The sequence below is a fragment of the Mustela erminea genome, chromosome 20 (assembly GCF_009829155.1).
Source record: "Mustela erminea isolate mMusErm1 chromosome 20, mMusErm1.Pri, whole genome shotgun sequence".
Taxonomy (NCBI): Eukaryota; Metazoa; Chordata; class Mammalia; order Carnivora; family Mustelidae; genus Mustela; species Mustela erminea.
Window position 1 is genome coordinate 20013796 of NC_045633.1, and position 56383 is coordinate 20070178.

The window sequence follows — 56383 nt, forward strand, 5'->3', positions numbered from 1 at the left end:
TCATGACCTGAGCCAAAGGCAGAGGTTTAACCCACTGAGCCACCCAGGTGCCCCATCGGTGATTTATTATACCTAAAATAACTATGCTCAATTAGAACAGAGTACATAGGACACCCTTTTCACTCTAAGCCACTGTCCATGATCTTCTTGTGAACTTTGGGGAAGCAGGCCATTTTGTAGGAATCTAATTAAATGAATGTCAATTCACCAAATTATTTAGGATTTTTTCTTTTAAGTTTTAGAGTGTTGCTAGAACTATTTGGCCCCTACCGCTGTCTCATAGCCCACTGGGAGCCTGCGGTAAGGTCTTTGGCTATTGTCAGTTATTGATAAGCAAAATGTCCCACCAACTGATGATTCTCAGCAAATTGGCTTTTAGCAAATTGGTCACTTGGCAAAGTGGTCATTAGGAAAATGGGTCATTTGGTGAATAGGTCGTTTAGTAAATCGGCTTTCAACGACTTGCCCTACAAGGTTTCTTTACAGTGAGCACTTTCTTGGGTTAAATGTACATTTCATTTCCATAGTTAATATTCACCAGAGCCTGGATGGAAAACTTCCCACGGATCCAGGAGCAGCCAGAAAAGCCTCTTAATAATCAGACAATTAAAAACCATCTGATATTTTATCAGGAGCGGAGACACAGAAGACATTGGCTCTTCAAAAGGCAGTGCTTGGTCTTGCGATTGTCACAGGAGTTCTTGCAGTTCTATTTGTTGCTAGCGTGACATACACAGCTATTCATCGGAAAAAGAAGTGAGTGTTCTTTGGGTTTCCTGTGGTTAATCAGGGCACATTGTAATAATCCACTTCAATCACTTCCTGCAAGCCAAAGGGGATCCAGCACTTTGAGAATCCAGCAACAAGGCCAGGTTTATGATTTGCGACCTAAGCAATCACTCAAAGCCCAAGGCTCGGAAGAGCCCCCGATCTGGTTTAATAATCTACTGTCACCATTTCAGAATTCTTGATTTTTTTAACAAGGACCCTGCATTTTCATTTTGTACTGGGCCTCCCAAATTACATACCAGTTGTATTAGTTTTCCGCGACTGCCATAACAAATTACCCCAAACTAGCTGGCTTAAAACAACAGATACTATCTCATAGACCTGGAGGGTAAAAGGCCAAAATCAAGGTGTCAGCAGGGCCAGGCTTCCTCTAAAACATATAGGGGAGAATCCTTCCTTGCCTCTTCTAGCTTTTGGTGGTTGCTGGCAATCCTTGGTATTCCTCGGTTTAGAGATGCATCATTCCTGTCTCTGCCTCCATCACCACATGGCCATCTTCTCCCTGTGTCTGTCTTTACATGGTGTTCTCTTCTCTTATATGGACACCAGTCATGATATTTAGGGCCCTCTATAGCCAGGATGACCTCATTTTAATTATATCTGCAGACTCTATTTCCAAATAAGGTCACCAGTACCATAAGGTCCTAAGTACCAAGGATTAAGGCTTCCAACATACTTTCTGGGGGTGTGAGGGAACACAATCCAACTTGTAACACTGGTTCTGCCACCAACCAAAGCATTATAGAGTCCTGATGCACCTCTTTCTATATCTCAATAATTACAACATTAGACTGAGCCACCTACATCCTTATTATACCCAACCCTGACCATTCTTCTGCTTTAACAAAGCTCTTATGCCAATAGAGCGGGAGCCTCCTGAACACTATAAACAACCTAAGGAAAGTCAGAACTTTACTTAACCTTAACTCCATTACAAAGCCTACATTTAACGTAATTTATATTTGAACTATAAAAATTTCCTATAAGTTGAAACATGACCTATAAAGGTCTCTACACCCTGAAGCAACATTTTAAAAAGAAATCAATTGGTTCTTTTCTACAGAAACCATTAGCTATAGGAGAGATAAAGGAAAAACTTCAAGGTACTGATTAAACTGCCATGCCCACAGCATAATTTCTAAAAAGCAACCATTCCATACAGCTAAAATGTATTAGAGGGTTGTGGTTGTTGGTGTTGTTGTTATTGTTATTGTTGTTGTTGTTATTAAAAGCCTCAAATCCTTATTATTAAAAACCTCAAATCCAGAAGCCAAATCTGCAATATAGCGTGTGCACCTACATATCCCCTCGATGCTGGCAGAACTGTGGGATGTATCCTAAAGCCTCTCTTCATATAAACACTCCCTAGAATTTTTAGTTTTTGTGTTAAATGGCAATCCTAATCTTCACTTATACCTGAACACACATCTATGAGGTCCCTGGATGTTGAAAACGACTTCAGTGCCTTGATTCTTCTAGATTCAGATCTAAAATTTGTAACTTTATGAACTTTGTCCCTCCCAAGAGCCCACACACCAAAATAAAGGCTTCTTCTGTGTGCAAGTCACTGCTATGGCTCACTTGGGATCCTTTCCCAATCTACCTCCCATCTATGGCATCAGGAAAGGCTGAACCAGCCTAGATTTATTAGTATCTTAGAATAACATCATACAGTATTACTTATTATGGCATTGACTGTACATGCCCTTTTGCTCCTCAGAAGAAAGGCAATTAATAGCGATTGTATGTGTTAACAGAACAAGCCTAGTATTTATGAGTTTGACCCTTTCCATTGGTTTTCATTGTCTACTGCAGGCAGAGAGCTGATCAAAACAGCAGAAGCGGACCAGTCCACATGGCCCAGTTCTGAAGCTTCATTCCCTTAGGACCAAGACTCAGCCCTAGTTGAGACATTGTCATATTTCAGGTGATTCCACCTCAGGATATTGTGACTGAGAGGATTTCTGCAACATCAGTCCCAGAAACCATTAATTCTGGGTAAAGACAGCAATAATCACAGTCCACCCTCTTTATTTAAATCAACAGTGTTGGGCACCTGGGTGGCTCAGTGGGTTAAAACCTCTGCCTTCAGCTCGGGTCATGATCTCAGGGTCCTAGGATCGAGCCCCGCATCAGGGCTCTCTGCTCAGCAGGAAACCTGCTTCCCCTCCCTCTCTCTCTGCCTACTTGTGATCTCTGTCTGTCAAATAAATAAAGTCTCTAAAAAAAAAAAAAAATCAACAGTATCAAGGGAATAAAAGACATCATTCTTATGTCAGATCCTGTGCTCACTGGGTGCTAGTATTAGAACAACAGATAGGAGGGGTCGCCTGGGTGGCTCAGTGGGTTAAAGCCTCTGCCTTCGGCTCAGGTCATGGGCCCAGGGTCCTGGGATCGAGTCCCGCATTGGGCTCTCTGCTCAGTGGGGAGCCTGCTTCCTCTTCTCTCTCTCTCTCTCTCTGCCTGCCTCTCTGCAAACTTGTGATCTCTGTCTGTCAAATAAATAAATAAAATCTTAAAAAAAAAAAAAAGAACAACAGGAGAATAAATGCATTCAATTAGAATTAATTCTCCTCTCTTGTTCTCATAGCTGAGCAGGGCTCAGTGTTTTTCATCTGAAATGGGTAATAAGATTTAATCTGCACCCTCATCTACCTTCTGCAAGTATATTTAGCAAATTAGCTCTGGACTCTTCCAAATGGAGTTTTATGAGAGATGCGCTGAAGTGAACGTGCTAGGCTTTGAACACAGCTCAGACTCCGCAGGCAGCGCCCGCGGGTTGCTGTCTACCCTGCCTTTCACTCCAGGCACAGTGCCTAATGGAAATATTTTTTTTTCTTTTCTTCCCCATCCCCACCATCCCCAGCAGCCCCCTTACTCTCCTTTCATACCCCCTTCCCTACAAAGTCAAACTTCTACTCTAAGTCCTCCCTCTTCCGGGAGCTCCACCTGCACGACAGGTATTGCCAAGCCCGTCCACACGCATCTGTGTGGTAGTTAGTGCGGTGCCTACTTCTGCGCGAGCTCCTGAGCCCCCGAAGGGCAGGGACCACTCCTGGTTTTCCTCACGGTTGCATCCCCTGACAGCACTGGGTACGCAGCAGGTGCTTAATAAGTGTCTGGTGAAGACAAGACTGGATGGGTTAGGGGCAGATCCAAAGGCCGGAGGAGTTGGGGGGGTGGGGGGCAGTCCTGCCTGGTGTTGAGGGGGTCATGGAGAGGACATGACCTCAGGCTGACCTTGCCAAGCTCCTCGCGCCCTCCCTCCCGACTCTGGAGAGCACCTCAGCGCATGGCTCCCACCACGGGGGCCGTTCGAGGTCGCCGTGGCCGGAACAGGGCACCGTGCTGTGGAGAGCACCCGGACTGCGGAGAGGATTAAACCCCGCACGGCTTCCAGGGGTAGGTTTAAGAATCTGGCAGAGGGGCGCACCTCACAGCCCTCCAGTCATCTTGCGGCGCCCTGGTGGGTCAGGTCTGAGAACCTAAGTTCCCTCGCCCATTAACCGCGCCACCTACCCACCCGGAGCGGCAAACCCGCACCTTGTCTTGAAGGGGCGGCGACGGCATGAGGCCGCCAAACACCCGCCTGAGGACGCAGCCTTGGAAAGTTTGGGCCGTCAGCCTCCTTCGCTCCCAGGTGCAACTGGGAGAGGGCTACGCATCCGTCCACTCGGCCAAAAAGACCCTCGTGAAGGCGACGGAACAACGAGAATGTTACCTTGCCCTTCGCCTGACTGGAAGCTACCAGAGAGCCGTAGCCTCCCGCCTGCCCTCTCTTGGCGCCAAAACCCTGACTCCTACCTTCAAGCCCCAGGCCCCGCCCCGAGCCAACCGTGGCCCCGCCTCCCCACCTCCCACACTCCCGGCGGCTCCTGGCCCCGCCCCCGGCCCCTGCGCAGCGCCTCGGTCCCGCCCCTCTGCCGCCCCGTCTCCCGGGCAACGCCGCGGACCCGCCCCGCCCCGCCATGGCGCCGGAGGAGAGCGCGGAGGCCGCGCGCCTGCTGCCGAGTTTCGAGCGCCGCTTCCTGGCAGCGCGCACACTGCGCTCTTTCCCCTGGAAGGTGGGCGGTGGGGCGCGCGGAGGGAGGGCGAGGGGCGGCAGTGGAGGGGTGAGGGCTGGGCGGGCTCCGGCGCCGGACCCGTTCCCCCCCGCCACGTGATGTTCTCGGCTCCCTCTCTGGACCCGGCCGCGCGTCGGGTTCTTGTCCCCCGGGCTCCGCCGGGGGCGCGGGCTGGCGGTGGGCAGCAGGAGGCACACCTGCGCGAGTCTGGGGGGCCCAGCCTGCACTCAGGCTTCTGCTCCCTCTTCCCCTGGCCCTTCCCGCCCTTGGCTGCCTTTGCACAGAGTCCCCGAATTCAAGAAATGCGGGGTTTCCTCCCACTTCCCTTTGTCACTCTGGGGTTAGGTCGGACAATTCACGATAAATTTCATTACTTTTTTTGTTTAGCCAGTTGTTATTCTAGCCATTGCTGCTGCCCATTTTTTAAAGACTATCTTTTTTTTTTTTTTTAAGATTTTATTTATTTGACAGAGATCACAAGTAGGCAGAGAGGCAGGCAGAGAGAGAGAGAGGAGAAAACAGGCTCCCTGCTAAGCAGAGAGCCCGATGCGGGGCTCGATCCGGGATCATGATCAGAGCCGAAGGCAGAGGCTTTAACCCGCTGAGCCACCCAGGCGCCCCGCTGCTGCCCATTTAAACAGTCAACGTCCTCAGGACACCGGGAGACCAGTTGTAATGAGCGCAATGACCAAGTTCCAGACGCCACACCTCCCGCCCTTGCCAGGCCTCGGTGTTCTCATCTGTACCATCAGCATTGGACAGAACCCTCGCAGAGGCAGTTTGAGGCTCTTATGCTTGTGATGGAAGAGACAGGGCGGTGGGGAGGGGGGTATTGTTTCAAAACAGGCCAGAAGAGAGACGAAAGAAGTCTCACCTTCCCTGCTCTGGAGACCTGCCCTTCTTGCACATGGAAATGACCATGGCAGCAGCTTCCTTCTGCCAATGCAGGGGCTCTAATGATGCTGCCTCCTTCATAATTCATGTGCGATGAGCTCACTGGGATGACTCAGATTGGGTACATATTCCTCCCCCAAGTCTGCCCCGTCTTAAGGGATGATGGTTAGTCATTTGTGCCTCATTGACCTAACCCATTTAGCATTCTGAGAGATCTTGCAGATCAGAAAGGAATATTTTTATATTTAAAAAATTATTATATTATATATATATAATTATATTTTAAAAATAGTTCATTTCTTTAACCCAAAATGTAAACCTTCATTACAGCATGTATGTGTCGAATTCAATATCAACTACAATTATTCACAGGAAATGAGTGCTTACTCTGAATCAGGCCCATGATAAATGCTTACTTAGACTGGCCCACAACAGTCGTGTGGTGGGTACTATTACTACCATTCACATTTGACCAGAAAGATTGCTTGATTAGTAAAGAAGTAGAGTGCGGTAGTGGGGGAGCTCAGGCCTGGGATCCAGCCTGCCTGTTTTGAATCCTGGCCAAACCCCGTACAAGTTGTGTGACCTTGGGCAAGTGACTGCATTTCTCCTATACCTTAGTTTTCTTATTAAGTGGGAGATACAATGATGGTGCTGGTGTCAGAATTACAGGAGATTGAAGCACCCGAGTCAATGTCCAGGTCATGGTGAGGTGGGTGTTAGCTAATATTTTTATTCCACCACCAAATATTTACTGAATGCCTTCTGTGAGCCAGGCACCAGGAACCAGCAGTACATATTACAGATGAGGCCCTGGTTGGATGGGAGAGCCAGAGAATAAACAAGTAAATGAATAAGCAAGAAGACACCAGGAGATGACGGTGGCTGTAAAGTCAATGAAACAGGGAAATGTATCATCAAAGTAGGGGGAGTCAGGAAGGCCTCTCCCAAGAGGTGACATTTGAGCCAGAACCTGAACAGTAAAGCAGCCCGCTATGGGAAGGCACTGCCAGTGAGAACAGGCTGCTGCACTTGAAGAATGGCAAGGAGGCCGGGGCGGGGGGGCAGACAAGGTCAGAGAGAGGGCAAGGGCCAGGCTTATAGGCCTTTTAGAGCCTAACTCACTCTGGAGAAATGAAGGGATTTGCCTGATGTCACATACCAGCCAGGACCAGTCTGTCTGCTTCTAGAACCTGAGCTCACTGCTGGGCTGGAGTTCCCTGTCAGGGAGGACAGCATAAACTAGCCATTGTAACTCAGATGTCAAGTCCAAGGTGAGCCCATCAGGTGTCAGTGTCATTGCTCCTATAATTCCTGGTTGGCCATGTCATCCATGGAGCTGCTCTGTGACCTAAGCGAGCCTAAGCAGCCAGGGCTAATGGAGACCCAAGAGTCTGTCTTCTGATATTTTTTCTTTGACTCATCCAGGTCTTACCCAGGACTTCTCAAGTTCAGGCTTTCAGCCAGTCTGTGGCTTTCACTTCCAACTGGCTCCAGGTCCCTGGGGAGAGATCACTTAGCACTTTGCTAACATGTCCTATTGCATGTTTAATGTTCCTGTGAAAATGCCCTTGAGATTTCTCTCTCCCCCCTCCACTCTCTCTCTGAATAGAGCCTAGAAGAGAAATTAAGGGACTCATCAGGTCCTGAGCTGCTGCTGAATATTTTGCGAAAGGTAAGAATCAGAATCACCAGCCTCCTTACTTGCCCATGAAGACGTGATAGAAACACAGTGGGTGCACTTGTATCCTTTAAAAAGAAAGACACTGCATTTAGGTGGCAGCACCTCAGGCAGCTCTGGCTCTGTTGTTTTCCTAGACGAAGACATTAGAATATATAAAAATCTGCATGAGAGGAGGGAATTTGGGAGCTGTTTTAGAAATCATCCACAATGAAAACCAAGATGACAGCTATGCACTTGGTAGCTGCTCAAAGACTTTCTTCTTTACATTTACATTTAAGGAAAAAATAAGGAGGCAAGTCTTGCGCACTCATGTCTCTTCTAGATGTAGCTATGCTCTGCTTTTCCGAGGTAGGGTGTGAATTCTGAGGTACCACTGGGCAAGGGTACAGGTAAGACTGCCGCTCTGCTGGCCTTGCCCCAACCCTGACCCTAGCCATGTGGATCAAGTGGAGATCACACTGCATTTTTTTTTTAAGATTTTATTTATTTATTTGAGAGAGAGACAGTGAGACAGAGCATGAGAGGGGAGAAGGTCAGAGGGAGCAGATTCCCCATAGAGCAGGGAGCCCGATGCAGGACTCAATCCCCGGACTCTGGTATCATGACGGGAGCCAAAGGCAGTCGCTCACCCAACTGAGCCACCCAGGCGCCCCTGGCTATGAACTCTCTTAAGCATCATGAACCCTTCTGAAAACCCAAAGCTATGAATTCTCCTGTTCTAATCTCACCCCCATTAAAAAATAGGACCAGAAGAATACATTTTATGTACAAATTCCTGGGAGTTAGAGACACTACTCCAACCACCAAGCCCATCCAAGAAGCCTAGGTTAAGAATTCCTGTGTAGAGGGTGAACCAAGATCGTCCGACCACCATGTGGGGAAGATGTTGCCATGGCTAGGGGAGGCTTGAGAGCAACCCCGTCGTTCAGAACTGTAAGCTCAGAGATTCTGAGATCCTTGTCGGGCAGCCCACTCTTGATTTTCACCTTGAGGCTAAAACCTAACACCAGCCAACCAGAAAGCCCCTGAAGGGTCGTGTGAGTATTTTGTTGCCCATGAGTAAAATCATGTCCCTCCACGTGACCTGGCCCCTACTCTCACTACCCCTGTTGCTCTGCCCTCGTTCCCAAAATGCCAGGCCATGCCTGCCTCAGAGCCTCCACAAACTATCCCCTCTGCCTGGAATTCGCTCTTCCCGCTCTTTGCTTCTCTAGACATCAGCCGAAGTGTCACCCCTGAGAGCCCCCTTCCCCTCCACCACACTGCAGGCATCTTCCTCTGTCCCAGCCGTCGTAGCACTCGTCCTCAGCCTGGCATGTTAGGTCCAGGAGAGCAAGTGCCCAGTCTGCCTGTTCCCGCCGTTTGCACTCTCACCTTTTCCACAGAGCCGGGCAGTCCCTCAGTCGTCCCCACTAAAAACTAATTCATGCTGCCTGCGCTGGGCAGGAGCGGCATAGACCATTCAAGCTGCTATAAGAGAACACCATGGACTAGGTGACTTGTAAACAAGAGCAATTTGTTTCTCATGGTTCTAGAGGCTGGGAAGGCCAAGATCAAGTGTCTGGTGGGGAACCCACTTCTTCCTTCATAGACAGCTGAGTCCTCACTGTGGAAGGACTGAGGGAACTCTCTGGGATTTCTTATAAGGGCACTAATCCCACTCATGAAAGCTTCACCTTCATGACTTAATCACTCCCGAAGGCCCTGCCTTCTAATACCATCACATTGGGATTTAGACTTCAGACTATGAACTGGTGGGGACACAAACATGCGGTCTATAGCAGGGTGTTTTCTTGGGTCCATGTGCTCCATGTTCTGCCCAGAATGTTCTGTCAGCCTACACCACTGTAGTGGAGAAATTTTTTTGGAAAGGGAATTGTTTCTGAAGACTTACTGACTCAGATTCATGAGGGTCACCTGAACCCAGAACGCTTGTGTCTGTACACATCTTTTCTGAGGGCTTGAGTAATGGGGGTTGCCCTATATTCACTTGAAGTTTGTGGGAGACTTACAGTGGGGTCTGTCTAGCAACTCACATTGTGTCCTTTGTCACAGACTGTGAAACATCCTCTGTGTGTGAAGCATCCGCCGTCCGTGAAGTATGCCCGGTGCTTTCTCTCGGAGCTCATCAGAAAGGTCAGTAATGAGCATTGTCTGGTAGCCGGACAGCACCTGGGACTTGCCTGATTCTCCAGAAGTGAACTCTGCCTGGCTTGCCCGTTGGAACTCATGCCCTTTGCCTGCTCTGCAAACCCCAGTATGTCAGAGGGGCTCCCTGTGTAACTGTTCCTAGCTGGGTTTAACCTGTCAGAGGCTATGGGGGGCAGGAGGAAGAGAGGCCAGGGTGTCTCTGCCTCTGTGCTTCAAGAGGTCTCCAGCAGCAGCTGCATTTCTTCTGTGGTCCCAGCTCCCTGCTCCTTTCTCCCCCAGGCTGCCAGCCCACAGGTTCTTGACCTATTCCTGCTGTTGCCGAGATCTGGGTTGCCACACTGCCCTCTATTGGGTGTTTTAGGTCTTGCAATACCCTCTTCTCCCCAGTGAACTACCTGATGTGGGCTCTTTTCCTGACTGATACAGGATGTATTTTATTTATTTGTTTGTTTATTTGTTTATTTATTTATTTATTTTGATAGAGACACAGAGAGAGAGGGGACACAAGCAGGGGGAGTGGGAGAGGGAGAAGCAGGCTCCCCACTGAGGAGGGAGCCCGATGTGGGGCTCTATCCCAGGATTCTGGGATCATGACCTGAGCTGAAGGCAGATGCTTAACAACTGAGCCCACCCAGGTGCCCCTACAGGATGTATTTTAAAAATGAGCCCAAAGCTGCTGGGTTTCACGTTAGACTGGACGTCAGAGAGGTGATTCCTTAGTGATCAGCATCAGACCTGCTATCTTCAGCTGAATGCATGGGCCATGTCTCACCTAAGCTTAGCACATGAAACAATCCTGGCTTCTCCGTTGCCTCCCCACCTGATTCTTACCAACAGTCGTGGCCCACAGGTCTCCCCAGAACCACCAGAAGCATGGCCATCCCGCTGCTGCCCCTGTGAGGTGCACAACAGAGGCTTGCCCATTGATGAAGCCGGCCATGCCATGTAGAGTGCCCATCTTTGTGGCTTTTGCCCAGGCTCACTTAAAAGCTCCAGTTGTTTGATCCATCCACAACATCACGATGGAAGGACAGAGCTCCCTGTCACCGTCACATGGCAGCTCATGCAGTCCCATTTCTGCTGTCCTAGACTACACCTCACCCTCACCCTCTCAATACCTGAGATACCATCCAGCTACCCCACCACATGAACTTTTCATATGCCAGGTGGCTTGTATTAAGTTAATCCATCCCAAACCTCCCATCCAAATTTGGTAAAAATCCTCCAGTCAGAGAACAGAAAATAAATAAATAAATAAATAAATAAACAAACAAACTCATGGAACCCTTGTTTGATTCATGAGGGTCAACTTAACCTCTTGCCTGAAGCTCTTGCTTTGCCTACCCCCAGCACGAGGCTGTCCACACGGAGCCTTTGGACGAGCTGTACGAGGCATTGGCAGAGGTCCTGATGGCCGAGGAGCCCACCCAGTCCCACCGGAGCTATCTGCTGGTAGGAGATGGGCTCCCTCCCCGAATGATCCACACATCCACTCCTGCGCACAGAGTTGAAATTCAGACTCCAGTCAGCGTCAAGTGGGTACAAATCCTGCCCTGTCAGCTCTGAGGTCTTAGAGAAGGTCAGTTAAGCACACTGAGCCTTGTTTTCCCCGTCAGCAAACCAAGCATTTCAATACATAATAGTACCTATTTTATGGGTTGGCTGGGGGTTAAGTCAGGTCGTGCACATAATTGTGTGGTAGAGACCTGGTGCTCAGTCCTCAGTAAATACTTGATGGTGTTACAGAAGAGCAGTCTCTCTCCGCTGCCCACCGGCACCATCCTCGCTGGCCTGGCAAATACTGCAGCCCTTGGACTGGTGATACACCTTCTTGATCCACAGAAGTCCGTTCTGCACATAACACTTAGAGGGGTCTCGGGTTTTGTTTTGGGCCTTTTATTATAAAATAAAACACAGATGTAGGAAACCACATGAAATAAATGTACAGCTTACCAAATTGTTGCAAGGCAGCCACCATGGTGACCAGTACTCCAGTCAAGGGACAGAACTTTGGCAGCCAGCCCGCAGGCCCTCCGTCACTGCAAAGTGACCACCAGGGCCTTTGGAGCAGTCATTCTGTGGTTTCCTCCCACCCACATGCACCTCTGGACTCAGCACCTCTGGCACCAGCCTTTATTCTTGCCCATCAGCTCCGTCTAGTTTGAAGTCTCCCTCCACATGCAGGTCCCCCTCCAGCTGTTTCTTCCCTGGCAGTGTCTGTGTTGCTTTCCACAGGCTGGATTTACTCGCCTGTGCGTGGTGCTGTTCGGCTGGTTCTTCCGGCTCTGTTTCCCACTAACTGGCTGGTTTCGGAGGCCCGGTCAGGCTTACATCTGCTTGATCCCTTTGGCAAGAACACAAAATGGGGCTCTAGGAGACACACATCGTATCTGTTAAGATAGCAGTTATGAATGCTCAAAGCTTATTCTTTAATTCATTGGAGAATATGAAAGGGTGGTTTTCTAATTCTGTCACTTTGTTTTCATTCACTGGCTAGAGAAGTTTTACGAGATGTCTCCCTTTATCCACTGTTTGGTCACCCACTGATAGAGACCATAGAGGAGAGGCAGGATACAGACTTGATTCTTTCTTTGTCAGTGCAGTGAATTGGTTTCTTATCATACCCAGAAAGAATACAGCCCACTGCAAACCGTGTCCTTAGTGAAGCTCAAATGTGCTCTTTTCTCTCTTCTTGAATTTCTTAAATATGTTCCTCCATCTTCCTTGGTATGAAGTGTTGCTGTGGAAAACCCTGGTAATAACCTAATATTCTTTCCTGTGTATGCCCCATGCTCTTCACTCTTAAATGGCCAAAGGACTTTTCCCTTTAAAGTCCAGAATTTTAGTAGAATATATCTTGAGGTGGGTTGTTCTGGCTCAGTGATCTTGGGTGCGTTGTGGACTCCTTCAGTGTTTATCTTTTGTTTTTTAGGAATGTTTTCTTGAATTAAAATTTTTAGTATTTGTTCTTTGCTTTCATTTTCTGTGACAAAGTACCCAAAAATGGGTATCTTGAACAACAGAAATTTATTGTCTCACAGTTCAGGAGGCCAAAAGTCTAAGATCAAGTTATTGGCAGGGTTGGTTCCTTCTGAGGGCCGTGCGGAAAGGATGTACTCGCAGCCTCTCTCCTCAGCCTGCCAACGGCTGTCTTCTCATCATCTTCCCTCTATGCCTTCTGTGTACAGGGACACCAGTCTTACTGGGTTAGGGCCCATCTGATGACATCATCTTAACTTCAGAGAGAGAATCCTCTCTGAAGAGACCCTGTCTCCAAATAAGGTCCCAGTCCTGAAGTGCTGGGAGTTAGGACTTTAACATATGAGTTTGTGAGGAGGGCACATTGAGCTCCTTATAATCTCTTTCTTAATTTCTTTTTGATGTTTAAACTTTCACTACTTTCACCTTCCATTTCTCTAATGGGCTGATCTGTTTTTATGTTTTGTTTTCTTTCTCACCTTCTTCTCATGTACCTTGATGTCTGAAGTGTTTTCTGTTCTTCTCACACATTTCTCAGTGTTTGTAGTTGCCATCAGGCCTCACCCCCAGTCCCTCATACCCCCGATGACTAGAGCAGCAAGTTCTCTTGTCCATGGGCTGTGGTTCACAGCTGGCACCTGCATTTCCAGTGAATACTTGGCTACTAGGCTTCTGTCCTCGGGCCCGTTGTGCACCCCATTGTTCTCTCTCTCTCTCTCTCTCTCTCTCTCACATACACACACACACACACACACACACACACACACACACGTCTTATGTCTGTTGGTGGTTTGCCCCCACTTGTTGATACTTCGGCTTCACCTAGTTTTGTTGAATGTTGTCCATATCTCACTACTCTGTATGTGGGGATTCAGGAAGATTCAAAACCACACTCCCAGAAACCCCAGAGTGCTCCCCTTGATTTAAGACGTAAATCAGAGCATGTTGCTCGACCACCCAGAGCCTGCCAGCAGCTGTCCTTCACACTCAGACTCAAATCCTAGTTTCTCACGTGGCCTGCCAAGCCCTGCATGCCCTGCAGGCCCCCTTCTCCTCTAGTTCCTCCTGCTCTCCCTCTGCTCCAGACCCCTGGCATTCTTTGCCTTCCTTGAACTCACCAACTAAAATGCTGCCTCGGGGCCTTTGCACCTCCTCCTCTGTCTGGAATGCTCTCCTCCTAGAACCTCACATGCCTCACTTCTCCTTTATACTCACATCCCAGGTCACATGACACATACTCAAAGAGGCTGTTTCTGACCATTCTATCTGAAATAGACCCCTCCCCCAGTCTCTGTTATCATGTAGTCTTTTGTCTCCTTCATAGCACTGAAAACCTGAGAAATTACTTTTGTTTATTATGGTTTTAACCCCCATTGGCATGGAAGTTCCATAAGAACAGGGAATGACTTCATCTTGTCACATGTGAATCCCTAGCACCGTAATAGATGCTCAGGAAAAATGCACGGATGGATGAATGAACAAATAACTTCTCACAGTACACCAGAGACTGGAGTCTCCTATATGAGTTTGTGAGCTCAGAGATAACCAGAAACTGCCCGCAGGTGACTGCATGTCTGAAGTGCCCTGCTCAGATGCCCCACTTTGAAGAACACAGTTCATGTGTTCACTGCATGTTCCAGGAAACACTTGCTTTGAGGGTGACAGAAAAGTTCAAGGGTTGGAGAATTCCCAGGCCCCAGATGTTGGGTTGAATTGAGGAAGGCCCCACACACTAAGTCTTTTCATGCATAGCTCATGATGCCAGAGAGTTGTGACTTTTTGTTGTTGTTAATAATTTCAGATTCACAGACATTGCAAAAACAGTACAGAGAGGTTCCCTTTCCCTAGGTTCCCCTGTTGTAAACACGGGCCCTAACTTATACGGCTTCACTACCAGGACTCTGACATACACACCATGCATGTGTAGGTGTACCTCATTTACCACACGTGCAGGTCCGTGTGGGCACCACTACAATCAAGATACTGACCACAAAGACCTCCTTCGGGCCTCCTCTGTCCCCAGTCCCCACCAACCCCCCCCCGGCAGCCACTGATCTGTTCTCCCTCTTCACAGTCCTGTCATTTTGAGAAGGTGAGATGGATGGAATCCCACAATGTGTGACCTTCTGAGACTGGCTTTCTTTGTGCACCATTAACGTCCTCGAGACCCATGCAGGTGGCACGTACAGTGATAACCTGTTCCTTTCCATTGCTGTGTAGTATTCTGTGGCAGAATGTTCCACAGTCTTACCTACCATGCACCTGTTGTGATGTTTTTCTTTTTAAAATCAGCTCCATGTCTCCTGATAGCTTGGATTAATCCTTTCCCTGTCTCGGCCCAGCCTTCCGGAGACTCAGTCACACTCTCTGAGAGCACAGCCATCATTTCCCATGGCACCACCGGCCTGGTCACGTGGGATGCCGCACTCTACCTTGCAGAATGGGCCATAGAGAACCCGGCTGCCTTTGCTCACAGGTGACCTTGGGGTGCTGGGCAGCGCAGGAAGGCCAGTTTTCTCAGCACAATCTCAGACACAGGCCCCCTTCTCCCACCCAGGATTGTCTTAGAGCTCGGCAGTGGAGCTGGCCTCACGGGCCTGGCCATTTGCAAGACATGCTGTCCCAGCACGTACATCTTCAGCGACTGTCACACCTGTGTCCTTGAGCAGCTCCGAGGAAACATCCTTCTCAATGGCCTCTCATTGGAACCAGATACCACTGACCCTGCAAGGCACCCAGGACATAACACCTACAACTCAGAGAGCCCCAGGGTGATGGTGGCCCATTTGGACTGGGACGTTGTGACGGCCCCTGAGCTCGCTGCCTTCCAGCCAGACGTAATCATAGCAGCAGGTACTGCTTCCTGCCCCGCAGCAACTGGAACAGCTCTACCCAGCGCTCAGCTCTGGGAAGGGGACAGTGTATATCCTGCCAGGCAGAGGAATGATGAGACTTGTAGAAGTGCCACTGTGGGCCTTCAGGGAGACATCAAACTACAGGGCATGGCTCATGGATGCCCTAAAGCCACAGTCCTCCCACTTGACACAGTGGTCACATGTATTCCTGTTAAAATGGTTCCTTCAGATAAATGAACCCAGCTTTTCTCAGCAAAGCCTGTGATGGAGTGCACAGGCCCCAGGGCACCAAAGCCATCTGACCTATTAGCCAGGCTGCAGCTGAGCAGAGAGATTTTTATGTCCCTCCCTTGAATCTGAATGAAATGGCCAGAGCAGACCCATGAAGTAGGGGAGCTGAACAGCAGCCCTGCCTCCACCACCCCCCAGTCTTCAGATGTGGGGCCAAAATGGCCATGGCAGCCCTATCTTTTCAGGGCTGCAAGGGACAAGCGTGATTCTCCCCAGGACCATGTCTGATTCCTATACATGTCATAGACACCCAGCCCTGGGGCAGACCTAGGGTCGAACCACAGTGGTTTCAGAGTCAGGGAACGAGCTCTAAGTGCCCCACCCTGGTAAGCGCTTGCTTCTATCTCTACACAGCTCTGTTGCCTGATATTTGCACATATGACTCCAAGGGCTCTGCCTGCACGTCTCTGTCCCAGATCAGGCCCCTATGTCTTTCAGAGACAAGCCCCACATCTCATCTCTGAGGGCATGAGTGGGAGAAGGGCGGGCCCAGCCACTTCAGGCGCAAGGACAGGGTCCTCGACACAAGGGGTGTTTGGCCAACAGCCCCCTTGTCCTCCACTGAGTTCACCCAGTCCCCAGTCCTGCTGACAGTGCTGTGGCTCTGATCCTGGCCTACAGCCCTGAGACCTCCAGGCCCACAGTGGCCAGAACACAGAGCCCGAGCAGCACCTTCCCAAGTAAGGGTGCTGACAGGGAGTGAGTTTACCCCCTACCCCTCAGTGCAGCCAACAAAACAGCAGATCCCTGCAAACAAGAAGTCTGAGACAGAGAGCTGCTTGGGGGGTATTTCATTAAGCATCTTCTAAATAGACCATAGTCAAAGAACTGATTTTTTTTTTTTAAAGAACACCAGTGAGTCCTGGATATTTTCCATTTCATGCAGAGTTTTTCAGCAGCTTTTTTTTCTCTCCGAAGAGTTTTCCTTTTTAACCATGTCATCTTCTTTGGTCCAGTGTCATGGTTCTAATAAAGCTGCTGGTTTCCAGGCCCCAGCCCTGCTGCTGACATCAGCACAACCAGGCACCCTCTTTTCTGGATCCTGAATCCTAGAGTGAGCCCTTTTCAGTAACCTGAGTTTTTTCATTACAGATGTGCTGTATTGCCCAGAGACTGTTTTCTCCCTGATCAGAGTCCTACAGAGGCTCTCTGCTTGCCTGAAGAACCAGCAGGCTCCTGAGGCCTACATTGCCTTCACCATCCGCAACCCAGAGACCTGCCAGCTGTTCACGAGCGAGCTGGGTGAGCCCTGGGCCCTGGAAGGGGCTGCTGTCTCTAAGAAGCCACCTGGGCCCCCACACAGGACTCCAGAGAGGCAGAAATCAGCAGAGTAAAAGAATGGAGCCCTGAAAACAGACAGACAGGCTGGGCCATCAGCCTACTACCTGCCTCCCCCCCCCCCCCCCCACCCCCAGGGGCTCAGTGGAGGAGGCCTGGTCAGCAGAGGAGGCAGGCCGGGGAGCTGTGCTCGGAAGGGGAAGAGGCAGTTTATGCAGCAGTCCTAGAGGTCAGACTGGCAGTCCTACCATGTGTTTAGAGCAGGTTTCAAGGGTCTTCAGGCCCGTTTCCTGGTCTGTGGAACGGAGAAGAGAGGATGGTGAATGCCAGTGGGTGTCAGGGTAGATGAGTTCTGGCCACACAGCAGTGGGGTGCAGTCTCCAGAACTGCGCCTGGTGAACCTGGGCTGCCACTCCCCTCCCTGTCTTCATCTGTGTGGTAGGAACATCCACCTGGGAGGTGACACAGGACCTGGCATTGGGGAGCACTTGGGAACATGGTACCTGCTGCTATCACTGTATTAAGAACCCAGTAAATGGAAGAAAAACAGGGAGGACTCTGGAGGAGGGGGGCCTCTGCCATTTATACCCCAAACTGGCCCTGCTGTGGCCAGGTACTGTCCTCAGACCGGTCAGCCCCCCAGCACCACGGAGGGGTGTGCTGTCATCCTCCAGTCTCACCCATGGAAATCCTGGGGTGCATGGCGGCTAGTGACTGCCTGAGCTCCAGAGTGGAGCCAGGCAGCCGACTCCCGCCCTCCACTCTCCCACCCCACAACCACCAGCCACTGTCCTGCAATCCCGGTCACGTGCCAGGCCCAACCGGGGCTTGCTTCACACAGCCTGGCTGCAGTGTGGTACCCGCGTGCTCCCCAACCCGCCCCTCCCCAGCACAGCCCCCACAACAGCTGCCTCTATAGGCAAACACCCCCTACGTGTGCCCGTGTCCCATGGACAGAGTGCCCTGTAGCTTTGAAAAAGAATGAAGTCCTCCTTCAGACACTATATGAAAAATCTCTATACTATAGTTTAAGTGAAAAAAGCAAAGTACCAAACACCATATATATATATATGCACCCATTTTTTTAAGAGAGGAAGAGGGAGAACCCTTTTTTTTTCTTTTGTTTTTGTTTTTGAGAGGATCTTAAGCAGGCTCCATGCCCAGTGGGGAGCCCAACATGCAGCTTGATCTCACAACCCTGAGATCATGACCTGAGCTGAAATCAAGAGACGGATACTTAATGAACTGAGCAACCCAGGTGCCCCAACTCCTTCTATTTTTAAAAATAATCCTCTCCATGTTCATATGTATATAGGGAAAAATCTGAAAGAACATAGACCAATTAACATTTGTTATACTTGGTGGCAGGATTATTACAGACACACATACACGTATATTTTTTTTTTTTAACATAAGCTCTAGGCCTGGTGTGGCACTTGAACTCATGAACCCAAGATCAAGAGTCCCAAGTTCCACCGACTGAGCCAGCCAGGAACACTGACACTTGTGTACTTTTAATATTTCATTTTTATAATTACTTTCATTCATAAAACACTGATGACAAAATGATCCTTGCCAAGGGCTCTTCAGGCATCTGTGCTTATGAGGAGGATGTAAGCCCTTCTGGCGTGTATCTAGCCTCTGCCAACAGGCACCAGGCTGAGTGGTCAGGAAACCCAGACAGGTCTGTGACCTTCTAAGGAAGGTATGACCCAGAAGACAGGTGGCAAATGTGGCTGCCATGCACCATTTAAAAACTCAATTCTTGGTCCTATCCCTGAAGGCTGATTCTAGGTGTCCAGATGGGGCCCAGAAGTCTGTGGTTTGTATATACCCCCCGGCCTGTCCTGCAGCCCCACATTATATAGGTGGTGTCATGTCCCCAGACCCCACCATCCAGAGACACATGTTGTATTTCCAGGCCGAGCTGGGATCCCATGGGAAGCAGTGCCTCATCACAACCAGAAGCTGTTTCCCTACGAAGAGCACTCAGACATGAAAATTTTGAAATTAATGCTGTAGGTTTACAAACGTTTTTAAAGATCAACATGAAAATTAAATCACCATCCTGGAAAGAATTTTCATGCGCCAAAGCTGATAAAATTTTCACTGGACTTGAATGCTTGAAGAATGCTAAATTCAGAATCAGGACTGCAAACTGTGTTCTAATAAAATATAAACTATTCAAGTGGGTGCCTCTTTCTGTCACTAGTTCTAGTTCTTAAGTGAATCTCTATAAATCGAAAATGAAAATTTTTGCTCAGAAATAAGCATTTTCATTTATGCAAATAAAAACATGTATCAAGTATGTCTCCCCATCCCACCCCCAAGCCTGGACCCACGTCCCTCACGAAGCCAAGCTGCTTCAAACCCATTGTAGACGTTACAGAGCAGCAGGCTGTGGTACCTGTCCTTACAGCAGGAATGAAATACTAGGGACACAATGGGACAGATGCTAGGAGAAGCAGACACCGTAAGACAAAAACAGGTCAAAGAGATGGTGAAGATACCACACGCAAATAATAGGAAAGTAATACAGTGGGGAGAAAGAAACGCTCGGGTCATGAGTCTCTCAGATTCAGAGCCTCCAGGGAGGAAACCAGGCTGAACCAGCTTCCTGGTCCACAAACCAAGTCATTAAAAAATTTCACTCCGGGGCGCCTGGGTGGCTCAGTGGGTTGGGCCGCTGCCTTCGGCTCAGGTCATGATCTCAGGGTCCTGGGATCGAGTCCCGCATCGGGCTCTCTGCTCAGCGGGGAGCCTGCTTCCCTCTCTCTCTCTCTCTGCCTGCCTCTCCATCTACTTGTGATTTCTCTCTGTCAAATGAATAAATAAAATCTTTAAAAAAAAAAAAAAAAAAAAATTTCACTCCGCAGCCGTCCTTCCAGCTGCTGTCCACAGGGAGGCGCTGTTCTAAAGCGTTTGCCCAGGGCTAAGAGGAACTGGGCCACACTCAGGGGCACTGTCTTCGGCTCAAGCAGTCACTGGTCCATAAGCAAAGGCAGCACCGTCTGCTTCCAGCTCTCATCCCAACGAAGCTGCTCTGACTCCCGGAGGTTCTTCCGGAACTGGTTTAGTTTGCCAGCAGGATCAGGAAACTTTGAGAAAAGCATCTAGAAGAATAACGACCAGAACTTACTCATCACTGCTTCCAACCCCTGTCCTAGGTCCCACCCTAGAGCTGTCCCTCCTTCCCAGCAGCCTAGACTCCTGTCCCCCTCCAAACACAGGCTCCCAGACCAGTGATCCTACCGAAACCCTCCATCACCACACTTCAAGAACCATTACAAGTGTCCCGGAGCCCCCAGAGCCACGGCTCTGGCCCAGCTTTCACAGCAACCTTGGCTAAGCTTGACACAGCTCTGACCCCGATATCCCAGACCCAGCAAGCCCCTTCCTCACATGGCATAGGAGACCCCTCAAGTCCCAGCCATGCTCCATCCCCTACTCTGCTCCTTCTTGACAGTGCGGCCCAGACTGCAGCGTTTTCCATCCACACCATGCCCTGTGGCAGCCCTTGGCCACTGCTGTTCTGTCCACCCACAGCATTCACCCTCAGCCTCTGCCCACCACTGTCCAGCCCATGTGCTAGAACTCGGCATCTGTGTTCTTTCCAGCTAAACTACATGTTGCTAAACTACATCAGGTGTTTGCAAAATAAGCCCAGGGGCCAACTTCGACCCCCATCTGTCTCTGCAAGTAGTTTTACTGGAACACAGCCCCATCCCTATGAGCCCCCACTCACAGACTGTGGTTGCTTTCATGTTACAGCAGAGCTAAGGACTTCTGAGACTATGGCAAAGCAAAAACATTTTCTATCTGGGCCTTTCCAGAAAGTTTACTGTCCCTGGTCTCAACTGCCAAGAATGATGAACCCATCTTTTGTGATAAGTGTGAGCACCCTTTGAAGACTCCCACCCCCACCCCCAGCCCTGCAAAACTGCTTCATGAAGCTCCCTTCACTCACTCCCTAGTCGCTCACTCCCTAGATAGAGCACACGGTCCACCAGCTCCAGCATCACCAAGTGGTATAAGCTCCACAAACCCAGAGGGCAGTCAGGGCCGCACCCACACGGAGCGCATGGAGGCCCAGCCTCTGAGACCACTGCTCCCTGCCTCAGCTGTCACCCAGACCCAGCATAGGCCTGCCCAGACACAGGAGCAAAGAATCAGGGCAGAGCTCAGCCTGGCGCGGGGGCAGATGTGGCTACCTGCAGCTGGGCTGCCAGCTCCTCAGAGTCCTCGAAGACCAGGCCATTTTCCTCATGTTTCACAAGCTCGTGTAAGCTGCAGAGAGAATCACAGACCTGAGAGCTGCCTGGAAAATCCCCACGGTGCCCGCGGTGCCCGCGGTCCCCACGGTGCCCACACGGACTCCCCCTCCCACCCCTCCCATGGTCAGTCGGCTTGCAGCGAGTCTGTTCTTAGGTTTGGCATCTGAATAGAAAAAAAAGGCCTCGAGGGACATATACACATTAAAAATCCAAACTATTCCAAGAAGGAGGAACAGTGAGCACATACTTTGACCTTTTCTGCTACAGGCTCTTTTCTCTGAGAATGTGCTCAATGAGCTCTCCTTTTTTTTTTTTTTTTTTTTTCTTAATTGCACAGCAGAGAAACAAGGTAAAAGGCAACTGCACTAGAGGGAGACCTGGCACATTAAGGATGACTTTTCTGGGTCAACAAGGAGTTAATCCCAATGTGCCCGGAGCTCAGGGTCGAACATCCTGTATTTTCCATTCAGAGGCTGGCTCCTGAACCAGTGGTAGGGCTATTATTTCTAGAACCTCTCCTAACACCGCCCTCTCCAAACACCCATCTTTGCCAGGAACAGTGGAGACAGAATCACACTCATTTAACTGATTCCAATTCAACTCTTATGAGCCCAGACAAAAGGGACACAGAAATAAAACCATGTCAGCTGTGCCGGCAATTCCATCCACCACTCTATCCATGAGCACAGGCTCCCTAAGTGGAATATTTAAGACTCATGTTTTTTATTCAACATCAGCTCTAAGTGGAAGTCCACTCCTTCAACAGGGTACAGCCCACCCACAGAAAGCCCATGGGCCCTACTCCCAAGGACCACCTGGCAATGCTGCATGATTTTCCAGGAGAATTCCTTGAGCAATTCCGACCTTACTGACAAAACCTCCCCTCCCCCCACCCTCCCGCCACCACAGCTGATCTGAGAACCTAACTCCGTGAACATTCGGTTTCTGTTCCTACCACTGGAAGTTCACAGCGCACACAGGCAGACAGCACCCAAACATGTCCACCACCTTCATGGGCAGGTCCAGGCCGCTGGAGGACTTGTGCAGGCACACACCCAGGTCTGCCGAGCCTGCAGGGTTGGGGCGAGGGGGGCAGTCAGAGCGCAGGCCCATGCACCCCTAGAACACAAATCCTGAAAGGACTGTGGATTGTCACCTCAGCATAGGGAATGGAAAACAGGGTAACAATGCCCCCAGCCCCACATACAACTGGCTGAGTTGGCCAAGCAGCCTGGAGAAAAGCAGACACACAGCGCTTCTCCCCAACAGCCATTCCCAGCCACTCGGCCCTGTTTGAAAATGACCCGCCCATCACGGGTAGTTTCAGTCAAACAGACTCCCTTTGTCTACTTAACCACATGTATTTTGAAAGAATCAGTAGTAGTTATTGTTAAAGGGGTTCAGAATTTCTGCTTGGGGTGATGAAAATGTTTTGGAAATAGACGGGTGATGATTGTATAACACTTTGTATGTAAATAATGCTACTGAGTTGTACGTATACTTAAAAATGGAAAAATCATTAAAACAGCAAGTTTTTACTGTATGTTTTACCAAACTATTAGGGAAAAAAAAAAACATAGCACATCCAACAGAAAACCAGCTGTCACTGTGGAAATAAAGCCAAATAAACAACTTTGCATCACTAAATACTGCCTGGGAACTCCTGCCAACCAAAGGCTTTCCACTTGACACTGCCGGAAGATGAGGCCTTTCGAGACATGTCAGCGCGAGGCCAGCACCCTCTCCCGGAGAAAGGAAGATGAAGGAGGATTAGGGACCCAGGGGAGTCAATGGTGCTTAACACATTATTTCTGCATCTCCCAAGCCACTACCCTCCCAGACGTGGGGAATGGGGAACCCCAACCCAAGGCCAGGCCCAGCCCTTCTGCCCAGATGGAAGAGCAGGACTGAATGGAGGGCTTGGAGGTTGAGAAGACAGAACCCTGATAAACAGGTCTAGGGCCCCCGCAGGTGAGAGAAGCCGGCGTATCAGGAAGCAGCCTGGTCTCCTGGAGGATAGCCAAGAGCTCCTCTGACAGGTTCCTGGAGGTGGCATCTCCCAGCCCCACGCAGCCCCTAAGCAGGGCCCAATCCAGCCTGAGGCCTGTGTGTCTATGGCCCTGGAGCTAAGAATGGCTTTTAATTTTTAAAAGATTACAAAACAAAGACTATGCAATAGAAGCAAATGAGACATTCACTATCTGACCCTTTCCAGAAAAACTCTGTCCCTGCTGTGTCCTAGAATATTCCCTTTTAAACCCCAGCTCTCTCCCTGTAGGCTGCTGGCTGGATGCCCTTACCTAGAAGCAGGGGATAGTCCTCAGCCTCCAGCCACGGTGTACAGACTTGGATGTGCTGGAAACGCTTCTGGCTGATGAGGCCGCCGTAATACTCCTTCAGAGGCCCTTTGCCTTGCCAAGAAGATCTCAGTCACTGCACTGGACCCATCTCTGGCCCCATCCCACAGCCTCAAGCCTCAGAACCCTGCAGAGGTGTGAGCGGAAGGCCCACACTCTGAAGATGTGATCAGGTTCCCATTTGGCCCCTTCCAGACCACCAAGGGGAATGCACCCAGACCACTGAAGCCATGGTCCTTCCCCCCGAGCAACCTGCATTAAGAGGGCCTCAGGCTTGGAAGGTGGCCAGGCACCAGAGTGCCAACTGGATACAACTTCTCGCCCAGACTGGTCTATGTCTTCCCTGATGCCCCAGGTGGCACAGGGTATACAGTGGGTTCCTAGCTGCCCCTGAGAACTCTGGCCAGGAGGAGGGGAGTACAAGGTGAGGGAGTTTGCCAGGACTCTGCTCCAACCACAGCTCTCTGCTTCTCTCTCTCCCCGCTGGCCTACTCAGGAAATAATTTTATGTTGAGCTCTTTAAAGTAGACTCTTTCATTTAAAAAAAAAAAAAAATGCCTGGAAACCACTGCATACAAGTAAAACTCAGTAACTATGAGGCTATGCTATCCAAGATTCAACCAGAAGCCACAATCCTGCTGTCATGCCCCTCTGAGCTTCAGTTTCCTCCTCTATCAAACTAGTATAGAAAACCCTACATCAGAGAGCTATGGTCAGGACTGACAAGACAACCAACACCACCTGCCTGGTGTGCGAAGGCACCTAATAAAGGCAGATGCCTTCTGCAGGCCCTCCCCGCAACCACCCCATTTCATACGGGAACATGGACAGTCCCTGGCAATACCTGTTATCACACAGACCAGAGAAGGAAGGCTCTCTCCGTCTAGGATCAGCTGTTCAAACTCTATGTTTAAAAAAATAAAATGATAACCAGGATTACTATCTAATCAGGTGAGTGCAGGCTGGGGGACGGGACAGTTGCAGGGGAGGTAGCCTCTCCCAGCCACAAGATCACTCTCCCAGAGGTGGCATTTCAGATCTAGGGCCTGGTTAGTCAGTGACCCAAATGGGGACTCAAAGAGTCACCACCTCCACGACCCATGTCCTTAGGCTGACCCACTCAGTGGCCCTGGGGGCAGGAACATGCTGCAGGACACAACATGCAAGGCCAGGTGAGCACCTCACGGCTCAAAAGCCCCTGACAAGCTCCTGCTAACAGCCACACACCTACTTTCTAATGCCGCCAGCAAGATGGAGAAGTCTTCATCCTCTATAAGAAAAGAGACCAAAGTGTCATTGGCTAATTTCTAGATGCTTCCCATCCCAGCTCAAGGCCACGCCCCTTCTCATCGGGTCCCCAGTGTCCTCAAATACACATGGGGCGCAGGCTCAGCCTGGCACTCAAACAAGCCCCAAGTGCCCGGAGGGGTCCTAGACCTGTCCAGCTGGTGCTGCTGATCAACAGGGCCGGCCGCCCACGAAGATACGTCACCACCCCACTCTGAGAGTCCCGCTCTGTGAAGGCCGACCTCTCTGTTGCTGGGTCCAGGCGTTCAGAGCTGAAGGAACAGAAACAGAGCCCATGAGATGTCACAGAGCAAGGCTTCAGGCCCCAGGATGGTGATTGCCTGCCAGAGTGAGGAGTGAGGCCAGCAGACTCCCAACAGTCAGGATGCCGCCATGTCAGCCCCGCCCTCCAGTCTCTGTTGCAAAACTCAGCTCTACTGTTGCTGAACAAAAGCGGCCATGCACGGTGCATTACTCGGTGAGTGTACTGTAGAGCCATAAAACTTTATTTACCAAAAGAGGCGGCAGGCCTATGGTCACAGTCTGCCAACCCCTGGATTAGGGGATTCCCTAATCTTGTCTGCAGCCAGAGACAAGAGAGGCCAGAGCAGCAGTGAGGAGCCAGGGTCAGGGGAGCAACGGGGACAGCTGTGAGGAGGTGGGGACAGGTGGGACAGCAGGAAGCACAAGAGAAGACAGATAAAGACTGAAGATGGGACACCTACCGGGCCTTAAATGCAGAGTAGGTGCAGCCCAACTTCATAAACAGCTGGTGTTGCAGGTCCAAGGGTGTCTCTTTAAAGAAAGAGGCTGGCTTGTCATAGACGGTCACAGCTCTGCAATGAGATCACTGGTGGCTCTAGAGAGAGCCAGAGAAAGGGCTAAGGCATACAAGATTCAGGGGGATCCAAAAAATAAGGGCATTCAGAGGATCCAAGACTCGGACAAGGACACTAAGAAGCTTCAGAATTACTTGGGAAGCTCAGAGACATGTTCTAAGACCAAAACCACATGGACAGTCTGGTCTCCTCCCCCCTCGGCTTCCCAAAACCAGTAATCATCTCCCCAGACCCCTGAGCATTTGTGGCTGCCTCGCCAACATGACACAGCAGGCACTGCAGCTGGGACCAACCATGCTTGGGGCCCCTCGCCTCCCCAGGCCCCTACTTGATGCCCCAGTTCTCTGCCAGATCTTCCCGCATGGAGTTGGTCACACATAGATTCAGGTGGGACAGGCGCCCGCAGAGCTTCTCGTACCTGAAAAGACATATCACCATTCAGCCAGGAGCCCTGGACCCACCACTACTGCCACCACCCCCACTTGACTTGATACCTTCTGGTACACAAGAGCACAGGGCTGGGGGTTTCCCAAATCGAGTTGCTGGTGAGGTGCCTCCCCAGAGTCTGCGCTGAGTTCCGTCTGTACTATTTCTTTTTTTTTAAGATTTTATTTATTTATTTGACAGACAGAGATCACAAGTAGGCAGAGAGGCAGAGAGAGAGAGAGGAGGCAACAGGCTCCCTGCTGAGCAGAGAGCCGGATGTGGGTGGGGCTCGATCCCAGGACCCTGGGATCATGACCTGAGCCGAAGGCAGAGGCTTTAACCCACTGAGCCACCCAGGCACCCCCGTACTATTTCTTTTACACCTTTAAGTCATATCATTTTTTAGCTTAAATACAGTTAGAAACATTATCTCAGGGTGCCTGGGCAGCTTAGTAGTTAAGCACCTGCCTTCAGCACAGGTCATGATCCCAGGGTCCAGGGATCGAGCCCCACTTCTCCCTCTCCCACTCCCCCTGCTTGTGTTCCCTCTCCTGCTATCTCTCTCTGTGTCAAATAAATAAAATCTTAAAAAAAAAAAAAAAGAAAGAAAGAACCTTTCTCTACAGAAGGGAAAATCCAGGCTCTCCTGCCACCAAAGGAAGAAATGTAATAAAGCCTTCATTATTAAATCTTACCCACACTGTACTCTTGCTGCAGAGGCTGTGGGGCTGGGCTTGTGGGTTACCAAGGGATGGTTTTAAAAATCTGAGAGAGGTGTTAGCAGCAGATTAGCCCCCAGTGGAGACCTGAGCCCTATCCCATGGCAGAAGTGAAAGTGAAAAGGGAGGAAGCACTCAAGGTTGCTGAATGCTCCTGGTGTACCACAGCCCATTCCTCACTCAGGATGCGGAGGAGGCAAGAGAGCTGGACAGCTTGGGACTGAACTGTGGTCCTCACACTTACTACCTGTGTGGCAAGCAGCAAAGTGGTGCTGGACCTTGGTTTCCTGGCTTGTAAAAGGAGAGTGACCAGAGGACATCCTCACCAGGGGCAGCGAAGACTGAATGGGATAAAGGGCCTGGCATGCAGCAAGTACTCCACGATCACTTGCTGCTGCTGCTGCCACAGCTATTACGACCCTTGGTGAATGACCCATCAGGGTCAGATACTGCCCACTCGGGCTCAGAGCACGACTCTTCCTGCTCTGCATCCAATCTGCTCCCGCAGGCCCTTCTTTCTTGCTGTCTCACTGGTTGCAGCCGACTGGGGCCTGTGTCCCCATCCCCCAACAGCACCCCCAGTTTTTATTTGGAGATCTAATCTGGGGGCACCTGGGACCCCAGGTCTGACAGCAGAGCACTTCCCCTAAACCTGAGGTATCGGGGTACTGCAGCACCCCCACCCCAGTGGGATGTCAGAGCCTGACAATCAGAGAGGTTCCCTTTCTCTACTGAGCCTGTCAGGGTGCCAGGAGAGCCCCCAACACAAGAGAAACACCTCCAGGACGGAGTGCGGAGAAATGACAGCGGGTCCTGATGACACTTTTTGAGTCAAAGTCAGCCATGTCTCTGGACTTTGCAGTTTCAGGACCAACAAAAGTCTGCCTTGGCTTAGGCCCATCTCTGTTACTTGTAACCAGAGTCAGTCTAATCCCCCAGCCTTGCCCTTATTTCACAGAGCACCTGGGGGACCAGCTTCACCAGGTCTCTGCACTGGCCCTTTTTCCTACCCGGTTCAGGGAAGGTGTCTGTACCCTCTTCCCAGACACTCACCACTTGGCCAGGAGGACAAGGCGGTGACTGGGGCCATGCACCAGCCCCATAATGGAGTAGCCATAGTTGTGCCAGTCGATGACGAGCTTGCTCCCACAGAGGCAGCCCACAAACCAGCAGACAGCGATGGCAGGTAAGCCTGGGGGGTTCTGGGAAAGAGATATTTGAATGAAGAGAAGGAAACCCAGACCACGGTCAACAATAAACTGACTGAAAACAGTGGCAACATACATGGCAAAGAGCCAATGATCTTTACAAAGCTCTTGGTAATTAATAAGCAGAAGAAAGACCCTCTTCCTCACCAAAAAAGGTGTAAAAACTCATAAAGGAGGGGCGCCTGGGTGGCTCAGTGGGTTGAGCCTCTCTGCCTTCAGCTCGGGTCATGATCTCGGGGTCCTGGGATCAAGCCCCATGTTGGGCTCTCTGCTCAGCGGGGAGCCTGCTTCCCCCTCTCTCTCTGTCTGCCTCTCTACCTACTTGTGATCTCTCTGTCAAATAAATAAATAAATAATATTTTTTTAAAAACTCATAAAGGAAATAAAATTGACCATCCTGAAAAGCCCAAGGCCACCAAAAATCAAGGAGATAAAAAATAGCCAAAGAGGTGCATTTTTCACCTAGCAGAATGTAACCTCTAAGACACCTAACAATAGAGAGGGGTGGTGAGGACATGGGAGAAGAGGCATCCCCACTGGATGGGGGAAAAACTGGCTCAACCTTATTCTAGGACTATCTAGTAACACACCACAACATTTTAAAAGTGCATGAACTCTGGAGTGCCTAACTGCTATGTTGATAGAGCAGTGACCCCTTTTTTTTTTTTAAGACTTTATTATTTATCTGAGAGACAGAGAGAGAGCGTGCAAGTGGGAAGGAGGGGCAGAGGGAGAGGGGCTCTGCTCTCCCCACTGAGCAGGGAGCCCAAAACTGGGCTCAATCCCAGGACCCCAAGATCATGACCTGAGCAAAAGTCAGACACTTAACTGACTGAGCCACCCAGGCACCCCAGAGCATATGACTCTTCATCTCAGGATTGTGAGTTCAAGCCTCATGTTGTGCATGAGGCCTACTTAAAAAAAAAAAAAAAAGGAAAAAAAGTTTAAAAAGAGCATGAACTCTGATCAAGCACAGGAATTTACCCCACAAAGGAACTGCAAAAAACATATGGTCACTCGTGCTCTTTGCTGTGCTATTTGTAAAAGTGAAAAATCTAGAAGTATCTGAATGTCTGTTAAAATGAAATAAGTATGTTAAGAGCATATCATATAGTGGAATCCAGTGCAGCTAATTAAAAGAAGGTGTTCTTATATGTTAAAAAGCAGTGAATGGAAGAGTCTGAGAGCCTAATTCCAGAACCAGACCAACTACTTGGTTCAAATCTTTACTCCAGTATTTCCTAGATGTGTGATGACGGGGCTATTTACAGAACCTCTCTAGACCTAAGTTTCTTCATCTCTAAAACATGGGTCATACAAGACCCTACTTATTAGAATTGTGAGGAATTGGATGAATTAATACAGACATATAGATATGTAGTAAGTACAGTCTAAGACTCTGTCTATAATGACAAAATAACAGAATGAATGAGTACCATTAATACAATGGACACACACCGTAAGCTCTTACTCATGTTTTTATAAGTCTATACACTCACAAATATGCAATTTATTCACCAATTTGCCTTTTTTTTTTCAAAAATTTTATTTATTGGGGTGCCTGGGTGGCTCAGTGGGTTAAAAGCCTCTGCTTTCAGCTCAGGTCATGATCTCAGGGTCCTGGGATCAAGCCCCACATCGGGCTCTTTGCCTGTCAGGGAGCCTGCTTCCTCCTCTCTCTCTCTCTCTGCCTGCCTCTCTGCCTACTTGTGATCTCTGTCAAATAAATGGATAAAATCTTTTTTAAAAAAATTTATTTATTTATATGACAGAGAAAGAGAGAGAGAGAGACAAAGAGTACACGCACAGAGGCGCCTGGGTGGCTCACTGGGTTGAGCCTCTGCCTTCAACTCAGGTCACAACCTCAGGCTGGGATCGAGTCCCACATCAGGCTCTCTGCTCAACGGAGAGCCTACTTCTCCCTTTTTATCTGTCTGCCTCTCTGCCTGCTTGTGATCTCTGTCAAATAAATAAATAAAATCTTAAAAAAAAAAAAAAAGAGGGGGCGCCTGGGTGGCTCAGTGGGTTAATCCACTGCCTTCGGCTCAGGTCATGATCTCAGAGTCCTGGGATCGAGTCCCGCATCGGGCTCTCTGCTCAGCAGGGAGCCTGCTTCCTCCTCTCTCTCGCTCTCTCTGCCTGCCTCTCTGCCTACTTGTGATGTCTCTCTGTCAAATAAATAAATAAATAATCTTTAAAAAAAAAAAAAAAAAGAGTGCACACACAGGCAGGGAAAGTGGCAAAGGGACAGGGAGAAGCAGGCTCCCCGCTGAGCAGGGAGCCCCATGTGAGGCTGGATCCCAGGACCCTGAGATCATGGCCTGAGCTGAAGGCAGATGCTCAAACGACTAAGCCAACCAGGTGCTCCACAATTTGCACATTTTAAAAGGCTGGAAAGTAAAGGAAGCTTAACAGTGGTTCTCATAGGACGACGCAAGGCTGACATTTACCTGGAGAAAGATGTAGGCTGCTGGCTCCCTGCATATCAACTTCCACAGCAAGTGCACAGACTGAAATATAACTTTGACTCCATACTGGAAAATGCAGGGCCCAACTACAAGTCAAAAAACAGTTGTTACTCCCGAAGGAATTCTTGGCAATGTGTAGAACCCCCCACCCGCCCAACACAGACACAGATTCAGAGGGATCTGGAGTTCACTGCATCCTACCTGGAAGTTTCTGAAGTTCTGTCAAACTCACAATCTGAATTCTGTTGTTCTGCAAGAGCTCATCATAGGGTCTGGAGTCTGAAAAGAATGTACCCTTTAATGCGGTGGACAGGGCAATATAAAGTCAGATGATCCAGCAGCTCAGGCTGAATAGTGAAGAATGTTTTGGAAAATAAGAATGTTTTGGAAAATAAGAAATTTTCTCTCTGTTCCCCATAGCCAGAATAGAGCACTGAGGACACTTCCTGTCCAGACTCTCCCCACAGAGGGAGGGCCTGAATCTTACCCACTTTTATTTACTTAACACAATGCCTGGCACACAGTAGGTACTCCAGACAATCTAGAGCTCCCTGGATGGTGGAATTACCCCACAACAGGCAGACCCCTAGGAAGTTCCACTCCACTCCACTTTCTGATGACACCTTCAAAACAGGGCCAGAGGCAACCAGTGCTACTCCCCTTTTTCCCTGATACACGACTGAGGTTCCCTCTAAAGATGTCATCCTGCTTCTGCATACTGAGAATAAAAGCTGGACATGCGGCACAAATGAAACTTCTCCTGCCTGCAGACTCTGCACTGAGGGTGTGGAATGGAGAGGAGACAAGTCCTCTGAGACACAGACTGACAAAGTAGCCACAAGGAAGTATGGTTATCGTCACTGACCCTGGAGTCACACACACCTGGGTTCCAATCCGTCTTTCTATTCACTAGAAAGTAATGTGAGACTATGCAATGAATTCACTTAACACAGTCCTGACATATGGCAGTCACTCCGTTAACGCTGGCTGTTCCTAGATACCCATCCAGCAAAGGTTGGGCAGAAACCTAGCCATCAGGGCCACTACCGAGGCCATCCAATTTCAGAGAGCTACCCGAGGTAGGAGAGAGGAAGGGGCGTCCCCGCCCCAGCTCCCCTGCGTAGGTCAAAGCCGCTGGTTAAAGGCTGAGAGTGCAGCCTCCCTCCCAGTCTCCCGGGCACTCACTGCAAAAGCCCAGAAGTGTCACGGAGAAGCCGCTCTTGGCAAACGACAACGCGTGGTACTGCATGCGGGGACTGCGACCCACGTCCCCCAGCACCACAATGATCACGTGCCATTTCGCGCGCCCCTGACGCCAGCGCTTCCACGAGACCAGCAGCAGTAGCAGCAGAGACGTGGCCACCGCCAGCAGGGCCACACAGGAAGCCGCCATTCTGGCGGGCCAACAGCAGTCACGTGACCGCCCTCCCCGCGCCAGCGACGCAATGCGCAGCCTCAGACACAGCCTGTCGGAGATGGGCGGAGAGAAAGGAGGTGAGGAGGTGGTTCCCTAAGCGGAGGCGCATGGAGCTTCGAAGGAGCCTCTGCTGGCCAAAAGTTGGTGATGCTATGGTAAAGATCCTTCTAAGAATCTAGGAACGCTTTTTCTCAAAATTCTAAGATAACTTCAAATACAGTGAAACAGGGGCGCCTGGGTGGCTCAGGTCATGATCGCAGGGTCCTGGGATCGAGCCCCGCATCGGGCTCTCTGCTGGGCTGGGAGCCTGCTTCCTCCTCTCTCTCTGCCTGCCTTTCTGCCTACTTGTGATCTCTGTCAAGTAAATAAATCTTAAAAAAACAAAAAATTTTCGTATTGGCCAGTTCCATTTTTATAAAATCAAAACTACCCTTTAGGGGCGATTGGATGACATAGTCCAGGCCCTTAAGGGTGGACTCTTGATTTCGGGTGAGGTCATGATCTCAGGGTGGGGAGATGGAGCCTGCAGGAGCGGGGGTTGGGGGGGGGTGTCCTGCGTCCAAGCTCAGAGGGGAGTCTGCTTGAGATTCTCTCTCTCCCTGTCCCTCTGCCTGTCTCCCCACTTGGTGCATTCAGTCTCTCTGTATCTAATAAATAAATCTTAAAGAACAAAAAAACTCCCCTTTACTGTTAGAAGTCAGGAGAACGACCTGCCTTGGAGGACAGGGTGTGAGTGGGAGGGGGCCAGTACGGAGCTGGTGGAATAGGGCTCCTCAAGGTGTCTTTCTGGATCTGGGTAGGTGTGGTCCTTAGCAGCAAACTTGTTCGTTTTTCCGGATGTATGTTGTACTTGAATAAAACATTTATAAAGAGAAAGGGAAAAGGACAAAGAAGGAAGTAAAACGCACAATGATTTCAAGTATATGTGGTTAAGAAGGAAAGTTTTTCCCACTGACAGTCTCATTTTACCCCCTAAAGTAGTCACACTAAAGAGTTTATTGTGTGTACCTGTGATAGCCTTTTAACTTTGAACAGGGTCCTCTTGCTGAGAAACACTGAGAGCATTTTGGTAAAGCCCCCCTCACTGCCCTCAAGCTTCTTCTCTCACTCATGCACTGGACCAAAAAATAAAAAATAAAAAATAAAACTCCTTTGATAAGAGCCTAGACAGGGCAGCACCTTGCAGATGTGGTTCCAGTGTCCCTAGAGCCCAGCTCAAGATTTAGCATGTGTGTCATATTTGCTTCTCACAATAGCCTTGTGAATCCTTTTTTACCAAAAAAGATGTTGAAGATCACACCATTAGTGAGTAAGTGACAGAGATAGGGCTTGAAAATTAAGCTAAAGAGAGAAAGGAAAGATTAGTAAATATGTAGAGATAGGAGGGATAGGCAGACTGATAGGGAGGGCAGCCTCCTTAGTCCCTCAGTTGCAGGTGCCGGGGCTGTAAGGCTGGAGGACACACCCTGCCCACTCTGTCCACCCTCTTGTGGTGGGATGTGGCTGGAATCTGGAGACCTCAGCCTGGTGGGTTTCATAATCTTGGGCAAGTCACTCTCCTTCGGTTGGCTTTCCTGACCTGTAAGTGAAGGAGAGGACATCCCATCTCAAACGGGCCCTTCAGCCCTGATGATCTAAGAGTCTAAGGACCAGATCCCATGGTTATGACAAACCAAGAGTAAATGCCATGCTCCGAGGATGAAACCCTGGCTGGCAAAGGAGTCAGGATTGCTTCTCTAGGGAGAAAGGAACAAGATGCATCACCAGTCAGAGGTGTTTCAGAGCTCAGCCAGCTCTGCTTGTCCTGCCTGCCCGTTTGCTATACAGCACATATGAAATTCAGTCCTTCCAAAGGTCAGGAGGGTTTGTTTCCCCTTTAGAGACTAGAGATTGAACCCCAGCAGGATCACCTGATTCTTAAGATGTGGACTCAGGCATTGGATTTCCTGCACCACCTCATACTAGCTGTGAGACAGTAAGTCACAAGAAATCACTTACCTTGTCCCCTAGAGCCTCAGATTTTAAGTTTTAAAAGGGAATAAGAATAGGACCCACTTGGGTGCCTGGGTGGCCCAGTCGGTGAAGCATCTGCCTTCTTCGGCTCAGGTCATGATCAAGAGTCCTGGGACCAAGTCCCACATTGGGCTCCCTGCTCAGCGGGGAATCTGGTACTTTCTCTCCCCCTCCATCTGTGCACTCTCTCTCTCTCTCTTGCTTTCTCTCAAGTAAATAAATAAAATATTTTAAAAATAGAATAGGACCCACTTCAGAGGCTGTTGTAAGGATTAACTGAAGTGACGATAGTGACGAGCTTCTCCAAGAACATTCGTTCTCAGTGGCACACCCAAGGGAATAAAAAAATGGTTGTTGGGGAGAAAAAAAAAAAAACTTAACTCTCCCTATATGTAGGGCACAGTTAGAGACACAGTACACAAACAAATATATGGTATAACTGCAATATTAAAATGTCATGGTGTGGGGTGCCTGGGTGGCTTAGTGGGTTAAGCCTCTGCCTTCAGCTCAGGTCAGGATCTCAGGGTCCTGGGATCGAGCCCCACATCAGGCTCTCTGCTCGCCAGGGAGCCTGCTTCCCTCTCTCTCTCTGCCTGCCTCTCTGCCTGCTTGTGATCTCTGTCTCTCTGTCAAATAAATGAATAAAATCTTAAAAATAAATAAACAAAAGTCATGGGGTCACCAAACAAAAACGTATGCATGAGGAACCCTCATATATCACTGGTAGGAATGTAAGATGATGCATCCCCTGTGGAAAATATTTTGGTAGTTCCTCAATAAGTTAAACATAGACTCACCACAGGATCCAACACCTGCCTCATAGGTATATGGTCAAGAAAACTGAAGACAGGTTTTGAAACAAAAACTTGTAAGCAGATATTTATTTCAGCATTATTCACAGTAGCAGAAAGGTGGAAATGACTCATATGTCTATCAACAGTTGAATGGCTAGGATATAATGGGATCTAGCTGCACAGCGGGATGTTATTCAGCCATAAAAAGGTATCAAGTCCTGGGGTTCCTGGGTGGCTCAGCGCATTAAGCCTCTGCCTTCAGCTCAAGTCATGATCCCAGGGTCCTGGGATCAAGCCCCACATCGGGTTCTCTGCTCAGCAGGGAGCCTGCTTCCCCCTCTGTCTCTGCCTGCCTCTCTGCCTACTTGTGATCTCTCTCTCTGCCAAATAAATTTAAAAATATTAAAAAAAAAAAAGGAATCAAGTCCTGATTCATGCTACAACATGGATGAACCTGGAAAACATCATGCTGAAGGAAAGCAGTCAGGCACAAAAGGTCACATACTGAAGAGTTCCCCCGATTTTAAGAAATGTCTAGAATGGGCAAACCCATAGACATTGAAAGGAGATTCATGGTTGCCGGGGGCTGGGCAGGTGAGGAGGCAGGGGTGGGAGTGGGGAGTGACTGGTAATGGGGACGGGTTTCTTTTGGGGGAAACAAAAATGTTTCAGAATCAGATAGTGGTGGTAGTTGAGCAACCTTGTGAATCTACTTTAAAAGACACTGCTGAATTGTACACTTTATAAGGGCGAATTTTATGGTATGTGAATTATATCTCAATAAAGCTGTCATTCTTAAATGTTCGGGGGAAAATGTATAAAAAGGTTGGCAGGGGTGGGGAGGGAGGGACAAGAATGAAATTAAATGGTTGACCTACAGCATGCCCACAAGGACCGTCAAGATGAAAGTTTTGGTGGTGGTATTTTTATTATTTTTTTTTTACAGATCTATAATCTGCTAACTGAAGCCCTGGGAGCCAGATATGTTTTTGCATTCAGAACTTTTTGGATTTTAGAAAGACAATATGGCGCACGTGCATGTAACCATCCGGCAAGGTTCAGGACAAGACCCAGTAAACCAAAATTTAAAAATTTCTGCAGGGGACGCATCTGGGAGGCTGAGTTGGTTGAGCATCCAATTCTTGGTTGATCTGGGGGTCATGGAATTGAGCCCTACGTAGGACTCTCCACTCACTGGGGAGTCTGCTTCTTTCTAACTCTCTCGCTCTCTCTCACTATCTCTCTCTCTCCTCCTCTCCTTCTGCCCCTACCCTACCTGTGTTCTCTCTAAAATAAAGGCATAAATGTTTTCTAAAAATTTCTGCAGGGAAACATAAGCGTTCACACTGAACAAGTCAAAGAAGGGCTCTCTCTAAGTCTTCAGTGTACGATACAGCAGCCACATGTGATTATTGGGCTCTTGAAATGAGCCCAGCCTATGTTGAAATGCACCTCAAGTATGAAATGCCACATTTCAAAGACCTCATTGGAGAAAACTGATATTTAAAAAGTTACAAAGTTAATCATTTTATATTGATTCCATGTTGAAATGTTTTGGATCCATTGGTTCAAGTAAGAAAGATCATTAAAATTCATTCCACCTGGGGTGCCTCCCTCGATAAGGCATCTGACTCACGATTTCAGCTCAGGCCTTGACCTCAGGGTTGTGAGTTGGGCTCCTTGCTGGGTGTGGAGCCTACTTTAAAAAAAAATTAATTTCACTTGCTTTTCTTTACTTTTCAAAATGTGGCCACTTGGGGCGCCTGGGTGGCTCAGTGGGTTAAAGCCTCTGCCTTCAGCTGGGGTCGTGATCTCGGGGTCCTAGGATCAAGCCCCGCATCGGGCTCTCTGCTCGGCAGGGAGCCTGCTTCCCCCTCTCTCTCTGCCTGCCCCTGCCTACTTGTGATCTCGCTCTCTATGTCAAATAAATAAATAAAATCTTTAAAAAAAAATAAAATAAAATGTGGCCACTGGATGATTTTTAAGTGCCCACGTGTCCCGTCTTTACAGTTAATATCCTGTTTCAAACAAGCTTGTTCCAAACTTATTTCAAACAACAAAAAAGGAAAAACCTTTACGTTTCCATGTTTTTAGATCTGGCGTATAACTGCAATTGGTAGGTCCAAGACTTAGCCCATGGGCCTGGAGAATCAAGAATGAGAAGGAAAGGCTGGAAGCTTGCAGCCAGCTGGCTCCAGTCCAGAATTGGCCTGACTGCCGCCCACCCCACCCACCCCACCCCCTGCCTGCGGTAAGCAGACCCCTCCAGCGGCCCTTCCCATGGCCCTCTGCCCAGGCTACCCCAGGCTGCTGGGTCCGCCCTGCCTGCCCATTGTCTCCAGCTCTGCAGGGGAGGAGCAAGGAGGAAGGGACAGGAGGAGTGTACTTGGGAGCGGGCTGCCTGGAACTGTAACACTCCTCCAGCCTCAAGCAGAGAGCCAGCCATGTCCAGCTCACGGCTTCTGCTCCTGCTCTTGCTGCTGGTATCACCACCCCCTCTGCAGCCCTCCTCGCTGGCACCACCGGACACTCCAGCGGGCAAGGCCACCATCATGGGACTTATCCTCTCAGCTCTGGAGAGAGCCACCTCCTTCCTGAAGAAGAGGCTGCCTGAAATCAACCTGGACGGCGTGGTGGGGTTCCGGGTGCTGGAAGGTGGGTGCACTCTTGTTCCCCTGGACGGGCCACCAGAAAAACAGTTCTCAGCCAGTCACCTCCCTGCTCTGCTAGGAGGCTTGCTCCTTTTGGAGCCCTCTTGGGGCCCTGCTGTACTCAATTATTTTAGGAGCAAAAAGGATTCAGACACTACATGGGAAAAGATTTGGAAATTATTCTTTTCCTGGGAGGAAATGATTCATTTGAGAGGGATGGTCCTGATATGTCACGAACAAGATGGGCAGAGGGTGTATGCCCTCTCAAGGGGCCTTAAGGGGAGCGTGGCTATGGAAAAACCAGAAACCCTTAAGATCGGGCTGCAGTGCACTCCCCTCCACTTCTACCCAAAGCCACCTGAAGGCTCCAAGATAAGAGCCAAGTGTTTGTTCAGCTTTCAGGGATATAAGATCCTCTAGAAGGAGCTGACAATAGGCCAAGGCAAACAAGGAACCACCCCACTCACACTTCTAGTTACAGGAGCCCCTCTCCAAAGGCCACCTTGACTTAACTGTCAGAGCTGACTTAGTATCAGCCTGGGGCTCTGGCCGGGACCCCCTTCCCCATCACCCCCTCTGGGGGTGACCAGCGCACCTTGCCACCTCCACCCACCTGGACTCCAGGTCCCAGCAAGAGGAGGGGCCAGGTCTACTCCCATGCCTGGCCTCCCAGTGTCCTCCCCACACTCCTGAGCCCCAAGTGCCATCCTGGAGACCCCCAAGATCCAAGATCCTCTCAGGTTAGGACCAGGGTCTCCATTTAATCCCAGCCCTGTCCTATAATGCCTCTAGAAATGGGCTGGCTTCCCCATGAGGCACAAGATACTTTCAGAGGCCCGTGAAAATGTTTTGATTTCTCTCTCTTTTTAAAAATTTCATTTATTTGAGAGAGAGCATGCGCATGAGAGAGAACATGAGCAGGGGAGAGGGGCAGAGGGAGAGGGAGAATCACTCCCCACTGAGCAGGGAGCCTGATGCAGAACTCAGTCCAGGACCCTGGGATCATGACCTGAGCCGAAGGCAGACACTTGACTGACTAACCCACCCAGGCACCCTGTTTTGATTTCTGTTAAAGTCAGAAGGAATAAAAATGAACTTTCAAGTCAAAGAGAATGCTCTAATATATAATGTCAACAGATCTGTATTTACACTTATACAGTCTTAAGACGTTCTCTTTGATCTATTTTTTTAATAAAGAAAGGGCCCCACAAAGCCACAGCAAGTGGCCTGGCAAATGTACCTTTGGATGCTAGTAATCTCCAAGCAGCCCAGAGAGGGAAGTGTTCTGTTTTGCTCTCCCTGAAGGTGGGGACCCTGAGGCACAGAGAGGTCCAGTAACCTCTCCAGTATGATCGGCTTCACAGCTGATCATACTCAAATCGAACTCCAACAGCCCTGGAGGGGAGAGTGGACATTGCATTGACTTTTCTGACCACCCTAGATGTCAGGCACAGCACTGGGCTCCATCTAAGCAGCTATTGTTGTTCCTGGAACAAGACAATAGGTTTTGTCAGCAGCCGTCCCATGGGCCTGTTATTTCTTTATGGAGAGAGAAGGAAGGGCAGGTGGTTCCCTTGGCCGTGTGCTTTCTGGGGTCCATGAGATAATAAAACATAAAGTTTGCTAAGTACCCACTAAGTGCTGGCACAAGGTTAGGGCTCATATGGGGTATTTTGCTGACTTCTCCCCACAATCCTTGAAGTAAGTTCATTATGATTATCCCCTTTCACCGATCAGGGACAGACTTTAGAGAATGTCCAGGGTCACATAGCAAGCAAGGGTAGGCAGTGGGCTTAGAACCCTGCTCTGTCTGACTCCGCGCCCACTGTCTGAATCATCACTGAGTTGAGGTGCCTGGGAAGGAGGAAAATGGTGGCGCAACCCAACACCACACAACAGCCTCAGACCAGGGCCACCCCCTCCTCTCCTCTCCTCTCCACAGCTCTCCTCGATCCCTTTGCCATAACCTATAGATGTGTAACAAAGTATCCCCAAACAGGTGCATAAAACGGCGACACAGTTACCATCTCACCATGACTGTTTGTCAGGAATCTAGGAAGAGTTGGGCTAGGGTTCTGGCTCAGGGTCTCACATGAGATTGGAGTCAAAATGTCAGCCAGGCTGTGATCATCCGAAGGCTTGACTGGGGCTGGAGGAGCCACCCCATTCACTCCCAGGCCTGCCAAGTTAGTGCTGGCAGGAGCCTCACCACGTGACCTCACCATATGGCTACTTGTGTGCCCTGACAACATGGCAGCCAGCTTTCCCAGAGTAAGTGACCTCAGAGAAGCAAGGCAGGAGCCTTGTCTTTTACAACCAAGCCTTGGAGGTCACACAGGATCATTTCCCCAATTTCTTATTGGTTTCGAGGGTCAGCCCCATATGATGCAGGAAGGCCTTGAAAGGGTATGGAAACTGGCGGGTTGCCACAGCACTCCTTGTGAAGGTCCTATTTTCATTCTCAGCCTCCCAGGACAGAGAGAAGGGGTTCACAGTTGGGGGGGTCCAGTTACAACAAGATACCCATTGTTCTCCCGAATCCTTTCTGCTTGGGGCCAGGCAAGTGGACACTGACCCTCTCTAAGAGAGAAAAGGTTCCTTCCAGCTGCCTCTGCCAGCCAGGACAGTGATCCAAAAGGTGGCAGCAGCAGCCACCCAGGCAGGGAGAAATACCACCATGAAGCCAGGTTGGGTGCACCTCATTGCTAACTTGGCTACCCCTTCTGGTTGCCAGGACAGTACCCTCCAGCTGCAACAGAGTCAAGCAGTCTGGAAAGAGGCTTCAGAAGCAGACAGCCTAGGTTCAAGTGCAGGGAGAGAGCCAAAACTGGAGGAAGAGTGTTATAGAGCCCATCACCCCCCACAGGACTTGCCTAACACACTCTTAAACCACATCCTCCCCCCCCAACAAAGTTCTTTTTTTTTTTTTTTAAAGATTTTATTTATTTATTTGACAGAGAGAAATTACAAGTACACTGAGAGGCAGGCAGAGAGAGAAGGAAGCAGGCTCCCTGCTGAGCAGAGAGCCCGATGCGGGACTCGATCCCAGGACCCTGAGATCATGACCTGAGCCGAAGGCAGCGGCTTAACCCACTGAGCCACCCAGGCGCCCTCCCCCCAACAAAGTTCTTATCTGGACTCAGGCCACCTCTCATCCTCTCAGCCCTGTGCTGAGGCTTTCCCTCACATCTCCTCTCTCGACCACCTTTTCTCTCCCCACCATGACCATTTTCTCCCACCCCTGCAGAACCACTGCTAGTCAAAATGTAAAATTTGAAATGTGAATTCTAACGTGAAAATTAGAAAAAGGTGTCTCTTTCCTCAAGTCGCTTGCCTGCCATCTGCTGGAAAATTGTCTTAATACAAATACAAACCCATGATAGGAATATATGCTGCCCTTGTGCAGTATACAACCTGCTCAACTGTACACCGCGGCTTTCCACCCAGCATCTGAATCCCTTCCTCATTCTTGTACAGCAAACCTTAGATCTCCCTAATTAATACTTACAACTAAACTTTATTAAGCGCCTACTTTGCACCGTGGACAATGCTAAGTCCTCTCTATGCATTAGTTCATTTAATCCTTACAACTCCCCACTCTAAGAAGTAAGGACCATCATTTCCCCCATTTCATAAATGAAGAAAGTAAAATGGAAAGAAATTAAATATCTTTCTCTGGTCATCCAACAAGAAAGAATTAGAGTCAGGATCTAAACTCAGGCCCACCTCCCGAAACCAAATTCTTAGCTGCCAACTTCCGGCACAACGGCCCCACCCCCATCACCCAGCTGAGCCCCACAGGCCTCATTTCCAATAAGCTCAGCCAATTCTTTCAGGAACTGGAGGAGAAAAGGAGGTTCAATAAGCATTATAAGTTTGGATAATCTTTTCTATTCAAATTGCTTGTCAAATGATGGAATGAATAAAGTCTTTTCCTTTCCAGTGCAGCTAAAAGGTGTTCAGGAAAAGTGGGCCCAGGACCCCCAGATGCAGCAGCTGAGCCTGCGTGTGGGGAAGCTGGTGGAAAAGCTAGAACCTCTCCTTCACAGATCCGTCTCCTACCTCAAGCTGAGTGATCCCAAGTACCTAAGAGGTAAAAGCAGGGGCTAAAGTCCCATTACTTCAGGAACACAGCATCTGGGGGCACTCCTCCTGGTGTAACGGAGAATCTGGGACAATCTGTAACCAACTGATTCCTGTGGGCCTAGCACACAGGCTGAACTTGGGGAATGTTTGGCCATCCCTGGCCAGCTTGTGATGACCTCTCCCACCTATACAGGGAGTGATGAGACGGGGAGGGGTTGAATGGTGGGGCAGAGTGGCTGGGAGTAGGGAACATGCCTCCCCTTGTTCAGCTTACCCAAGGCTTGGGAGCCTGCATCCTAGACAAGAGGGGAGGGTCTGGTCTGTCCCAGAGAGTAAGATGTCTCAAAAATAATTCAGCCCTTTGCACACCAAATATTAGCATTCTGCTAGTATCTCTCTGATCCACGCTGTAAGCCTGGTGTGAATCATTCCTGGGATGGTAAAGGAGGATGATGTATAAAACCAGCCCCTCACGCTTGTTCGGCCGCCTAGACTCCCAGCTCCCAGGCAGGTGTGTGGGAATGAACAAGGAGATGGTTAGCCGGTACACCCTTCCTTCTCACACAGCAGCCCAGCTGCAGACCACCGCATCCCCGCCCTCCCTACCTCTGATCTCCGTGTGCCCCATCCTGGCCCTTAAGACCATCGCAACCTGTGTTATCCTAAAGAAGTCCCTCAGCATCTATCTATCTTTCTTTCTTTCTTTCTTTCCTTCTTTCTTTCTTTTTTAAGACTTTATTTATTAGGGCTCCTGGGTGGCCCAGTGGCTTAAAGCCTCAGCCTTCAGCTCAGGTCATGATCTCGGTGTCCTAGGATGGAGCCCCATATCGGGCTCTCCGCTCGGCAGGGAGCCTGCTTCCCCCTCTGTCTCTCTGCCTGCCTCTCTGCCTACTTGTGACCTCTGTCAAATAAATGGATAAAATCTTTAAAAAAAAAGATTTTATCTGTTTATTTATTTGAGAGAGAGCACAAGCTGTGGGGAGGCAGAGGGAGAAGCATACTCCCTGCTGAGCAGGGAGCCTGACTTGGGGCTCGATCCCCAGACCTGAGATCATGACCTGAGCTGAAAGCAGAAGCTTAATTGACTGAGCCACCCAGGCACCCCAATTCCTATTGATTAAAAAAAAAAAAAAATTTTTTTTTTTTTTTTTAGAGGAGGAGCTTCCTGAATGTTTCAAACATGATGTGCAAGCAGCAGGCAAGGCTCAGAGCCTTGGGCAGGCTTGTGTGCGGTCAGGGCTACCTGGGCAGGGACACCCAGTTCCTGGGCTTGGGCTGTAGGAGCCTGGGTGCAATTAGGCAAGGCGTGGTGCACTGCCCCTGGGTGCTTTCTCTTCGCCCCGCCTTTCTGCCAGAGTTCCAGCCGACCATCCAGCCTGGGTTTTGGAAGCTTCCGCATGCCTGGACCAGCACAGATGCCTCCATGGTCTACCCCACGTTTGAGCCACAGGACTCCTTCTCCGAGGAACGCAGTGACTCCTGTCTGGTGCAGCTGCTGGGAACAGGGTGGGCCCCCTACACCTGCCCTCACTTTCCAAAAACCCAGATCACTTGCTCTCTGCTAGTCCTCCTGTCTCCAACGTCCAAGGATCTGTGCAGAACCAGGCACAGCCTCCCCACCTCCCAGCCACCCTGACACCAACCTCTCTGACCCCCGTTGCACCTAAGCTGCCTCCCCCGCAGCCCCGCTCTCCACTGGAGACTTCCAGCTGGGTCCAAACATCCACTCCACGCCCTGAACGCCCCACCTCCCCCACCCCACTGGTCTCTCACACAAGAGGGATCCTTTCAAAAACCACATCTGAACATTCCGCCCCCAGTATGAAGCTTCCTGTTGTTCTCAGAACAAAGCCCCAGATCCTGCTGCCCTTACAGGTCCCCGGACCCCTCTAGTCCAGCCCCTGGGGCTCTTGTCAGGCCCTCAAAAGGACCTATTTTGTCCCACTTCTAAACCTTTGCCTGTGCCCCGCTGTTATCTGTGGTCCTCCTCCCACCTGCCCCACCCCACCCCTCTGCCTAAGTAACCCTGCTTACGCCTCAGAGCTACTCCAGCATCCTTCTTCCAGAACCTTCCCTGACCTCCCACAGTAGGCTGACTCTCCTAGCACCACCGGTAGCCATAGATAGAATTTACATTAATCTAGGGCTCTGGCCCCCTCACTGGGCTGTAGGTCTCTGCAAGCAGGAGTAGAGCCTAGTGACGCTTACAATTTCATCCTGCTGTGCAGGGGGCTTGGTACCAGCCCTGAATCAGCCCTAGGTTCATAGAATTGCTGGGTAGGGTAGTGGGTGGTCCCCCAAGGACTGTACTTGGGGGTCCCACGGAGCAAGTCGCAGCCCCTTGGAGCTTGCCCAATCCAGGATAACTCCAGGGTCGCCTCCCCTTGCTGGGGTAGCACAGCTGGGTCCCTAGAACATACTAGGATTCTAATAACAAGTGGGGGGCTGGGGACCGGAACAGACTTCATGTCCTCAGGCTTCCTTCAGGGCGCCTGAACCACTTCTTCTGCAGGACAGACAGCAGCCAGCCCTGCAGGCTCTCAGACTTGTGCAGGACCCTCATGACCAAGCCCGGCTGCTCGGGCTACTGCCTTTCCCACCAGCTGCTGTTCTTCCTCTCGGCCAGAATGGTAAGTGCCCCACATGGGCCAGCCACACGCACAGAGGAGAGCCAAAGATTAGAAGGGGCTTGTGGCGGTGCAGTTTTGCATGCTACACACCAGGAAAATAAGCGGGGTTTGGGGCTTGTGCTTTGGACATCAGGAGGGAGAAGTAAGAGTAGTCTGCCATCTGTCTGCTATAACATTGAACCAGACTAGGGGTGGGGGTGCGGGGGCAGGATTTGGGATTCTAGTTGGACAGATCGCACTGCATGCAAAACTGGATTGTAGGCACCGGGAAAACGAAGAGAGAGAGTAAAAGAGAAGCAGCAGAAAGAACTCCGTAAACAATAACAAATGGAAAAGGATTTCGAATATTTGGTCCATAGCAGCTTTCAGAAAAACAAACCAAGACAAACCAGCCCCACCCTGACCTCTGCAGCCCCCAATGCTCTTCCAAGCCCAGGAGCTCAAACTTCACTAAATAAAGACAATAATTTTAGTTTTATAAAATTATTTTTATAATTTTATTTTTTAAACATTTTATTTATTTATCTGAGAGAGAGAGAGAGACATCACAAGTATGGAGAGGGGTAGAGAGAGAAGCAGGCCCTCCCCACTGAGTAGGGAGCCCAATGCAGGACCCATACCAGGACCCTGGGATCATGACCTGAGCCGAAAGCAGACGCTTAACCAACTGAGCCACCCAGGAACCCTAAATTAGGATAATAATTTTTAAGCATATATATTTCCCCATATGGAAAGGTAAGGCTCATTATCTCCATTGAAAGAGGTTATTTCTTGTGCAGAAATTCTTAACTGAGGGGTGCCTGGGTGCCTCAGTGGGTCAAAGCCTCTGCCTTCGGCTCAGATCGTGATATCATGGGATCGAGTCCCGTGTTGGGCTGTCTGCTCAGCAGGGAGCTTGCTTCCTCCTCTCTCTGCCTGCCTTTCTCCCTACTTGTGATCTCTGTCTGTCAAATAAATAAATAAATCTTTAAAAAAGAAAGAAAGAAATTCTTAGCTGAGAAGGTACTTAATGTTTTAGTTAGGCAGGTTTTTTAAAAAAATTGTTGTTATTTATTGGCAAGCTGTCCCCATCCAGTATTTCTGTAAATACAATAACAATCAAATTACGAGGAAAACTATTTTGCTTATTAGATTGGACAGGTAGAAGGCTACTCTGATACAGTGTTACAGAAATTGGCAAATCCACCTCTCGTCTCCTGTCCCGTCCCTGAGACCAGTCCGTGGCCCACACTTTGAGCAGCACTGAAGCTAGCCAGCTGGGTTAGCCCGAAATCGGAATGGGGCGGCAGCGAATGGTTATATCGCTCCAGTTTCAGGCTGTGTCGGGTACTTCCCGACTATGGTACCGCCCATCCAAGCGAGCGCCTCTGGTGCAGTCCCAGACACATCGCCCTTCCCCTGTGGCTGAGACCCAAACCCAGCTCTTTCTGATCCGCGCCCCCCCACCCCGCCGCCACCCCACCCGGAGATGGAGCCTCCAGCAGTCCAGGGGTATAGACGGGGAAGAAATTCTGGAAAAAGAGGAAAGACCTGCCTCAAAGGCAGCCTCCTTCCAGACCATCTCAGAACTATAAGCCTTCCCCTGTAGCGGAGTGTGGGTGTGTCATCTATCCTTCTGGCTGTTTCTTCCCCTCAGAAGGGATGCACAGAGGGGCTGTTCCGCCAGAGCCAACACTACATGAATCTCTTTTGTGCCAACATGATGGAGCTGAACCGGAGAGCTGAGGCCATTGGATATGCCTACCCGACCCGGGACATCTTCATGGAGAACAGTGAGCCCTGGCACTCCTCTCTACTGACAGAGCGGAGGGGTGTGCCTGGTCCAGGGGGCACGTACGCATGCACACACACACGCACTCACGGGTTGCCAGATTTAGCAAAAGAAATATAGATGCCCCAAGTAACTTTGAACTCCAGATAAACTGAATATATTTTTAGTACAAGTATATCCTGAACATTCCCTGGGATACTCTTGTGCTTTAAAATTTGCATTTGTGATTATTGGACACTCGACTTTAACTGGGTGTCCTGTATTTTACCTGCCACAACGTGACTGCTTCCTGCCCCCCAAGGCTGACACAGTGATGGAACTCTGGACTGACTGACCAGCTCAGAGATGAGGCAGGAAAGGCATCTCATAGTGGTTGCTCCTTGGCATGGGGGTCTGGATCCCTCGACTGACACTAACTCTTGAGTGACTCCCATCAGGGCCCTCAGTGGAGGCAGGATCTAGTCTGGGAGTCGCCTTATTCCAGTCACTGCCCTGAGCCCCTACCTGCTGGCAGGAGGAGGTTCGTGGCACTGTGCAGCCTTGGACGCTGGAAGCTGGTGGGCTTGGAGGCAGGCCTGTAGAGCATCCTCTGTCTTTGCTTCCAGTCATGTTCTGTGGAATCAGTGGCTTCTTGGACTTCTACAAGCTCCAGTGGCTGGAGGCCATTCTCAACTGGCAGAAGCCACAGGAAGGATGCTTCGGGAGGCCCGGTGAGGTGCACGTCCACCCTGGCTGAAAGCAGGAGGCTGGTGGGGGGCTGGGTTTCTAGGCCAAGTGAAGAAAGGTGATAGAGCAGTCCTAGTGGCTCAGAGAGAGATTTGCAACACATATATACATGCAAACACACAGGGGAACACACACACACACGTGGAAATGGGCTTGGATCTTTGGAAGCCAAAACTTTGCAGGATGGGAGACAGTCTCGTTGGAAGGTGTTGGCCCCCTGCACCTGCAGGAACAAATGCATTGCTTCGGTGACTATTTCCTAAGCACCTGCTTTGAGCCAGACCCTTTCTAGGCTCCAGGGTATACTTTGACCCTGAAGAAAAGAGGCAGAAGCCATGTAAATTAACCAATAAGTGAATTAATTGTGAGTTCTGATAAGGGCTGTGAAGAGGAAACAGGCTGAGAAAGAAAAGAATGCGGAAGAAGTTTCTTGGCGAGAATATTCAGGGAGATGTCTGCAGCAAGTGACCTAGAAGAGGAGGCAGAGAGGACACAGCCCCTTTCCAGCTGTGTTACACTGGGCAGCTGGTCCCTTTTACCTCACTGAGCCTTGACTTCCTCATCTGTAGATAAATGGGTATAATAATTTCCTTCTTGAGCTATGAGGAGTAGACATAATACATGGGAAACCATTTGTCCTGTGTGTGGCACAGAGGAGGTTCCCAGTACAGGCTAAAGCCTGGAATGCCTCAAGGAGGCAAAGCATTTGAAATAAGATAGTCTAATTTTAGAATAGAACAGGTGATAAAAATGAAGATTCTGAGGCCCCCAGACCTTCCGACTGAGCAGACAGAACGTGGGCCTGTGGAAAGTGCATATTTAAGAAGTTCCTCCGCATCAGCTGCCCTGATATGTGTGGTTGGGGGACCACAATGGGAGAAACATCAGCAGAGGGCAAATTTAGGCAGTATGTAAGGCTCTGCAGACAGTGCTCCAGGAACCTTCTGGAAGAACCTCCAGAGGCAAGTCCCAAGTTTCTTGAGGTATTGTGAGGCGGGGGAGGAGGTTTGGTGAGTAAGGTGTGAAAATCCATCTTGAGAAGGTCACCTTTCAACTCTTCTCCCAGCTGCTGAAGATGAAGAATTATCGAAAGCCATTCAACGCCAACAACATGTTTTGAGGAGAGTGAAGAGGCGAGAAAAACAATTTACAGGTAATGAAAATACCCAGGGGCCTTCTGGGCATGAAACCAAGATACACCCCAGAAAGGCTGCACACAGATTGACCTCAGTGGAAATGTGCCTTATTCCCTCAGGGCAGGGTAGGAAGCGGGAGTCCAGAGATCTTGTCTCCAGGAAGGGAACATAAAAGAAGTTTCAGCGTGTTACTGAAAATGACAACAGAGAGCACCCCCTCACTGTCTAGGTCAAGTCAGGAAAACGGAACCAGCACCGGGAACTTGAGGCAGGGGGAATTTAATGCAGGGAACTCTTCTCAAAGGTGTTGCAAGAGATGAGCCCAGAAAAGCGAGAAAACCCAGAGACTAACCACTGCAGGAAGCCACGACCCTCACCGGAAACAGAGCTGGAGGGACTGTGGAGCCAGGCAGGGTTAGGAGAGCCTGCAGGGGCTGGCCATGGAGGAGGCAAAGATGGGGAGGAGTACCCCGTCTTCTCCCCTCTTTCAGCTTGTGTCTGCTATTGCTCAAACCTAGACAGAAGCTGATGGGCAAGGCATCCTGGGAAATGTAGTTTGGAAGGGTCAGTGCACTGTGGTTTGGAGCCAAAAAAAGGGCAGGAGGGAATCTTTGAGCCAACAGGCAAGTGAGCAATGCAATCCCCGTGGCCACATGTCCAGATGTCCTCAGCTTACACCTCTTGTCCCGGAGCCATTATGAATAGTACCCCCTTTCCTCCCCGAAGTATCCCTGGTTGAGATGATAAATTGCGTGGCCAGTCCACCAGTGTAGAGAAACTGAGAATCAGATACAGTTATATTGGGAAGGGAAGAAAGGCAAGATTTAATATGGGAGGCAGGGAGGAAGAAGGAAGAGAAGAACTGATTCCTTTTTTTAATTTTTTGATTTTTTCCTTTTTTTATTATTATTAAAAAATAAATATCCGCAAAACACAAGCAGGAAAAGAGATGTGATAGCCAGCCCCCAGAGCAGATACCCAGCATAGGTTGGTGGATGATTCCAGTAACTAAATGTCTCCCCATGAGCCCCACTGTAGCCTCATCATCTGCCTGCAGGTAGGCAAGGGAAGGTAGTGGAAGCACAAATCCAAAGGCTGGGCTGGGGGAGGGAGAGAAGTTCTCAGGAGAGCACAAGAGGCCCCTGACACAGGGGGCTGTGGTTACCCATGGCCAGGTGGTAGGGGTTCTGCTGTGCACACACTGGAGAGCTGGCTGCTGCCCAGAGGCACACAGCTGGACCGTAGGACTGAGCTGGGACTGGAGAGGGAGGTGCAGAAAGGGCCGAGGTCCTTCCGGGGTCCCTACAGATTGATGGCAGTGGAGGGAACTGCCCAGGAGGGAGCAGTGCTTCCTTTCCTTCTGGAGCACACCCCCTGCACACCCGTGGAGCTGGGGGCAGCCAGCGTGGAGATTTAGGGCACAGGATTTGAAATCACGCTGTCAGAGCTGGAATCTGCTTCTGCTTCTTCCTCACTGTGGGGATCACTCGACCCTTCTGGGTCTCCATTTCTTTATAAAATCAGGACCTACCAGTGCCTCCTTCATAGAGCTGCTGGGGGTTAGTATCAGATCACCAAGCAGAGCACTCCCCATGGTATTTGGCGTATCACAGTATGAGCTACTGGCGTGCATAAATAGGCTCCTTGGAACCTGCATTCTCCCTCCCTCCAAAGGCCCTAGCTGAGGTTCTTCCCATCTCCAAGACCTTGAGGGGCGAGGAAAGTCCTGGCTCCCTCTCCACCTGCTCAGAAACAGAGGTGGGTGGCCCACTTGGGGGTTAGAGAACAAAGAAACCTCTAAGGGGTTCTTGCTCTGGCAGGTGTCAGGCAGGTGCTCAGGGTCACCTGGGACCAGACAAGATTAAGGCAGGAATGAGAGAGGCTATCAAGGTCAAGAAATGAGCCCTGGGGACTCCAGGGTTGGGGAGCTCAGCCCTGCTACCGAACTTTGGTTTCCCTATCTGCAAAAATGGGCAACAGGATGCTATCCTAGAAGGTCTCATGCAGGCCCTCAGAGCAAGGGGAGGTGGGAAGGAGCAGGACAAGGGTGTGGCCTCAGGTCAGATCCCAGGGGAGGAGGCTCTGGAGTGGAAATTGCACCTGAGTCACCCCCGCCCCCCCCCCCAAATGGAAGGCTGGTCTTTTGTGTCCTGTATTAGTAAGTCACTGGGAGGAGGCATAACCTTCTTGATGAGGAGGCTCCAACTGGCCGGGGTCATTTCTCTGGAGATGGGAGCTAATAGTGGCCAGCACTCATGGCAGCTGGTGGATGGGTGGTGGCCCAGGACCTGGCTGGCTGGGGAAGTATCCAAAAACCACTCATGACAGAACTGTGGCCAGTATTCAACACAGGATTCACAGGGAGGGCTCTCTCTCCCCAGATGGCTGTTCCTCCCACAACACAGCCATGGCTGTGGCCGCCCTGGGGGGCTTCCTCTACGTCCTGGCGGAACACCCCCCAGCAGGTGGAGAGCTGTGGCAGTCCTCACTGGCACCAGCTGTAGTCGCTGAGACAAATGTGTCCATGCCTGCCACTGGAAGATGAAAATGGATACCGTTCGTCAGACCTTCCTCCCTTAAATCCCGGGTGCCCGGGCCATGCCCTGACAAGGAGGCAGCAGAAGAAACAACCAGAAAAGCAGCCCAGCTTCGTCCCCTCGGGGAGCAGGGCCAGGGAAGGTGATGTGGGGCTGGAGCCAGGTGTGGGAGCCAGGCGTGGAAGCAGATGAATAAATTTAGAGTGCAGTCGAGTCATGTTTCTCAGCCGTGGAGACAACTTCTAGGGCTCTGTTTTCAAGTCACGACACAAATTCCAAGGAGACCCATAATGTGAGCGTTAAAGGCAGTTCGTTCGGATGTCAATGGTTGCATCTTTCCCAGTGGGAGAAATAAGGGTCTCTGAATGTAACAGTCGAGTCATGACCGAGCTTGAGATGTGGTCACAAAAGGCAGAACATAAAATGTTTATGTCCGTGCAAGGAACTCTACAGTGTCATGTCGTGTCCTGCCACAGCCGCGTCATTTGACAAAAGGCAGTGTGGCATCGTGGTTAATGGTGTGGCTGTGCCCACGCTGTGTGCGTCCAAATCCCAGCTGTCCCGCTGATGAGCTCTGTGTCCTCGGCAGGGTCAGTTAGCGTCTCTGTGACTTTGTTTCCTCATCAGTACAACTGGGATAATTACGGCACCTGCCTGAAGATCACTTGCAGTGTTGTGACCATCATCTTTGTAGGGCACCGAGAACCATTCCTATAACACAGTAGGTGCCAGGTGAGTGTTCCCTCCTGCAGCAGCAGGGGTGATGTCACATTACCTAGGGAGCTTGTCCCGAAGCAGTGGGCATGGAGAGCTGACTTGTCAGCCCTTTTCTTATTCCCAGCACGTGCTTCCTCCCTGGTGTTCTGCTTCAGTGTGAGTATATCTGAGCATGTCAGCTACAGTTCTGATTTGTTTTCTTGAAGTACAGCTGACATAAAATTCCTTGGAACTCTGACACAAGGAAAGACCTTCTGGAATGTTATCATGGATCCAACCACTGTCTGTGGTACAGATATCAGGCTATGTACAGAGGCATGTCAAAAGAAGACGGGAGTCGAAAAATCATCTAAAAATCCAGTCCTTTGGACTTGAAGGTTCTCTTTTTTTTTTCTTCAAAGATTTTATTTATTTGACAGACAGAGATCACAAGTAAGTGGAGAGGCAGGCAGAGAGAGAGGAAGCAGGCTCCCTGCTGAGCAGAGAGCCTGACATGGGGCTCGATCCCAGGACCCTGGGATCACAACCTGAGCCAAAGGCAGAGGCTTAACCCACTGAGCCACTCAGGTGCCCCTGGACTTGCAGATTCTTTAAGTCCATCATGTTGCTTTGCTTCAGAGTGAAAAACAGTTGCTGATCTTCCCTGTGTGAGTAGGAGTTGTACTGGAGAATCTGAATTCAAACACCCATGCTCCTTCTGTGCTCAGCTGAATAATCTTGCGGGGGCCAGTGGTTCTTCTAAATCTTTCCTTGGGAGTTAGTCTCCTCTGTCTAATCCTCTTCTGGTGCCCCTGAATGCTTTCCTGAAAGTGCTCTTAAGTTGTCAGGCACAGAGAAATGGTCCTGGATTTCGCTGACAAGTTTGGCTTGCTTCTGGGTTGCTAGTTTTCTTGAGGAACCAAGGGCCGGAATTTAATACCTACTTGGCACTCCATAGGCTTCAGGGATTTCTTCCACATACTGCATCACAAAGCAAAGTTTACCAAGACAGGCACACAGCCTAGAGAGGGTGGGCAGCCCATAACCGGATTAGGGGGGATTATGTCTCACCCTGTGTCCTTCCTGCATTCTAGATGGATTAGTCACTGGAGCCTGACATAGATACATGTTTAGTAGGCTTAATTAACCCAACAAGGGTGGGGATGAGGGGGGCAATGACTCTAGAGGAAATCTGGGTTTATAAGTCACTTTCAGGAAAAGGGAATCATAAAGCTAACTGGGACATGGGAAGAAAAATTTGCAAGATGAACCCCACTTGAACTGTCACATCTTTGGGTTATAAGGGCTGCAGGGCACTGACAAGAGGTAAAAACACCAGTGATGAGTCTCCTTCCCATATTCTAAATACTGGCTTGCTACTTTCCTAGAGGAGTTTCTCCGTGTGTGGCCTGTGGCCACTGGCATCAGGACTAGTTGGGGAGATCTTGTTAAACACGTAGATTCTCAGGCGCTTGGGTGACTCAGTCAGTTAAGCATCTGCCTTCAGCTCAAGTCATGATCCCAGGAGTTCCAGGATCCGGATTGAGTCTCGGACTCCCCGCTCAGTGGGGAGTGGGCTTCTCCGTCTGACCCTCCCCCGTCTTGTGCTCTCTCTCTCTCTCTTTCTCAAATACATAAAATCCTTAAAAAATAAACAAACAAACATGCAGACTCTCTAGCTCTGTCCCTAGAGATTCTCATTCAGCCCCCAGGAGGGGTCCTGGGGATATGTCTCCTTGGCAAACTCCCAAGGGATTCTGATGCTCACCAAGGCTGAGGACTGTGGGGTCACCAAGGCCTGGACCTGTATGACATCAGGTGGTAGATAAAAGGAACATCTACGTTTGACACTGGGGCAGTGACCTCAATACGTATATCCAGAGGTATAAGTAAGGTTCCTTCCCCACTACCCTGCAAGATTCTTTAGGCTGGTCTGGAAATTAAGTTGACATGAGACAAATTAACAGGAGAAAAAACAAAAAAGAAGTATAAGAAACGTGCATAGTGCCTGTCTACATGAGAGAGACCCAGGAAAACTGAGTAAGTCCCTGCAGTGGCCTAAGCGGTCACCCTAAATACCATTTCCAGCTAAAGACGAGAGAAGACCTTGGGGCTGGGAGGGTCCCTTATGGGAGGTTACTGGGGAAAGCACAGTAAACAAGAGCAGACTGAAGTCTGTGCTTTCTCTACTCCTAAGTTTCTAGAAATTTAGGATCACCCACCCCCTCTTCCTGGTAATGAGATGAAAACACACTTACAAAAGGGTAAATTCTGTTTTCAGAACTTCCCTCGTGTCTGCAGTTTCTTAAAAATAACCAGCTTAAGATGATCAGTATGCCAAAGAGGCATATCTTGGGGTGGCAAAATTTGCTTCCCTAAACCACCCCCCTTGGTGCTCACACTCACCCCACTGTGATTTTAGGTGCTCCAACAATGTTCCTGTCAAAAGCATGTTCCCAACAGGTCCCTCAGTCAAGATAAAAATGTCTGCTGTAAATGAGGATTTGTGTTAAACAAATCATTGTTGTTTTTAAAGTATTTCCCTTTAAGATGTAAACACGTACAGGAAAAGTTGTGAGCGCAAACTTCAGAACCACCTGCCACCTCTGCTAACAACCGTGTGACCCTAGGTCGGTAGCTTGCCCTCTCTGTGCCTCCATTTCCTTTTCTGTACAATGGGTAGCGCAATATCACCCAGTCCAAGTGGCTATGAGCCAGGGGAAAGACCTCTACTAAGAAAGTGAGAAAGCAAAGAAAGAAAGGAAATTGATTGCCTATAGCTTTATATCTAGTTGGCTGTTGGTTAAAGCTGTTTGTGGGGCACCTAAGTGGCTCAGAGGGTTGGGCGTCTGTCTGCCTTAGGCTCAGCTCATGATCTCCAGGTCCTGGGATTGAGCCCAGCATCTGCAGGTTCCCAGCTCAGCGGGGAGTCTGTTTCTCCCTTCTCTCTGCCTCTCCCCCAGCTTATACTTTCTCTCTCTCTCAAATGAAAAAGAACTTTTTTTTTATTTTTTATTTATTTGACAGACAGAGATCACAAGCAGGCAGAGAGGCACGGAGGAGGAAGCAGGCTCCCCGCTGAGCAGAGAGCCCGATGCGGGGCTCGATCCCAGGACCCTGGGATCATGACCTGAGCCAAAGGCAGAGGCTTTAACCCACTAAGCCACCCAGGCGCCCCTGAAAAAGAATTTTTTAAAAAGCTGTTTGCAATTGGTCATCCTTAACATTTTGATCTCATAACCTTGAGGCATTTACAGGCTTTAAGTTTTGGTTTGCTTCTTTTTCTAAATTTTTTAATTATTTTAACTCAATTTAGTTAACATATACTGTATTAGTTTCAGGGATAGAATTTAGTGATTCATAATTTGCATACAACACCCAATGCTCATTACATCAAGTGTCCTCCTTAATGCCCATCTTGGTTTGCTTCTGTAAACAGTGTTAAAGAAAAAAAAAAATGGGGGCCTGACAGGCTTAGTCAACTTTTTCTTTTAAGATTTTATTTATTTATTTGACAGAGATCACAAGTTGGCAGAGAGGCAGGCAGAGAGAGCGGAAGGGAGGCAGACTCCCTGCCGAGCAGAGAGCCCACTGGGATCATGACCTGAGCCAAAGGGAGAGGCTTTAACCCACTGAGCTACAGCCTACCCCCCCCCACCCCAGCATTTGACCTCAGGGTCGAGTTCCAGCCCCACATTGTGTGGAGAGATTAGCTTTTTAAAAAGTAAAAAAGGGACAACAACCCCCCAATGGAGTAATATATGCCAAGCCCCGTGTCAGCCAAACCAAGACTTAATATTTGACTTAACTACAGTTTAAGCCTCTTCCAGGAAGGAAACTGAGCCTCCTGCTCCCTCATCAAAACCTTTAACCAGTCAATTACCTGGTCAGCGCTAGTGAAGTCATCTGTACTATAGGCCCTTGTCCTTCCCTCAAAGGAAGGTGACCTTGCCTAAAACAATCCACTCTTTCTTTGTCTCCCTCCCTTTTTGCCTATAAAAGCCTTTCATTTTATACAGCTCTTTGGAGTGTCTTTCTATTTGCTAGATGGGATGCTGCCTTATTCTTGAGTCATTGAATAAAGTCTATTTGATCTTTAAATTCACTCAGTTGACTTTTGTTTTTTAACAGCAGACATGGCATAAAGCCATATCAATCTAATGGCCTCCTTGTTTAATTAATGTAATAGGCTGCTCAGCAAATGGAGAATTTCCGTGGGACTTACGTGCTTAGGTATTACGTGCTTGTTACGTGTTTGTCAAAGGAGTGACACAGTTGGGAGGAGACGGAAGGTCAGAACTCTCTAGAGACTGCCTGTACCTACATCTTCCAGTCAACAACCCACAACCACCCCTCCTACCTCCCATTCATCTTCTTCCCTGACTCCCAGTAGGAAGAATGACCTTACTCCAGAAACTCAACTATCTTAATTTGCTACGGGGAGGGGGGAGGACATACTACACAACCTTAGCTTGATCATAGCAAGCCCTCCAGTAGCCTGAAAACCTTTTTTAGCATATGAAAGTGCTTTTGGACACCTCCCTTTGTCCTTACCACCCAAAACCCTACAGTATATCATCAGCCATTTCTCACAACCCCAGTGCACTTGCTGTTTCTGCCCACAGGTCCTGACCCCATGCTTTAATAAAACCACCTTTTCGCACCAAAGAAGTCTCAAGAATTCTTTCTTGGCCCTCAGCTCCAAAACTCACCTACAATCTGTAAGGGCCTATTCAGCCAGAGCGGTGCCACCCCAGTTGAACTGCCATTTTGTGTTTATTGGGTAGAACTTAAATTGACCCTGCCCACCCCCCAGGAGAACTTACTTAAAAGCAAGTCTGGGTGGCGCCTGGGTGGCTCAGTGGGTTAGGCCTCTGCCTTCAGCTCAGGTCATGATCTCAGGGTCCTGGGATCGAGACCCGCATTGGGCTCTCTGCTCCGCAGGGATCCTACTTCCTCCTCTCTCTATGCCTGCCGCTCTGCCTACTTGTGATCTCTCTCTCTGTCAAATAAAAAAATAAAATATTTAAAAAAAAAAAAAAGTCCGGGAAACCAGTCCCAGGTCACAAAGCCCAAATACAAGGGTGGGTCAGGTCAGGTGGAGACATTCAATCAGTGGGGGCCCATACTGTCTCCTAGCTACCAAGGAGTATGGACCCCGCCTTGGGGTGACTTTTGGGTGCCCATTCTGACTAAAGTGATAGGCTAGTTCAAATAGCTACTATGGGGTGACTTGTAGTTCAATTGGCTACCCATGTGTGACCTAGCATGACTGTGCAGCTTCCTCTGTGTATTGCAATCTCATTGGTCACCTGTGTGTGGCCAGGCTCAACCACATGGCCTTTGCACTATAAAAGTTAGTC

General features: G+C 49.6%; 3 protein-coding genes across 6 annotated transcripts; 2 read left to right on the top strand and 1 right to left on the bottom strand.

Annotated features, from left to right (window-relative positions):
* Positions 1-4739: 4739 nt before the first annotated feature.
* EEF2KMT (eukaryotic elongation factor 2 lysine methyltransferase) lies at positions 4740-19173 on the top strand. Of its 3 annotated transcripts, XM_032327888.1 has the most exons (8): positions 4740-4853; positions 7360-7422; positions 9487-9567; positions 10933-11034; positions 14904-15037; positions 15119-15414; positions 16800-16949; positions 18907-19173. In XM_032327888.1, the coding sequence occupies exons 1-8, from the start codon at positions 4758-4760 to the stop codon at positions 19005-19007; spliced, it is 1023 nt and encodes a 340-aa protein (XP_032183779.1). In that variant the 5' UTR covers positions 4740-4757; the 3' UTR covers positions 19008-19173. The 3 variants fall into 3 exon arrangements, with proteins under 3 accessions (XP_032183779.1, XP_032183780.1, XP_032183781.1); XM_032327889.1 differs by lacking the exon at positions 7360-7422; XM_032327890.1 differs by lacking the exons at positions 4740-4853; positions 7360-7422 and adding an exon at positions 8027-8468.
* A 676-nt stretch (positions 19174-19849) lies between these two features.
* On the bottom strand, positions 19850-31999 carry ALG1 (ALG1 chitobiosyldiphosphodolichol beta-mannosyltransferase). Its single transcript, XM_032327887.1, has 13 exons — positions 31749-31999; positions 30765-30842; positions 30546-30649; positions 27941-28089; positions 26071-26160; positions 25629-25739; positions 25054-25175; positions 24848-24886; positions 24461-24520; positions 23560-23670; positions 22215-22329; positions 21197-21272; positions 19850-20098 (listed from the first exon to the last, which is right to left on the bottom strand). The coding sequence occupies exons 1-13, from the start codon at positions 31954-31956 to the stop codon at positions 19967-19969; spliced, it is 1395 nt and encodes a 464-aa protein (XP_032183778.1). The 5' UTR covers positions 31957-31999; the 3' UTR covers positions 19850-19966.
* Positions 32000-37135: 5136 nt separating this feature from the next.
* On the top strand, positions 37136-50537 carry C20H16orf89 (chromosome 20 C16orf89 homolog). 2 transcript variants are annotated; one of them, XM_032328359.1, is made up of 8 exons: positions 37137-37442; positions 41382-41531; positions 42880-43030; positions 44037-44154; positions 45791-45926; positions 46531-46635; positions 47718-47804; positions 50169-50537. In XM_032328359.1, the coding sequence occupies exons 1-8, from the start codon at positions 37232-37234 to the stop codon at positions 50330-50332; spliced, it is 1122 nt and encodes a 373-aa protein (XP_032184250.1). In that variant the 5' UTR covers positions 37137-37231; the 3' UTR covers positions 50333-50537. The 2 variants fall into 2 exon arrangements, with proteins under 2 accessions (XP_032184251.1, XP_032184250.1); XM_032328360.1 differs by lacking the exon at positions 46531-46635 and having other exon boundaries at positions 37136-37442.
* The last annotated feature ends 5846 nt before the right edge of the window (positions 50538-56383 follow it).

Bases quoted from the DNA above. Each gene is read 5' to 3' on its own strand.
- EEF2KMT (XM_032327888.1), top strand. From the start codon at position 4,758: ATGGCGCCGGAGGAGAGCGCGGAGGCCGCGCGCCTGCTGCCGAGTTTC. The intron at 15,415-16,799 runs GTACTGCTTCCT...TTTTCATTACAG, and splicing joins AGACGTAATCATAGCAGCAG to ATGTGCTGTATTGCCCAGAG. The intron at 16,950-18,906 runs GTGAGCCCTGGG...TTGTATTTCCAG, and splicing joins GCTGTTCACGAGCGAGCTGG to GCCGAGCTGGGATCCCATGG.
- ALG1 (XM_032327887.1), bottom strand. From the start codon at position 31,956: ATGGCGGCTTCCTGTGTGGCCCTGCTGGCGGTGGCCACGTCTCTGCTG. The intron at 24,521-24,847 runs GTAGGTGTGTGG...TTTTAAACATAG, and splicing joins CTTGCTGGCGGCATTAGAAA to AGTTTGAACAGCTGATCCTA. The intron at 22,330-23,559 runs GTAAGGGCATCC...CCAACCCTGCAG, and splicing joins GGACTATCCCCTGCTTCTAG to GCTCGGCAGACCTGGGTGTG.
- C20H16orf89 (XM_032328359.1), top strand. From the start codon at position 37,232: ATGTCCAGCTCACGGCTTCTGCTCCTGCTCTTGCTGCTGGTATCACCA. The intron at 41,532-42,879 runs GTAAAAGCAGGG...CCTTTCTGCCAG, and splicing joins TGATCCCAAGTACCTAAGAG to AGTTCCAGCCGACCATCCAG. The intron at 46,636-47,717 runs GTGAGGTGCACG...CTCTTCTCCCAG, and splicing joins AGGATGCTTCGGGAGGCCCG to CTGCTGAAGATGAAGAATTA.